A 72,089-nucleotide genomic window follows, 5' to 3' on the forward strand; every position below is an offset into this window, starting at 1 on the left:
TTACATAATCTAGTAATTGAGGGAAATATTAAAAAACTGCAGCTGATACTTTCCATTTCTCGAGTTAAGAAGGATTTAGATGACAACATTAATCCAAACTGCAGACTGTATTGAAAGGTGGCGAAAAAGTGGTTTTTCCTCAATAATAGGCAAACGGTAGACCTAGAAAAAAAATCTTAATGTTCTACATAATTAACTCAATCCATGTATCTAGTTAATAAATTAAATATAAATTAATTGAATGCTGAACATATTCTCTTTATTCATGCTAGAAATTATCCTACAGTAACTTAAATATATCTACAATGATAGAAATGTTTCATTTTTAAAGGGCAAAACAGCCTCATGGTTCCTTCCCATTAACCATGAAAAAAAATTAAGTATATTTCAACAGTCGCCACAAAAGTTCGATGTCTTTTTATAATGCCAAATCTTTAGATTCATCTTGGAAAATAAACCCTAAAGAAAGCATTGCACGATTTGTCAAATCGCTCATATCTTTTCCTATTTCATGTGGCATGATAAATTTATGTCCAACCATGCCAACGTGAACTGTGAATTCAAGATTTGATGTTCCCAGTATGCCAAATCTTTCTCTCTCTGGATTTTTGCCAATACTCTTCAATAGCTTTGCATGTTTTTTGCTCTTTCAATATTCTCAGTAATGCACAATAAAACTGGTTTAGAAAGTTATATTACTTTAAAATAAAAACGCAAATTATTTTCATAACAGTTCCAACAAGTTATTTGACGAATATCAGCTAGGAAGCTCATATGAGTCAGCCTGGGATGAGACAAGGCCAACTTCAATCGGATTGAGTTAAGCCGACCATTCACTATTTCTGTTCTTTTAGTAATGTTCATTTTATTAGTTCAAGTGTAATATTGTTTCCAGCTTTCAGGGGACATAGCATAGTTGGTCAGGCTGATGGGCCGATGAAAAACAAGTCATCAGTTTGATTCACTATTCTTTTAGATAGCAAACGTTGACAAACAACATAGCATAGTTGGTCAAGCTGATGGGCCGATGAAAAACAAGTCATCAGTTTGATTCACTATTCTTTTAGATAGCAAACGTTGACAAACACCCTCTTAATTTAAAGAAAGTGACTATAAGTTCAGCTAGATCCTAAAAAATCCTAAACCTTGGGAGCAAGAGAAAGGGAGAGAGACTTGGGTCCTCTTCGGATATCCATAACCCATATTGTTTTGAAATTAAAGATTTCCAAACACTTTTCAATTCCTACTTATTCGAACATGGAATTGTAGATAAGAAAGTTTAAGATTTACGAGCTGAAAAAAATCAAAACACTTGGAAACTTATACAACGTTCCAAATTTATAAAATGGAAATCAAAATAAAGCAGACCAATGAGAATTTAAGCTCTGAAAAACTTGTTACTTAAAAACTAAGACAATGTTCCAATTTTTTTTTTCCATGTTGTCAACAAACACTAGATGGAAATCTAGGGGATCATAATCCAAGTTCAACAAACGCGCCCACATTTTGGAATGGAGATGCAAATCCCCATTCTACTGATTCCTGTATTCAAAACCTGAGATTTGAATCCCAAGATTTCAATCCTAGTGCTGGCAAACGCTACCTTAGTGCAAAACTGGCTTATGAGCACGGACCCGTGTTGATTTATAACAGGTTATTTGACATTTTCTAATCAATAAACAATTTTAAATATTAAATAACAAAAAATGATTGATATTTTTAAAATGGTTATCGGTCAAAACTGTTTTTGTTTGCATTGTTACTCACAACAGGTCATGTTCATTCATAAGTTCATAACTATTAATTAAATAATTTCAAACTGAGAGGCAATTTATCGTTTGTTTAATCAATGGTGAAAGTTAAAAATATACGGCTACAAATATTAACAAAGGTTTATAATGCAACAAGTTCTTTTAACAAAAGTTTGTAATGTACTTAGCATGAATATTAACAAAGCCTTATGGTGCAACAAGTGCTTGCAACAACATTTTGTAATATATTCAGTGAGACAACTTTTAATGTTTAGCCATTCGGCAAAAATGTGCATTTCCGACAGAGAATTGCTTGGCCATTGTTTCTAATAACAAAATACACATTTTGCGATGATTTTTTGTAACACATAAAAATATAACCATCCAATCATAGAGATAGGGTCACCCAACCATATAATTAAGGTCTTTCTTCTAAAGTAGATGAATGATTGAAGGAAAAAAGAAAATATGTGAATTAATACTAGATGACAAAAATGCTTATCATTTTTTTCTTGTCAATTTTCTTTTTGACCATCATTAGATCAGATGACGGAGGTTAATTAGAGTATATATAGAAAATGATAAACGAAAGACCTTATATAATTTCTTTTGCCAAAGCTGATGTTGGAGATGGCCGATGGAGCATATTTCCTTACTCTAACATTGGGAGGCTTCTTACAAATATCCGCAGCTTAAGCCCCTGTTAGTAAGTTATGGCGGTTGTAGAATTTTTGCTCGCCGAGAACAAAACAGAAAATGCGGAGGGGAGATTGCTAACGTGGATGGTATTGGACTTCTCACTGACCATTTAACAAATACTATTGAAGAGAGCCCCTTTTTCCTTTTTCACGTACCCACCTTCCTCTCGTCCCGGGATATAATGGCGGTGTCTTTTAATCCTTCTGGCAGGGTAAGTTTTCCCTTGCTATTCATTCCTGTTTCGCTATCTTATGTGATGATTTCCTCCATTATTCTTCTTCTTGGTAGTGAGTTATTGTGTTCACTGGTTCATTTGCGTGTTTTCTGAGAAAAAATCCTAACCACAATCTTGAGTTCATTTAGAAAGGGAAGCCCTACTACTGGCATTCAATGGGAACCATTTGGAACTCAAAATCCTTTCGTGGGGAGCAGTTAGTTACTTACTTTTCCGTAATTTATATCCATTTATTGTGTGAAGCGGCACAATTTGATGCGTGATATGCGTTATTGGAGGTGTTACTTACTTTCCGTAATTTCTATCAATTTATCGTGTGAAGCGGCACAATTTGGTGCATGAAATGCGTTATTGGAGGTGTAGACAAAGAGTAAAGAGAATGTCTTGGTTGGAGATTTGAGTAAGTTTTTATGGGTATGGTGAACCCAAGATATTGGCATAAAGCAGGCGCATGTCGGCCAAACAAATTGTTGAAGTGACAGCTTAGGTAACCCTGTAGCGGAAAGTGATAAGTGCATAAGTTCCACCGTAGAATTGCCACCGTGGTCTAAATTCCAAGTTCCAAAATGTGATCTCCAAGATCGTAAACGGCAGTCTGCTATATTTGATATACATTTGTTCGTTTAAACATGCATGATATGTTTTATCTTCAAATTTCATAACTGCGCCCTTTTCCAGTACAAAGTTCAGGATTTATGGACTGTTTGCATTTGAGTAGATCCTCCAAGAAACTTCAATTACATAGAATTGGTTGCAAAATGAGGTATGAGGATTGCTGGACCATTCACATTTGAATAAATCCTGCAAGGCGTTTCAATTACATAAACTTGTCCGTGGCACAAATGAGTATGATTTATTTTTTTTTCCTTCGTACCTTTTGTGTTGTTTTTATCTACCAAACTTTGAGGAGCTGTCTGGTGGTGCTTATTAGTGATAATTAGTCATACTGAGGAACAAAATGGTGATAATAAACATTAGTTAATAATTTCTTTATGATGCTTGAGGCAAGTTACTTGCTAACTGATATTGTTACAAAAATTTAAAGTTCCCTGTGCATGAGTTTAAGCTTAAGATGTAGTCTGCATATGGAATTTCAAGCTAAAGGGTTTACTGTATCAATGGCAATTTATTTACTGCTTCCATTACCATGCAGCTTTTTAGGAGTTGTGAAAGAGTCTTTGGAAGAGCCATCGAGGGTAAGCCCTTTTTCTTTGGATTGGCTGAGAATGTCATTTACAATAAAAAGGAAAAATTGATCATGGATATGGTATCTTATGATTATTTGGAAAAATTTCAAAAGAACAACCAGATATTACAATCGGAAAAACGAACTAAGGTCTCATTATTGGTAATGACACCCGATGCTTTTCAGGTCAGTAATGGAGCTACATGTACGCTGGTATAGACAGTTACCTAGACCAGCACACAAATTTTTTAAATTTCATATGGATGTCTTCAACTTTTGTGTATTTATATGTATTGGTGCCCCTTAAGATATGAAAATTTTTGAAATAGTGCCCCTTAGCGCAAAATGTCTATTTGTAGTAGAAGTAAATTTTTTTGCCCATTAAACATAAAAGAATAATGATTCCTAAAATGGTGCCCATGAGAAGAAGGAACAACCAAGCATTTCCAGCGATCTGACTAAAAAAGAATTGACAAGATATGCCTGGTCGATTTGAATTAAAACGAAAAACTGTCCTCTTAAAAACCACCACAGAATGCAGTCGACATCATAGAGGAGCCTGTGGATATGTTCTCTCTTGGATAGGGCAAGGTAAAAAAAGCTTCATCAAGGAATTGGGATGGTAAAGGAGAAGATAGTCAGCGACAGATGACTACTAGCCACAGAGAGAGGGAGAGAGAGAGAGAGAGAGAGAGAGAGAGAGAGAGAGAGATTCTTGACAACAAGGATGATGAAGCAAGTCGAATTACTACAAGGCTGTAGATGTTAATTGTTAAAGAGGCGAAGAAAACATGCAGCATGTAAATTCAATAATCAAGACTAAGAAAGCAAGGTAACTTCGAGGGTTCTCTAGTCATTTAATTCATTATCTTGTATCTAAGATAACCCATGTTGTTTTTGGTTAGCAGTCCAGAACTCGGGTGCTTTTAAAAATATCAAAACCTTGTCGTGCTTTATATTGTCATCAAAACTTTAGTTTTGTTTATGAAAGTTTCTACAATCACTTTACTTTTTCTTTATTCTTATCATTTTTAATATCTTACCAATATGCTTATGTCACCATTGATCTCCTTGGTGTTGGCCTGTAGCTGGCAGGTGCATGGGAATTCATCTCAATTTGTTACCATTCTTGGGTTTGAAGGTTGGACCATTTTCTGGCCTTTACGGTGGAAATATTACTTATAAGATATGCTTTGCCAAGTCTATGACAACACAGTACAGATCCCCCAAGCCTGTATTGGCTACAGTCAATGACAAGAAGGTTGTAGGAGCTTTTTTGAAAGACAGAAAGTTGGTTCCTCCGTGTGACCCTCCTAGTGCGAAAGACATTAACCTTTTGCATGAATTTATTGATAAGAGGTCTATTTTCTGGAAACGTCTTCTTTAGTTTTAGTTTGTTTGTCTAAGATACTTATCTAGATATGGTTTTTGTATACATGGGTTGCCTAATATCCCTGAATCCTTTTACTAACTAGGATTGCAGTCATAAGCTTATGGTGTTGACCGGAGCAGGAATGAGTACTGAGTGTGGGATTCCTGACTATAGAAGGTAGTTTTTAGTTTCTATAGTTCTTCATGTTAAAAACCAAATTAGTAGATGGTGACTATATATTTGACTATATATTATTGGATATATTTGTTGTCTGGAATATATTTTGAGAACTGCATTTATTAGGTTTGTTAATCCTCTATTCAAATCAGTATTCTATGCTATGTCACATAGGTACGGGTGCGGGTGCCGGTACGGGTACCAATCATTTTCCAAAAACTTGGGTGCGGGGGTACGGCTGTACACACACACACACACACACACACATATATATATATCAAAAAAATTACAAACAAAATAGCATATTCATGAATCATTAAATCATGATCCAAAATTTGTAGATACTAAGAATTTCAAGACAAAAAATCTGTCATTTGGGAGTTCCAAGGGGCGAAAAGGCAAAGAACGAGAGGGGCAAGGGGGGGAGAGGTGAGAGGGTGAGAGGGTGAGGGGGAGGAGAGGCGAGAGGATGAGAAAGGCAAGAGGGCAAAGGCATCGTACGAGAGAGGGGAAAAAATGGTTTTTTAAAACGTGCAGTGGACCATTTTGGACTCGGTCAACTTTGACCAAGTCTAAAAATGGTTGGATTCGACCTCGGGTACTTTGACCGTACCCGACATGGTCAACGCCGCACCCGAGCCGTACCCGTACCCGTACTGGTGTCATACTGTTACGGTGCTGGTACTGCTCCTTTGGAGCAGTACCCGTGTTACAGAGATCATATGAAATATGACCTCTAGGGCAGCTCACTTTCTTCTGCTTATTAGATATATAAAAGGTAAATTGCCATGTGTGACTAAGAGTTAGGCTTCCATACATTTACACAAGTCTTCATATTTGGTATCATTTTTAACCTCTTTCTTAATGTTTTGATCTTCATCCATGAACTTTCCTGTGTATTCATTAGACTGATTTGACTCTGTCACAGTCCGAATGGCGCATACAGTTCTGGATACAAACCAATGACTCATCAGGTGTGTTTTTAAAATGATGAGTTGTTTCTACTTTCATAGTTGTCTGTTTTGATTTCTTTTAGTTTATTGCTAGCGAAAGTTTTGTATTTGAGGAATTTGATTTTCACTGGCCATAAGTTTTACCACGTTTAAGATGTCAGTTTATGACGTTAGTTTTTTTAAGTTTTTTTGTTCCCCTGTGATCTTATGCATTGGCATTCCTGGTCTAGTTAGTGTCATGATGGCCTTATGAATTAATGTGCAACTTAAATGAAAAGCATTCAAGATATGCAATTATTCTCCATTGATAATGAAATTTATTATTTCTTGAGAGCTTGCAGCATTAGTGAGCAAGCTTACGATGCCTGTAAGTGCTGAGACCTATATGGAATTGGAATGGGTTGAAGCTGGTGGTAGTGTGGAATTTTCTTTTGGTTCATAAAAATTTTGACACTCTTTACCACATTCTTATGGAAACTATTTGATTTCTTGATGTGTATGTTCTGTGGGAACGGAATTATCTTCAGGATTATGCTAGGGAGATTGTTTTTTGTCTTTAAGGTGAATAAGGTACTGAAAGAAAACAGAAAAACATCGTACCTAAAGTCAAACCAATCCTGTTTTTAGGGTAATTAATCATAGTCTCCTTCAACTGGTCATCTTGAGAAATCGTAATGACAACACACTTGAACATTTTATGTGACCTAATTTATTTAAAATATTATTTATGTCACATGGACTCTTCAAAAAAGGGGCAGCACCCACTTCGACGTGACATAAGTGTGGGCACGGACATGGGTGTGGCTCCAACACAAGCCCCAAAAGCACCCTCTCTTATTCAAAATTTTCTTCTCTCTGTCTCTCTCTTTCTTTATTTACAGTAATAACAGTAAAAAAAGGACAGGTTGAGATATAATACTTTTTTTTTTCTTTTCCTGTACTCAAGATGAGGTTATCATTGTTATTTGACTGGAATAGTTCTTTCATCTTTGTAAACTTTTTTGACTGGTTGGCCTGTTTCCAGCTTATTTTTCAAGACAAGACAAAGTTAATTGATCCAGAAACATTTGAAACTTGAAATTGTTTGCTTTAATGATCATTGTCTTCGTAATGTAGCTCATTCTGCATGGTGTTGGGCATGTCTTATGACAAAAATGTAGTCTGTTTGGCAAAAGTGCCTTTTTCATGGAAAGTTGTGACGCTGTAGGTAAGCTGATTCTTGAGGAGTCCCAATGGGTAAATAACCTTACTACTGTGTGTCCATTACTGCCATGTACATGTTTTTGCAATTTTAGCTTCAGATATATGTTGTTTTCCTATTTGGTCATTGCTTAATCTTAGATGTGTTGGAGCATGATGCACAAAAGGGCTGCTTAGAATAGGGTGTTGTGTGTGCAGTGATTGAATATGAGATGCTATTTTCATCCAAGTACAGAGTCTTTTTTTCTTTTTTTTTTTCCAGCTAAAATATAGGTTTAAATTCCACATGAACTCCATTGAAAAATTTTGCACTTACAGGAATTTGTTCGATCAAGTCGAGCTCGTAGGCGGTATTGGGCAAGGAGTTATGCTGGGTGGAGAAGATTCACAAAGGCACAGCCTGGGGCAGCTCATATAGCACTAGCTTCACTTGAAAGAATTGGTCGATTGGATTTTATGGTTACACAAAATGTTGACAGGTAAAAGCAGTAGAATCTTTTCTTTTGATGTGGGATGTCAGGGAGGACCTTTTCACTTCATATATTTCCTTTTTCTTATTCACAGATTACATCATCGTGCTGGAAGCAGTGCACTTGAATTGCATGGGACTGTATATTCTGTCATTTGTTTGGAATGCGGTCATACCTTCTGCCGCCATTTATTCCAGGACCAACTCCGGTCTCTTAATCCACTGGTCTGACATTAGTACAATTCAATGTTTTCTTTGCTGTGGAAAATGGTGGAAAATTATAGAATAATCTGTTGTATGAGTTAGCATCTCTAAATTCCTAGGTAGGAGTTCAGTGGACAGTGGACATGGTATCCACGTAGATCATTACTTCCACAAATGCATGATTAGCCAATACACTTGATCCAATTCTTGCATTTAACGTTGTAAGTTCAAACTGGAAACTACATGTAAGCAAAGAAAGTCAGCTGGTTACTCTCTTTGTACACTTAAAGGGGAGCCATACTTATTTTGATGCTTCAAGACACAAGGAGTCTCGGGCAGTTAAAATTATGTAGGATGTACGGATGTGGAAATGCAGTCTGTATCCTTTTTCACATAATAGGCTTCAGCATCTTCAATGTTTCCTTTTCCTTAGGCCTTTTAAAGTTCATTGACATTTTATGTTTCTAATTCATGCTTATATTTAAGACTTCTTTAGTGTTTTTCCTTAGTCATTTTATGTCTCCCCTCCTTCCCCTCCCCCTTCCCCCCAACACCAAACAACCATTTTTCTTGATTAGTCTTGTTAAACTGTTGAGCATGAAGACTGATGTCTTTTTGCAGTGGGCTTCAGCACTTGAGCATTTGGAAGATGGAGATCCTGGTTCAGATGCAAATATTGGAATGATTCAACGGCCTGATGGTGATATAGATGTTGACGAGAAATTTTGGGAGGACAAGTTCCAAATTCCCAATTGCCAACAATGTAATGGAACATTGAAACCCGATGTGAGTTCCTCCATTAAAGTTGGAAATTTTACAATGTGCTTATATTTTAAGCTTAAATGCATATACTTTCTTATTCTGGGAAGATGTATAGGGTTTGCTTTGTCCATTGGCTATAATTTTAACCATGGGTCGTAAAATGTTTCTGCCCCACATGAAAGTGCTAGATTTGAGCATAAGATAGAAATTGCTTTAGTAAAGTCATCTCTAGTTGTTAGTTTAAATAACGTTGCAGTAGCTGGCAATGTCAGGATTTTTGCTTATTGTGAATTTTCTTTTCTCTGTAGAATGTGTTTGGTCCAGTTAAAAAAAGCCATCCGAACCGGTGCTAGGAGATGCATCAACTTGTAAATTAACCTAACTACTTTTGAATTGGTTTGTCATGATTTCCAGAAAAATATATGTGAGATCACTTAAGCCTAGGTGCACTCTAATAATGGAATTAGTCCTGAAAGAGCTTCTCTTCAATCTTCAGTAGAAGTTTTTGAAACATAAACATCAGATAGGCACCACCCACACCATAGTTACAGTTATAGTGTTCAATTTGTTGTTTCTGAGTATACGAAAAAATAAAAATTTCAATAATGGCTGATAGTCAATAACTGCTGATATGGTATGAACAAGAAACTTCAGGTATCACCAACTTTTACAGAGGTCAACATTCATCTAGTTCAGCACTTTCAAGAAAGTTGATGGGATAAAGTCATAATAAAAAACAATCTCTCATTCATTTGAGTAGACTTTTGTACTTCCAATTAAAGGCTTTCTATGTGACACTTGGTTTTCTTACACTGCTGTATTATAGTTCTAAATGACGTATTGTCTGAAGGATATCACCAAGCGTTTTGTAATGAAGCTTCTTGTCACATTTGAAGTTTCTAATGGATCTCTCAAAATGCCCTAACAATTGTGCAAGTTGCTCACTTGGCAAATCATGCAACCATACTGTGAAGGCATAAAAAGCTCCATTGGAATTCATTAATGTAAGGAATCCAAGTTGCAAATCTATGGCTGCTTTCAGCCAAGCCGCAATGGTAAGGCAAGCTGGATGATGGCTGGCAAACTTGGGTAGGCCATGAATTGACTTACCCAAATTGACTTCGCTGCAGTTCTAACTAACTGAAAATAAGTCTTCATACTTGCTTATGACCAAACTTGGTCAAGTCAACAGTTTGACTTGCTCAAAGCGACAAACGTTGCTGAGTGAACTAAGTTTTATCGTTGAGTTTGGCCAAGTCAACTGAGCTGTGAAATGTAAAGTAATCTTTTATTCTATTGTTCTATTTATGGTCGTATCATCATAAATATAGCGGACCTTTTTTTTACTTATTACTATTATTTACGTGATAAAATTACTTGTACGTTTAATTTTTGGTTTTTACGTTATGTCATTCATTTTTAATACATAAAGCCTCTGAGTCACCAAATTGACTCATCTGAGTCATTGGGTTCACATGAGCTGATCCAGTAGGGAGCCCAGTTGCCAATAGTATTTGTGACTACCAATAAACTAGCCTGAGTTGTGCACCAAGTTGCCTTTTCTGGAGAAAATGCTAACCTTTGGGCTCTGGAGTTAGTCCAGACTCCAGAGGGAAACAGTGAGAGATTAAGCATGATACGATACCAGATTCTAGGAAAGGATGCATCTTAGGATTTGCTATCAGCACATCATATGGAAAAACCGGAGTAAATTTGACTTTCTATTAGTGAAATTTTAGTGGAAAATAATAGGGTATTGCTCATATATTGCATCTCATTCTGTTCTTCATAGTTTTCAGGTTTAATGTTCGTGTCATTGTTTAATATGCTGACTGTAAATATGTTTCACATCAAAGGTGTGCTTATGCATCTAAGAGACTGGGGCTACGTTTAGAGATAATCTTGAGCTAATATTTCCTTTATAATTTTGAATTGTTGAAGGTTGTTTTCTTTGGAGACAACGTTCCAAAGGATAGAGCTGACAAAGCCATGGAAGGTGCGAAAAGCTGTGATGCTTTACTAGTGGTTGGGTCATCTGTGATGACAATGTCTGCTTATCGGCTTGTCAGGTGAATACGTTATGATTAATTTTCTTTGAATCCTTGATAAGGGAGTATAGTTTTATCATCACCCAATATGAGCAGCCTTAATTTCTCCAATGTGGCACATTGATTGATATAAAATATTAAAAACCTCTCTCTAAGGGACTCAAAAAAGAAAAACCACTGTCAATTTGTGTACCTTGTATGTTGGGTAAAACTCATATTACTGAAAGTAAACAAAAACGATGGCATTTTCTTACTACAGTATGGAGTGATTGCTTGGTGGATTGAAGTTCCTTTGTTAAGCATGTTCATCTTCTGGAGGTAGAGGAATTCATTTTAGGGTCTTTTTTGTGACAAAGAAAGACCATCGGATCATGTTGGTTTTTGCTATGCATGAAGCTGGAACAGATGAGAATGATTAACATGTCAGTCCTGAGGTTCATCAATTCCGATCTAGTTAGTTCATGGTTAGTAGGTGATGCTTGAGTTCTGATCTCAATGCTGATAAATTCATTAGATGCATTTTTGTTTCCTGATACGAGACGTAGTCAGCATCATATCTTGTTTCTCTTTAGTGCCCAACTTTTGGGTTAAATTGATTAGGAAAATAGTTGACTCGTGCACATGATAGTGCTTTACATTGAAGTCATGAAGCCTTGTTAAAATACACTCAGTTCCCGGGTACCTATTGCAAAGGGAGAGGGAAAATAAGAAAGATCAGGTCTGAAATTTTTGGTTGAGTGATCCATATGCAGAAGATATAAGCAATTTGCAGGTGGTTCTAAGCTGGATGAAAGATCTGCAACTGACACTTACTTGCACGATAGTTTCAGAAATTTCTGAAGTTGTTTCCCTCTATTCCTTTTGTACAGTTCAGAACCCAGTGGAATATTAATCTTTCACAATTGAAAACCTGAGGACAATCGTTTGTTCTAGAGATTAGAATGTGAAACTCAAACAAGGATTTCTTGGCTTATCTACAGGCCTGCACAACTAGAGAATCCATTTCATCCCAACCAATAAGTAATTTGAAGGTCACCAACAAGAGTTAAGAAGCTCAAGAGCTCAACCTTTGACATACATCTTTATGGGTATAAATCTGGTACTGATAGGATTAGCCTGCCCTAGCTTGCCTGTCTGAAAAATAGAAAAAAGAAAGTCTTTTATCTACTGACGTCACTTACTTTCTTTCGGTAAATACAATTGGCGGCCTTTTCTTTCAAGTTTGGTGCAAAATCTTAGATCAGTTTGATTGATGAATTTAGTTGAATTTAGATCCATTAATGTGCTTCCAAAGAAGTGGATGAAACAATGCCTTGTCCTGTTCGTTTTGAAATAGATTGCACTTGAGAAACATTATAATGAATTGTTGGCCAAATGTTGGATAAGATGGCTAGTAGCTTTTATTAGGTTTAATGAGCACATGATGGTGTTATCTTCTGAATTCTGTTCTGTTTCTGGGCATCACAGGTATTAATTCTGATTTCATTTTGTCGACAAAACATCCGCCTGAATTTTGCAGTGTGGCTTTTTATGCTATAATGTTTCTGCTGGATGTAAATCTTTTAGTCTTCTGACCTTTTTTCCTTGTTAATGATTAACAAATCCATTTCATTGTGTCTCAATTTTTTCCAGTTCACCGCTTTGTGTTGATGCACAGTGTCATTTGTCTATTTTCTTCGTCAAATATTAGCAAGATTGCTATGTTCATGTGCTTAGTCTGTTCTGTTGCATGCAGAGCTGCTCATGAAGCCGGCGCATCTACTGCTATTGTCAATATCGGTCCCACAAGAGCCGATGATATGGTGTCATTAAAAATTAAAGCAAGATGTGGGGAGGTATTTTTCTTTTCTTGTTTTTGGGGGAAGAGGAATTTAATGAGGAAAACAACTTGTTTGCTGTCTGGGTTCCAAAATCTGTTCGTTCCTCATAATTCCAACTCCTACTCCTCTGTGGCTTGAAGTTGCATTGAGAACACTGAGTTGCTCTCTACAAGATGGTGGTCACTCGTCAGTCCTCTATTCATGGCTTCAATCTACTAGTGCTTTAATTCTCTCACATAGCTGATGTTCCTTCCTGCCGAGCCAATTTTCACGTGAAGTTGGGCAGTTGTTTATTGTTTTTAACTCAGCATCTCTGCTCTTTTTGTGATGACAGATACTACCTAGGTTGCTTCAGATGGGGTCTCTGAGCATACCAGCAGTGCAGCCTTAATTTATATCTTTCATCGACTGGAAGATGCCTAACAGTCCGTGTCCCCATGGTAGTGCCGCAATTTTGTGCCTGCAATTCATCATCTGTATAACCCGGCCGCAATGTAAAATGTGTTGTACATATTGATGTATGTTGTGGCTGAATGTGATGGTCATGTCCTGGCATGTGTTCATTTTGCAAAGTCTCTGCAGGAGTGCACGTAGACCATCTTCTGCGTCCAGTTCTCGTGGGCGCGTCCCATCTTCAATGCTGTAGCAGTAACTGTTGATAATGGGTTTTGACCAAGGATCAACTTGTTAATTTGCTATGACTCTAAAGTCTAAACCATTTTTATCAAAAAATGAATCGATTTTCCAATCTTTTCAGGTAGAAGATTATACAAGCTTATATGTTGTGAGGGGTTTTATGTGTTTTATTTCCCCACCGTTCTGCAAATAGGACCTGTTAGATCCTGTGTGTTTCAACTCAGGAAATTCTCGTCGAATTCAACTTTGATGCCAAAGTTCACTTGCACAGAGGAAGATAGGACCGTAGGACTGAACTTTGACTTGAAAATTGCCTTTGCCAGGATTTGTCGTTTTTTGAAAGATTAGATGCTTGGCTATTCGAGAGGCTGACATTGTCCCCATTCTTCCTGCCTCGGGGTTTTTTTTATTTATTTTTTCAGTTGAGCCAGAGGATTATGATCTACCACCAGAAAAATTTGAAACGTCCTTCGTCCCCTTGCCTATGAGGTTTAGCATTAAAATAGGAAAAAAAAAGTAAGGAACTTTTCCCTTTTTGAGCATAAAATTTTCCCTATAATTAAGAAAAAGGAACCAATTCTTTTTCTTTTTGCAATTTTGTGCCCTTTCATAAAGCTTCAAATAAGGCCCTGTTATAAAGCTTTCATTTACCTGAGAAACAAAAAATGTCACCTAAGACGGTGAAAAAACAAACTAGTGAAAAAGTTCATATTGCAAAAAAAAAAAGTTTTACACTTTCAGTTCACGTTTTTGTATTTTATGAAAAGTGTCGCTTCTTATTAGAAAAATGTCAAAAAGTAGGCCTTTCTAAATTATTTATCAATGGTAGGCCTGAAAATAAAATAAATTTAAAAATAAATGGTACTGCTTAGAAACTCAAAACAATGTGTCGTCCTACCTACTTTGCAAATAAAATTGAGTGGAAACCAGTAGACTCAGTTACTACAAAGATTCAGAACACCTCCTTTTGGCCAAGTGAATCGGAACAAATGATGTCCAGTCAACCCAGGAGCATAGGGTACATGGAAATAATTCAAGTTATATATGGATATCTTTTCTAAGGTTGTGTTGGATAGCTTTGGATTTTAAATCTGAAGCTGCACAAAAGCTATTTGAGAGATGAGCTTCATAAAAAGGTATTTGAGAGACGATCTCAATAGTATGGATTTCAAATGCATGCTACATGTTAAAAGCCATGGATTTAAGGTAAGATTGAGATGAGTCCGAGCTTAAATTCATAGACTTTAGAGTTGGGGTGAAACAAACTCAACCTAAGGGTGTGTTGTTTCAACCTAAGGGTGTGTTGTTTCATCATGGATCTCATATCCCCAGTGAGATGAAATCCCTAAAATTTTAAATCGATGGATTTAAGATTGGACCATCCTTCCATCTGACCTTAAATCTATGGTTTTTAATGCAACCTCAGGTCTAAGATCAGATGCTATCAAACACAACCTAAAATAAAATAGCTTGCTCTAGCAAGTATACTTGAGTGCAACAAATCCTATAGAATGTGGCTCTCACGCATGTAAAATTCAATTCCACGTGGGAGAAAAGCTTATTTACATTACATATACATATATTAGAATATTGCAAAGTTGGTGGGCCTGCGCCCTGCTCATATGTGGCTTGGCTATTGATTATTGTATATTATGCTCGCATGAGTTCAAAAGTGTTATTATTATTGTGTTTTTTCAGAAAATTTCCATTTTGGGAACCACATTTTGGCCGTAATATGAAATATGGGTCTTGTTTTCAGACCTCTTGATTTAATATGCATTTCAAGTTATAGTTATGCAATATACATGAAAAGACATGGTTTTTATTAATACATCTTAAATTTAACTCGTATTGCTTCTTGAAAATAAAGATATAATTCTTTAATCACCCATTAATTCTATAGCTCTCAGGTCCATGAGTCACTAGACTCCGGATTTGATCGATCTGGATCTGCGGCCCCAAAATGGGTCGAAATTGGTGCAATGTTTTGGCATATTGGATATGAAGTCCACCCGGACCTTTAATTTTTCAGCTTTCTCGATCCGAACCGTTTGCGTGCCTCGGTGAAACCGGCGTTCACTTGGCCTCATCCTCCTCCTCGAGTCCGGCCTTCATAAGTGGGGAGCACCGTTCGGACTTCATACTGACGCTGCTCTCTTCTTCTTCGTGCCGTTGGATTCTCGCGTTATCTCTCATGGCAATTCTTTCTCCCAACGTTCCTCGCTCCCTCTCCTCTAACAAACCCAAATATCCTTTCTTCGATTGCCTGTGCTCCAAGAGGAAAGCAACGATACCCACTTGCTGTTCGTCTTCTTCTGGAATGGTTTCTCATTCCGTGTCTCATTCTCCAAGTTCCCCACTTGCTTCGTTTAAGGTGTGTAGCGTGTTTTTCCTTCATTCCGGTAGTGGCCAACTTTGTTTTTTGGTGTATTCACGCTGCATATGCTTAGTTGCGTTGTCTACGCTGCAAATGCTTAGTTGCGTTGTCCGACTGTGTTTTTCCGCAGGAGAATTTGGTGAGCTTGCAGAAGAATTGGTCGAACTTCACTAGTTTGAACTACTGGGTCGTTCGTGATTACTTTCTTCTGGTTGATATGGTCAACGGTTTGGAGCCCCGAATTCGGAAACTGACGGATGAACAGGTGCGTTTTGCTTGCTGCTTTTCCTTTTTCTCTTCTTTTCCTAGGATTACGTTCTCTTCGTGTACAGTTTTGCTCTATGAAGATTTGTTTGTTTGTTTTTTTATTTTTATTTTTTATTTTTTGGTTTCTTGTGGTTTTGGTACGATACTTTATGATCATCACTAGAAAGTCCCTGCTTGTATGGCATTGTTTTCATAGTTAGTTATGGCTTCCTGACAACTGAGTGAAGAGGCGGCTGGCATTGGAAGTTTTGCCTTTCCTGTTTTTAGAACTTTACTTTGCTTTTATCGTTTCTCAAGGAGAACCAGAATCTCTGCCTCCTCTCCCGTTTGAGCATACTTGTTTTTTATTTTCGTAGTGGTAGCTTTAATTTCATAGTTCTGCTGCTGCTATGTTTTTGTTTTTTGTGATACTGTTAATCCTTTCAATGTCTTAATTATTTGGTTCTTTCACTTTGAGTAACTTGGGTTATAATCTATCGGTTTTGATGATTATCACGTGGGCAGCTTCGTGCAAAAACAAACGAATTTCGTATTCGGTTGAGTAGAGGACAAACGTTAGCTGACATTCAAGCAGGTTGGGATTCCTCTCTAGTTTTTTGTATGTAACGTATTGCTGATAACTGAATTAAGAATTTGTTTCTGATAAAAGTTCTGGTCTTTATTCTCAAGAGGCATTTGCTGTTGTCCGGGAAGCTGCAAAAAGAACATTGAGCATGAGACATTTTGATGTCCAGGTCTAAATATGGGCTATCTCTAAATCCTGAAGTCCTTGAACGACATAGTGGAGTTTCCTGCTTATATATTTTGTTGGTCTTTTTGGTTCCATTTTAGATTATTGGTGGTGCTGTGCTCCACGATGGTTCCATTGCTGAGATGAAAACTGGCGAGGGAAAAACACTTGTTTCCACATTAGCAGGTGCTTATGTTTTAGTTAACTAGTTTTGGTTTCATGACTTATAGCCTTCATGGGACTTCTTAGTGACACATGATCTGATCGATTCAACTTCAGAAGAGCTGTTCATTGTGAAATACTCGTATCTTAATTCCAGATATTTCTAACTCTCATTTTCTTGAATCTATTGCAGCTTACCTTAATGCGCTTACTGGCAATGGTGTTCACGGTATGCCTGCAACTTTGTGAAAAATATATTTTGAGGAAATTAGTGAAGATGACTGCTTTGAAAGTTCTCTTCATTATGGCAGTGTTATCTTCACTTGACAGTATGTAGTATGTATAGCTCCACTCATGTATGAATGGAGAACATTACTTTTTGCTTCTTCCACACTTAAGACCTGAAATATCCATTTTTATTTTTTACATTTTGGAGCATTTATTTTGGAGAACCAAATCAAAGAGGCATGAGGGGTTGTAGAATGGTTATTTGTATCTTCCTGGTCCAAAAGGTCAAAGGCTTAACACCAAATTTATTTTCCCAATCTGAACATGATAGCCCTTAGCTGCGATAGCATGCTTGATAGTTCATACTAGTCACCAGGATTCAGAATCTTCATCTTTCCAGCCAAGCACCTATTGGTGCTTTACACAATTAACTCAAAGTGTTATCAAATCTATCATGAACTGAATCAGTGAGCCTGCTGATTTGGCAAACTGTCCCATTCCCCAATTTGGTTAATTGGTTTTGAATTGGTAAAACAAGATAAAAGGACCAAGTTAATTTTTTTTTTAAATTTTTTTTAAATATGAAGAAAGTTTGAAAACTGATGTGTGCCACTCTTGAACTGGCATTGAATCAATTCAGTTTTACCACCAATTCAATTCGGCCGATTTTGATAACACTAATCAAAGCAAACAAAAATTTAGCACACCATGATCCTTCAACAACATAGAAGCATGGAAAGACCAGCAATGTTGTCTTTCTGAGAATTTTGATGTTAGACTAAGCCAGTAAGGGACTCCTTTCTACCAAGTTACAAACTATGTTCCTATTAGATAAGGAGGAAGCATGATGGCTTTGCCAACTTAGGTGATGAAAAACTGTGCAATGACCTCTATTATGGCAGCTTGAAGCTTGAGACCTGGTTCAAGAAACTTTTCTACTGAAAAACAGGCTACTGGATCAGGAAGTAGAGGGGTATAGGGCCCCAATGATTCAAGTTCAGGATGTCTCGTGTTCAGCATCAAATAACGTCCAGCTATTGTTGTGCTAGTGAAATTTGAGAGCATAGTCACAAAAACACGTTTTCTTTTTTTGAAAAAAACGTGTTTTTTTTTAAAATGTGATAAATTAAATTGCCGTTTAAAACTTGAAAAAACTTTTTTTTTTGGAAAAAAACATTAAAAGCAAAAAAACACGTTTTTTTCACCTTTTTCATTTTTTAAAATGCCAAACAGTTTTTTTTCATTTTCTATTTTTTATTTCTTGCAAATCTACTTATCTTTTGGTGTTTGTGTTATTAGTTTCTCACTTATTTTATGTTTTCCCCATTTTTAGTTTTTTTTTTTAATTTTTAAAAATTTACTGTATTTTTTTCCCTTTTTTTCAAGCTCGCCGTATTATATCCGAGAAAACCTCGCCATTTAAAACTCTGAAACGTTATACTATGATTTGAACCCATGGCTGCTCGCTTCACTAAGCAACAATTCCAATAATTCTCTTTCAAATAGAAAAAAAACCCACACCTCTTTGATCTTAAGCTCCACTACCTGATTCAACCTGACATGTTTTTGAAGAGGGGATTTTCTTTTATATGATCTTAAAAAATGGATCGTGTGCATTATATTCATAAAAGGAGAAGGGCAAGTCTGCAGAAAGAGCAAGGACATGAATACTGGCAAAGCTGGGGCATGACTGAATCACCATGTATCTATGAATTTATGGTAGATGAAGTTACAAAATAACAACTTATAGAACCGTCTCAGATGTGTCGTTTCATTTGGTCAACACTCTGATGGTGTTGGTGTTGGATTTTGTTTTTCTGCTAAAAGTGCTTCTTGTCCTTCAACAATGAAATAAAGTTCCTTGATGCTGGTTCATATTATAGGTTTAAATTGAATATCAGAACTGGTTATTTGATCTTTTTTAATAAAAAATATTGGAAAGATTTTGATGGACGCCTGCAAGCTAATGAAGCACTTTTAAAGGATTGGACAAACTGATGAGTTGTACACGAATTTTATGTTGAAGGATGTAATATAGTATAACAGATGCTTGTTATGCAAGGACATGCACTTGATGCCAGACTGATATACGACGAGCTTTTTTAGGAGCTATATAGGGAGCTTTAAATGATACTGTTCTGGACTTGTTTGGCCTATGGGTACATCTTCTGTGGTTATAGGTGGGATGAGCATCCATAGCTGAGAAGGTAGAATCTGTGATTGTTAGACACTGAGTCAGTCTTGTGACTAAGAATCACAGGATGAAAAGGAGATATATTTAATTTTAAGGATCACAGGTTCACAATAAAAAACTGCATTCCTATTCATTTGAATAACTTGGTAACATTAACATGGCTGTGATTGTGATAACAGGACCTTGAGAAAAGTATGAGAATTTGTGATATGCCCATACTAAATTCTTCATGTTATTTAGTGATGTGTAGGTACATGGGCTCATATATTTAAGAAGACAAAGATTGTGGAAGAACAACATTTTGTTGTTTATTTCATGTATTGGCAATGACAACATTTTGGCATTGTAGCAATTGCACAATCTACTAATGATGGACTAGAAGCTTTATGATAGAATCTAAAATGTGGCAGAATCCATTGAGCAACTCTTTAAAATATTAAAGAAGTCTAAATGGTATGGCATGCTTATGATAGTTTATACTATCAAAGAAGAAAAATGGAAAAAACATTGTTGTGAAAGTGTTACCACTTTGTGCTGTTTCTTTTCTTGATTCTTGACCAACTTATGTTTATGAGTTACTATTGCTGTACACTAGCTTATTTCATGAACTTTATGATTTACAAGTTGTTCTATCTTCTACATTATTTTTTGTACTTTTCAACCAAGCTGGAGTAAGTTGGATATGTAACTTGGGCATTGAAGTCTTGACCTTCTTTAGCTTCAAGGTTCCAAGTCCAATCCCCAGCTTGGTGGATGAAACTCTTGTTGGGAATTCATAATTTGTCATGAATATTTGTAGTTAATTTTTTTTGGGTTTTGCAACAGTTGTGACTGTTAATGACTATTTGGCTCAGCGTGATGCTGAGTGGATGGGACGTGTTCATCGTTTCTTGGGTCTATCAGTTGGTCTTATACAGGTACCACTTGCTAGTTTGTGGCTGTTGCAATCTTCTCTGGGAACTTCATGTTTTTTTCCATGTTAGTCTCTAATACGCCATTATGTAGAGTGGCATGCGATCCGAAGAGAGGAGAGCCAGCTATTCCTGTGATATAACATACATTAATAACTCCGTATGTTCCTTTGCTTTTGCTCCATTTTGTATATGTTTGCTCTCTCCATTCATTTATTTATGATAAAACTTTATGTTAAGGCATGAATTCCATTCTTATCAATATTTCACTCTCTGTATTAGTATTTCTTACCTGGGATTTATGTCCTGGTTCTGAATTTAGGTTATGGCATCCTACAGGAACTTGGTTTTGACTATCTTCGTGACAACTTATCTGAAAGTAAAGGGCAACTTGTTATGAGATGGTACATGCTTGGACCTTGCACATGCCTAACATCTAAGAATCAAAGAACACATCCCACATCTTAGATCCATTTCTTTGTGAATGTTCAAGTGTTAATTTTGGCTTCTTTTTTTTCATCAAAATTTTCATACAACCCAAAACAAAGGCCGAAACCTTTCCACTTTGCAATTGTTGATGAAGTGGACTCAGTCTTGATCGATGAAGGGCGAAACCCGTTGTTAATAAGTGGTGAGGTAAGTTTTCTGGTGAACAGGCAGTACCTTACAGCATATGACATGGGTGGCTCATTCAAGTTCTTCGGTGCTTTTTCTTTTGTTAGGCTAACAAAGATGCTGCAAGATATCCTGTTGCTGCAAAAGTAGCTGAGCTTCTCCTACGTGGCCATGTGAGCTTCAGTGCTTTTCCATTTGATAGGTGAATAAGAAGCTGCTATATATATATATATATATAGGAGACGTGAGGAGCGACGCCAGCAATGCATTGTTCCCCACATGGCTCTGTTGGCCATTTCATTTATCTTACTCGGACGTCTCTTTTCTTATTAAACAATAAACATAAAGCACGGTGCACTAACACAAGCCGCAACAGACCTCAAAGTTGCTGGAGCCCGCCTGGCTGGGCAGTCTCTATTGTCTTTTTTTTTTTGTTTTTTTTGTGTGTGTGTGTGTGTGTGTGTGGGTGGGGGGGAGGGGGTGGGATGGCGGAGACGGGAGGTGAGGGAACAACCCCTACCCAGAGTTGTTCTTCATTTTTCCTATATATATGTATATATAGTCCCTGAATGGTAACTCTAAAACTACCTTGCACTAGGGGACGGCCCACAATTGCCGTCCTTTTATTTATTTATTTATTTAAAATTTTTTGTTTATCATGCAGTGCACAACGGAAGAAGGGGGGGGGGGGCAATTCACCTCCCCTTTCCCCTCCCATCACTGGCGCCGCCTGATTGTCAGGCACCATTGGGCTGCACTGGTGATGGGAGGGGGCTCCAGTGTGGGTGTGCTTTTTTTTTTTCTTTTTGGGTGGTGGGTGGGTGTGTTGGCTTTGGGTGAGTAATCACCCCTCTCCCTTCCTCCATCATTTTGGTTCACGAGCACTGGAAAAAAAAAAAAGAAGAAAGACTGCCACAGGGCTGGCCCTGATGGGCAGTCCCTAGGTGTCCAACTTTTTTTTGTGTCACCATTCAATTTTCCTATATATATATTATGTATATACATACGCACACACAACACATACGCATTCTGTGGTTTTAATTGTCCATCATGAGAAAAAAAAAGACAACCTAATTCCAAAGGGCAGATTCTTGGTAGTATTATGATTATTTGCAAGAATAATGTAGGCCACTATGAGTTTGAGTCCAGAAGAAACAAGTGCACATAAAATAACATATTCTGTTGGTTATGATCTGAGAACATTCTATTGGTCTGCATTGCAGCATTACAACATTGAATTAAAGGATAACTCTGTGGAATTGACTGAGGAAGGAGTTGCCCTTGCCGAATTGGCTCTTGAAACAAGTGATCTATGGGATGAAAATGATCCATGGGCAAGGTATAATTGATTGGATTGCTGAGATTTCTTCTTATCCTCTTGTTGTCAATATGTAGTCTTATTTTCTTCATTTTACAAGCGAGAAGTAGGCATCTGTTTTCTCTTTTTTGTTTGATCTACTGAATGTAGCACTTCTATTCTATGTGATGTTTTTTTTGAGCTTGATCAGCTTAGTCTTTGTCTCCACACAAGATGCTTACACTTTCCGTGTCTTATTTTTTTGAAGTTACACTAGCCTGCAGCAATTGCCAAGCATACGTCAAATAACAATACTATTCTCAGCATTTCAGTTTCATGACATTTCATCTTCTCAATAAATTTTTAAAATTTAAAATTGCTGCTTTGGGAATATCTCTGATTCTCTTGAACAGCTGCACATTATGATACACTTATCTAATGTTCTTGATTTGTTGAAACAGGGAAGTAGATGAAACCAGAGTGAGGCAATATAAAAATGTCTCACATAAGATTTTCTTTTAACAATACAAAGGCATAAAGAATTGCAACCAATTTCTAAATATTTTCTAGCATTTCACATATTATTTTTCATGTTCAAAATATACAGTAACTGAATGGACTTGCAGAATTGTTCTTACAAAAGTTTTCCAATATATTCAGAATGTTTCAGATTATTTGAGAAATATTTAATGGCTGGTCGTTTCTGTTGTAAGAATTGTCTGTTTGATCATGTTAGTTGGAAAAAGACATCAATACCCTTGACTGTTTTCAGAATTATGTTCATCCAAGTTACTGTCTGAGAAGTATGTAGCTAGGGATAAATTAGTGTCTTGATCTGGTTTGCATTATTATTTGTGGTTTATGTGATCATATTGGAAAGAAAGCTATACTATAGCATCCAAAATTCCATCTATCTTCTTCATGTGTGGGGATTGTGTACATCTAATTGTGCTAATGCCGACTAGATTTACCTAGAGGCTGCATGTAAATTATGTAGAAGTTGTATTCATAGGCAAGCAAATTAAAATGACACAAAAACTTGGACGAACATAGGAGTTGGTGAATCTTGATTTGAGCTCTGAGTCAATAGTCGCTGCCTACTTTGACCTTTTCTTCTTCAAATAATAGTGTCAGTAATTACAGGTTCATTATGAATGCTCTCAAGGCTAAAGAATTCTATCGACGGAATGTCCAGTATATTGTCCGCAATGGTAAAGCACTCATAATCAATGAGGTGAGTTTACCTTTAATAAGGGGAAAATTCCCAAAGTTACTAATACAATGTTGAAATACTTATTCATTCAATGTCATTGGTCTGTAAGCTTTTTTTGAGAGGCAATGACCAGGTTTTCATGAAATTGCATTTTATTGTTTGGGTTTGAATCTTTTCTGGAAAAAGACAAGTAGCAAGCAGTTTACTTGAATTTGCTAACTATGTTTTTTTTTTGCCTGGGGATGTCATGTGTTCAATTTTGTGTACTTCCTGCACCAGTCTGTTGGCAACACAATGACATGGAAAATTTATCTTTATTATTATTAGGAGTGTAACTTGGGTTAGACATATTTGGTTTAAAACTTTAAATCCATCTTGCTTTTGTATTTGTTTCCAGCTATATTGCCAAGTCGCCAAACACCAGGCACAGCCTGGATGACAGGCTACAGCTAGGCTCTAGGTGAAATTATGTGACCATTTTACTAACCGTGTAATATAATACAAATCTTGTATAATTCATATTATAGAATATTTCTGATCCATAACAGTCAAGTTCCATAGCAACCAAATGCATAGTTTATCTTGCCTATTTCTATATAGACTGAACTTCGATGGAAATGGGCTTTCTACTTCCTTAAATTGCCCATTTCCAAGTTTATTGAAGAGTGAACACTTCCTTTTCGACTTCCATAATTAGTAATTAACATAATTGACAGTTTCCATGTTTATTTACTGCTTACTAAATACACTTTAATTGAACCCCAATATGATTTTCCACCTTCCATGGACTATGCACATGCATGCCTAATTACATACAAGTGCACCTAGGCATGAGGATATGCACACGCCCACCTGCCATCGCTTAAGTGCTGGACTTAGGCAATGACGGTGGAGTTGGGACTAAGTGATGTCTAGGCATGCGCCTTGGCATCGCCTCAACAACATAGGTTTCCAGTGAATCTGTTCCTCACTTTACAGTTCAGTTGCGTAATATAGCTTTTGGTCATTGTATACATGGTTTTAACTGGTTGAAGTTAGAAAATCCTATATCTTATACCATATTAGAGAAAATTCTGAATCAGTTCGATTGCAATTTGAATCACTTGTTGTTTCATGTATCTATCAAGGCTTAGTAAAAGGTTCAATTCCAAACCGATGGGTTAGAGCATCCACTTGAGATTGTTTTGGGTCCATGAAACATGGGTACACCAGTTTAGGCGACGAAACCGTGTTGACACAGGTTTGGGTACAGGTATGGGCATGGACACATGGACATATCCCTGTACCCAATTTTTGAACTTGGACAGAACCCATACCTGAACCCACACCCATACCCATGTGACATAGTTTTGGGTTCGAGTAACCTTCTGTATGGCCATTTCAGCTGGTCTTCATTGGGTTTATTTAGGGACATGGGCCGTCTATACCTGTCACTGCTTCCCTGGGAAGGTGTCATCCACAGTATAACTTCAAAATGATTTCTTTAGATAGCTGTACCTTTTAGTTCTTTAGAACTTTGTAAAAAAAAAAAACCTGAACCAGTTCGATTACAAATTGAATGGCATCTTGTTTCTTGTTTCTTTTCATGTATTATCAAGTTTTAGTAAAAGGAGCAACTCAAAACCAAAGGATTAGAACATCCAATCAAAATTGTTTTGGGTTCCAATAACCTTTTCTGTGGCCATTTCAGCTGGTCCTTCCTGGGTATATGGACCTGTGCCACTTATACCTGTAACTGCTTCCTCGAGAAGCAACTATCCACAGGATAACTTTAAAATGATTCCTTTAGTTACGTGCAACTTCTAGTGCTTTAGAACTTTGTTATGCACATTCTCTAGTTGTTTGATGGGGTGTATATAGTTGAGAATCCTGAAATTTTACAGCTGACTGGAAGAGTTGAGGAAAAAAGGAGGTGGTCTGAAGGAATTCATCAGGCTGTGGAGGCCAAAGAAGGTCTCGAAATCCAGGTATTTGATCTGGCTATTTAATATTTGGGCAATTGCTGAAAGCCTTCTTATAATTATCTAAGTTATGATCATGTTTTGTAGGCAGATTCTGTAGTTGTGGCGCAAATTACATACCAATCACTGTTTAAACTTTATCCCAAGTTGTCAGGAATGACAGGAACTGCTAAAACAGAAGTAGGCAAATCTTCTGCTTTTTCAGCAACTTTTTTGATGAATTCTTCTTTTAGATCTTTAACCGGTCACTTTATGCTGTGCTTGCAGGAGAAAGAATTTCTGAAAATGTTCCAAATGCCAGTTATTGAAATTCCCACTAATTTGCCAAACATCCGTAAAGATTTACCAATTCAAGCTTTTGCAGTATGTAGCTGCAGTCTCTTGTGCATTGTTATGGGTTATTTTGCATTTCATGAGTTTGCATGTTAAACATTTCTTAGACTGCTCAAGGGAAATGGGAGTTTGTTCGAGAAGAAGTCAAAGATATGTTTGAAAAAGGGCGCCCTGTTTTGGTTGGAACAACAAGGTAGGATTGCATATTTGGCATCTTGAGCAAGTTCTATAGGTGTCAATGTCTAGGGCATCTTATTCTATACTATGTTCCTACATTTTCCTTTTCCCTTTTTTCCCCTGAGGAACACTTTCCTCTGTTACATGGCATTTCTGATGGATCAATTAAATCATACTATTTGGACAACAGGATTTTTGTTACTCTCCAAATATCTGAGGCTATTTTTAATTGACGCTCTAAGTCAATGTGTGTCTGCATGCATGATATGTTAGTAATTCCAACAGGAAAGCTGGATAAGGCCGTTCTGGGATAATTATTAAAAAGATTGTAGATAGAATTTCCAAGAAACAGAATATCCAAGAAAGAATAAAAATAATCAAAGACAGATCTAAAGCTAACTTAGCGAACATGGAACTGCAAAAAATTCGAGATCCTTTTATGAGGAAAGGAAGGTTTGAACTACAATAAAATCCAAAATCCTTATCTTGAGAATACTTAAAAAAGTTAAAAAGAGAATTCCATCGAGTGAAAAAACAATAAAGCCAGTATCCTTTCAATGTTAAAGGAAGTCATTATGAATTTCAGCTGTGGATTTGTTGTTATTGTTTGAATAAGAATAGGATCTTGTCTTCTCAATCTTTTCTTGTAAAATGCCATTGACCTCTTATTCTGGTTATATAATAAAGATTTTACAACATGGAATAATCTAATAGGAAATTGGTCTACTAGGTTAACTTTTCTTTCAGGGTAAAGTATAAATTCATGCATCATTTGCTAGTGTAACATATTTTAACTGGTGATTGTTCTAAATTCTAATTGAATGCCTAAAATCTGTGCAGTGTTGAGAATTCTGAATATTTATCTGATCTTTTGAGGGAGTGGAACATCCCCCACAATGTTCTTAATGCACGGCCAAAGGTTATCTGCTGCAACTTCTCAGGAATTATTTAGATTGTTTATTGAATTTTATTATTTCATTTTCTTGACTTTTTTATAAATCTTATGTTCTTGTTTGTATCTAGTATGCAGCTAGAGAAGCAGAGATTGTCGCCCAAGCTGGACGCAAGTGTGCAATCACAATTTCTACAAATATGGCTGGTAGAGGCACAGACATCATTCTAGGCGGAAACCCCAAGGCATGTATATGCTTCGTAGCTAATTCAAAGTTTCAAACTTAGATTATGCACAGAAATGCTCTACTCAGCTTGCATTCTGATGCTAAGGGTTCTTGTTCTAGTGTTCTTGGTTCTATGTAGATTGTGTTTAGTAATGACAGAAGTATCATGCATTTCTGATGCTGACATTTAAGAGTTCTTGTTGAAGTGCTTTTGGAATGTGTTGTGTAGATGGTATTTCTGTAATATCAGAAATCTCAATGTCTTGCACATTTCAGATGCTTGCTAAGGATATTATCGAGGATAGTTTGATTTTTTTCTTAACTGAAGATGCTCCAAATGCTGAAACTGATGGTGAGCCAATCTCGCAACAGGTAAAAGTTTATAAAGCTGCACCTTTGTATTTTCTTTTTGTTGCTTTGTATGCTGTGGAACTATTTACTCTTTTCATTATATGAAATTTGTAGCTTCATTGCAGGGCCTGTCGAAAGTAAAAGTGGGGCCATCCTCAATGGCTGTTCTGGCAAAGGTGGCACTCATGGGTAAGTGGCTTATTTTTTCTCCCTTCTTAGTAGCATGCTGGATTACTTTGAAGTGAATTCACCAGGTCATTTTATTCTAAAATGAATTGAGTGGGAATCATCCAGCAAAATATGCAACCAAAAAGGAGGGCAGGCGTTGGACCTACCGGGAGGCAAAATCCATGATAGCAGAATCAATACAGTTTAGTCAGACAGTGAGCACACATGAAATAGAACGGCGCCTGAAAGAAGAAACAGACATGCATCCGTTTGATCTCACCATTGCACTTGCATATTCACTGGTTCTCAGAGATTGTGAACTACACTGTTTCCATGAAGGGGTTGAAGTGAAAAATTTAGGTGGTCTTCATGTCATTGGTACTTCTTTGCATGAATCTCGCCGGATAGATAATCAGGTTAGTGGTATTGCATTTTGTGCTTAAACCTGTGAAGTTCATATGTTTGCGGTAAATTCTTGTGGTTGGAACTTGGAACTGTGATCATATGTTTGCTTATCATTTCTTATACATGTAAATTCTTATGGTTGGAACTTGGAACTGTTAGCAAGACAGTGGAGTTCTGAAGGATTCAAGGCTATGTATGTCCAGATTTATAAGCTGCAGATAGCTTGAATACACACTTTTTTTCTTATGCAACTGCTGTTTGTCATATATATTCACTATTCGACGTTTGTTGTCTGTTCTTAGCTTGATAGTTGCCTTTTCTGGGGATTTACCAAACATTTAGCACTTCATTATTTCACCTCGAGACACTGCATCGTTGATATACTTTCTCTTAATCCCAACTGTATGACATGGCGTGAGAGCGCTTCTGTCAGTTATCCCCCATAAACCACTCTTCATAGACCATTTAGATTAACTATTACTACTTAGTTTTGAAGAAAATTGCATTGTGCCATCATTTCTTATCTATATGCAATTAGAGGGAGGAATTTTTTTCACATCTTAGGAGATCTATTTCATGATAATCTGTAACACCTTGCTTCCATTGTGTTCATCTGTGGTCTATCAATGTTTCTTGATAATGTCGTGCCTAGATTTATATTGGTGAGTATAGTGGTTGTCTCACTTCCTCTTTGATATTCAGCTTCGTGGAAGAGCAGGGAGGCAAGGTGATCCTGGATCAACAAGGTTTATGGTGAGGTACTGCTTCCAGCATTAAAGTTTGTGCAGCATTACTTGGACCTTATTCTCTTATTTTCAAGTGTGTAATAACTGGGACATTCAAATGCCTTCCATTCGGAGGTTGTTTCTCCAATCTATGCAAGGGAAACAACTATCCTTTGTAAGAAACTAGGACCAGATGGAACTTATTCCTAATTGCCTTTTTGTTTTCCACAAATGGCACAGGCTAAGTCTCAGCCTTGTGCATTTTCTTTTGTATGGAATGCTATTTACACAGAACTTTTGGTCGAGCTGTCTCTGATAATATGTTGCTATCTTAGGAGTCTTGTCTTCTATCATCAACATGTAAATACGAATATGTTTCCTTGCTTGGTCTCATAGGAAGAGATTCCACTGTCTGGCTTATTTTGTTATCTTCATGAGTAGCTAATCTACTTCTTGTCTTATGGCTTGTGTTGTTCGTCTATCGATCTTGTCTTACCAGGTATCAATTCTCAAAGTCTAATTTTTAGGTACTACTCTGGATATTAAGGTTTCCTGTCAATGGTTTTATAGACTTACCATGTTAGGTGTTTTTATATTTTCTTTATGTATTTTAAAGTGATATCAATACAATGTGATTAACTTCAATTTCTTAGTAGCCTGGAGTTCTCTTTAAGAAAAAGTTTAGTCCTTACTTCTTCAGACTCCAGGATTTTCATTTGGGCATATTGGGAGTTTTTATATCAAGAACCATTTTGTCTTTGATTTTTCCATTGCAAAGGTCTGCTTATATTTTCATTAGCTGGCTTTTGTGACTATGGCTTATCTATGTGACGGTTCTCCACTTAAACAGTTTGCAGGATGAGATGTTTCAGAAGTTCAATTTTGACACAGAGTGGGCTGTTAGAATAATTTCAAAGATTAATAATGATGAAAATATTCCAATTGAAGGTGCTCCAATTCTAAAACAGGTGATCTAGTTGTTTGCAATCCCAGTGTTTGTTTAACACTTTTAACTTAATTTTTTCTTTAATGACTGATTTTTCTTTTTTACTTATGTTATTATAGCTTTTGGCTCTACAAATAAATGCAGAAAAGTACTTTTTCGGGATAAGAAAGAGTCTAGTTGAGTTCGATGAAGTATTAGAGGTACTTTTTCAAAATTATATGTTATTGCACTCTTTGTTAGGTTTATTTGATATCTCAACTGATGCATACTAAGTAGTCCTTTTTCTGAACAAGAATCTTATGTATGATCCACAAGATATACAGTATCATAAGTATTGCTCCAGCCTTTTTTATTAAGAGTAGATGCTAAAGTGAGTACACAAGAGAATTTTGATGACAAGTGCAATTTGATTTTATGATTTATGTCATGGTATTGTGTTGGAACAAGTGTACTCATATAAGAGCAATTAGACATTTTTTTCCTAAAAAATACAAAATATAAGTTTTATAGAAACATTTCAGCCAAATATCAGTTGAAATTTTGTAAGGAATGAAACTTCTCTTATGTTTTATGATGTCATCTCAGTTGATACATATGTTAATTCCATTATTGGTCATTACTGAAAACTTTTTGGGCCATTTTAACAAGGTGTCTGGTAATTTTTTTTGTTCTGGCCTTACTATCTAATTCCTAAATGTTGCTTTATGTCTTTCGGAACTTCTCATCTTTGTTGAAAATTCAGACAAAATACTTTTGATGTTTGAGTGCATCTATGTGCTTTATTAGAATCTTTTTATTTTCTTTGTTTGATCCATGGATGCATCACTATTTCACAATATCAACATTCAGCCTGAGCTCTAATGCTGCTTCGTTTACAGGTTCAGCGAAAGCACATCTATGATTTGAGGCAGTCAGTGCTAATGGGCGATTCGGAGAACTGTTGCCAACGAATATATCAGTAAGTCTTCAATAGTGTACCTTTGTGTGGGGCGTGAATAAATCAAGGAATCCTATAAGGGAGACCCTCAGAGAGATCAGATATCAATGTGTACAAACAAGCCTCATCTTAGGAAGATAATCAACACCAAGAACTCAATAATAATAAGAGGATTGTGTTCAAACCCGTAAAGCACAAAGAAAAAATTGATGTTAAAAGAGGGGAGTCATGTGTGTATACAACCATGGAAAGTGCCCACCCACTCCTAAAGGCATAAGCATGATTATACTAATGCTCTTTAGGCTCCATTGATATTACAAAAGGTAGAAAATAAAAGAACACAAAAGGAAAAATAGATTGAGGGGGTTTTGACCCATTTCTTCCATTATTTTCAACAACACAGTAAGACCTGGGATAAAATATGCATGCTTACATTCGTTTTTCTTTGAGGATTATGCCTTTGCATGAAATTGTTTCGGCTACTACAGTTGTTGAAGTCTTCTAAATATACCAACTTCCTAAATACAAAATCATATCTAAATGTGGTTACTTTAATATTGTGCAGGTACATGCAAGAGGTTGTAGACGAAATTGTCATTGGGAATGTTGATTCAACTAAGGTTGGAGAAGTGATTTATTGAATCCACTAATTTGAATATATATGTGCTTCTTCTGTTGATTCAAATTTTTGTTTTCTCTTTAGCCACCAAGAAGCTGGAATTTGGGAAAAATTTTGGATGAATTTCTTGGAATTGCAGGGAAGATAATATCAGGTACTTTTTGTTATGTGTTCTTGCCTAGTTGATAATCCATATATTTTTATCTCTGTAGTTCTTTCTCTGCCAGTTCACCTGTTTCATTTGCTAGGAAAAGTGCCTTTTCTACGTGAATGGAATGTGATTATATTCTGCAAACTGAAAACATGAAGCATACAAGTACAATATTGTGTAACAGATTGTCATCAATCTGTTCTTTAGTTGGTAAAAACATGTGCTGCAGTTTGAAGCTTGACAAATTAAGTTAATCATGCAAGTCGGGATGAACCAGACGGATCCTTACTTGGTTTTCTTATTTCACACTGCTTGCCTCGTAGATTATCCTTGTCTGGTGCATGCCTTTTTTGCCTCTTGTAACGTGTGGTTTCATTGCATTTCCAACTAGTTGTGTGCTAACCAAAATCTTTGCAGAAAAATTTGCTGGTGTTACTAAGGAGTCTCTTCAATCTTCAATTGAACAAGTCCAAAATGCAAATACCCTGGAGATTGATGCCATTTCACTTCCCAATTTGCCAAAACTACCAAATGTATTCAAAGGAATACGTGGAAAGGCTGCCTCTTTGAAACGTTGGCTTGTCATTTCTTCTGATGGATCCACTTCGTGAGTGTCAGTCTCACATATCTTCTTTTTCATTTTTCATTCTTGGTTCTCATGATTGTTCTTGATACTTGTTTGCGGCATTACACAGAAGTGGAAGATACCAATTCAGTGTCAATCTCCTTCGCAAGTACCTAGGAGACTTTTTAATTTCTTCTTATGCTGAAATGGTTCAAGATTCTGGATACGACTATGGATATATCCAAGAAGTTGAGGTACTTTGGATTTTTCTTCTTCGTGAATGGCATTTTTTACATTTCTCATTTAAATTCATCAAAGAAATTCCAGCCCTTGTACTTTTGCTGTTATTCATAGACAATTGTCAACCTAGAGTTTTATAATTTCCATAGGAATTAATGAGCTCCTCAAGGAGACCATCTAGCTTGTGAATCGGTTTCTTCTAAAATAAGAATGCCAATGTCTTCCTTTTTTAACTTAGAAAGGTAGATGGACTAGAGAACTGGTACACTTGTGCTGCTTTGAGGGAGCATGGTTACAGAATTAACGAATGAAACTAATATAGAACTAGTATCCAAAAAAGAGAGCAGAGGCTAAGTGCATGCTGATGGAAATGTTAAAAAAAGAAAGGCCTTGACGTGAAGATACTAATTGATAGTAGTGGATAGAAAAGTTTCATGATGGCCTTTTTCTTTAATTACCATATGAAAATTGTTCAATGTGAAGTTTGTAGCTAAATACATGTATTTTACCAGATTATCTAATTTTGTTGGATCACACTAAGTCATGTGGCTAGGAAGGCTCTGCATTTTCACCCTTTTTGCCTCTCTTGTTCTGTGATTCCTGTGCAGACATGGCTTATGGTGGTGCTCAAACTGAGAAATAGAAAACGAGGATATGGAAATACTTACCCCTTAGATGAACTTGTGTTATTTGATTATTGGCATGGATGATTGAATCAAAAGTTTTAATAGTGCTATAAGTTTATTTACTTTTCATCTCTAATTGATACCGTAGGTGAACAATCCGCAAGGAGCTTCATGCTACACCTTTTTCTTCACTATAATTATATTTTTGCTGTAATATGTTGAGCACACTTAATGTCTTTGTGTGTTGTTTATTGTACTAGACGCAAACAGGCTTTGCTGCATCCTGTGAAATTGTCGCATGGGCTGGGTAATGGTGAATCCTATTTTGATAGGAACATGAGCTGAAGCTTGTGCAAACTTCAAATTTCTTTGGAAATGTCAATCACTTGGACTTTTGCAGTCTATGACATGCTCTGTTATTTGTAAAATCAAGTAACGTCCAGCCATGTCATATTTGGTACTACCATATGTGCATGTATTCATAGTGTCAACAACCATCGTATGCCATTTTCTAACCACGCTCTAGAAAGTGCTGAATTACAACACATTACCTACGTTCTTGCTTACGCATTTGGAGAATGACCTCGTGTTTTTTGTCTCCTTTTGCAGAGAGCAATATTCGTGAAAACGCTCGACTGTTTCTGGAGGGACCATTTGGTAAACATGAACCGGCTTAGTTCATCGGTAACTCTTCTTTTCTTCTTCTTGCATGATGATGGTGGTGATAAAACAAAGGCAAACTGACGTGCTTTGGATGTTTCGTAGGTTAATGTAAGAAGTTTTGGACACAGGAACCCACTAGAAGAATACAAAATTGATGGTTGTCGTTTTTTCATCGGTATGCTTAGTGCAACACGACGTTTGACAGTAGAATCACTCCTGAAGTTTTGGTCATCACCAACGGAATCTGAAGAATTACTTCTACAATAAAACCTAGTAGTTTTAGTTCCTTGTACAGTATCAATATGTTGTCAATCATATTTTTATTTATGCTGTAAACTTTGGCCAACACGCGAACAAAGTAAAAGATTGATCCTGACTCCAAGATTCTTTCAAGTAGAGTTATCTGGAGTTGTCATGGATTCAACCTTGTTCTTTTTTGGTGATTCAGGTAATTATACACGCCTTTGTTACAAATCTTAACTGCGTCAATACAATTTATGTAATTTTACGAGGAGAATACTTAACATTGCTTCATTATGATGCATATATAAAATTTTATGATTGTTTTCAAGGTCAACAGCTTAAAATTTTCATATACGATTCTAGTCTGGAAACGTATATATTTCCATTGAAAAGGCAATCTTAGAATGGTTACACATCTTATATGTTATGGGCGAAGAGAGGAGAGCGTCTTTCCCTGGGACCCCGCCCCTTTCCATCTTCTCCCAAAACATGAAAATCGCTCTTTTTGTAGTGTCATGAGAATTATTTAAACATATTGTGGCATTTATGGAACTATTTTCATCTCTTTATCACACATTTGGTTAGGCATATTTGGACACGCTATATTGATAAAAAAAAGGTAATAAAAAAAAGGTAGCTGCAGATCACGATGGAAGTTCTCTTCAATCAAGCAATCAACTGAAGATCAAAATGGAGGATCACTTTCTAAAATCAAACAGTGGAATGAAGATGACGATGGAAGATCTCCTCCTAAAATCAAGCAATTGGCTGAGCATAAAGAGTTACCAATTAAGATTCATGATTATTGGATCTCTTGTATAACTTCATCTATAAATATCAATAAAGAACTCTCCTAGAGGTATAGAGAGAGAGAGAGAGAAAGGGAGAGGGGTTTTACCTTGTCGTGGATGTAGGCTGAGTTTAGCCGAGCCATGTTAATTGTTTGAGTTTTTCTTTCTTTCCCTTCATTATTTTCATGGTATCATAACCATTAGGGCAACTGTGAAGAACTGTCCTGTGGTTGTTCTTGGTCAATCATCAACATCACTTGGTTTCACGATTCTGTCTGTTTCCTTCCGACTATTGGCTTTCTAAGGCGTAATCGATCGAGGAAGGATCTCTGCTGCACGATCGAGTGTCCCTGTTTTGAAGGATGAGTCATAGGCGCTTGTGAGCTTCTCCCTCAACGCATTTTCTCTAGAAGCATCCGTTGGTGTTAGAAATTGGGGTGTCCAATCCTCCTGAGTTGCGCTACCTACAAACCAATTTTGAACACAATCAGAGCTTTCCCTGATTTTATAAATTTTGGCGAGTTCGAACTACTCTGTCAGGCCCGGACTTGTGAAGTGCCCCTGTTTTGTAGCAGAAAAACATAAGCAACAAGGATCTTCATCTGGGGTGCGTTTCTTCCCTGGAACGAATTTGGAGCTGCAATTTTGGGCGTCCCTTCCTCCTTATTTGTACCAGGTGCTGTTTTCATTGACATCTGAGCTTTGGGTGAATTTTTAATATTCTACAAGTAGACTCTTCTAAGCAGCTTCTAATTATTTCTGAGACGCCCATGTTGTGAGTATCATGGCCGTTACAAATTCAACTGCTTCTGGCTCAACCGTAGCTTTTGCCCTTAATCCAGAAACTCAATGGAATGCTTTTTCCAGCCTAGTCTCTGTCGGATTGGACAAAAATAATTATTTGCTATGGTGCTCACAAATTACCAGTGTGATGAAAAGTCAAGGCTTATTGAGGTACGTTAATGGCTCTCTCAATGCTCCATCTGAATACCTTGATGTTGATCAAACTAAGCCAAATCCAGAATATGATACATGGGAATGTGCAGACTAGTTAGCCTTGAGTTGGATTATGGCAACTGTGTTTGAACCCATTTTACCTTAGCTGATTTCTCAAGCTTGGTGTGCTCTTGAACAACAATATGCCTCTCAGTTTAACTTAAGGATCATTCAGTTGAAACATGATTTACAAAATGTGAAAATGGAGACATGCTCATGACTGATTACTTGAATCATGTTAAGTTTCTGCATGACTCTTTAGCTGCTGCCAATCATGTGATTTCTGATTTAGATATAGTCCTTTGTACGTTTAATGGCTTATCAAGTGAATATGAAGCGTTTATCACTGCAGTTACCACCTTCAAGCAATTACCAAGTTTTTTGAAAATTTTTGATATGCTGGTCACTCAAGAAAATCGTCTTCGCATTCTTACACCATCATCATACAATAACAATGACTTATTCGTGGTCACTTTTGTTGCCCAACGTGGGCGAGGCTGAGGTAATTTCAACTATGCAGGCCGAAGTAACTTCAACTATGCAAGAGGAAAAGGTAATGGTCGCAATAGTGGCTACAGCCGCAACAGTAACAATTATGGCAATGGTGGGCGTGCAAACAATTATACCAAGCAATGGTGGGCATGGAAACAATATCAACTTCAAATCTGCTTAAGGAATCACATGCCAATATTGTGGTAGCAAAAATCATACGGCTTGTCAGTGTTACGATATACCAAAGGCGTTCATGGCTATGACACTTAATGTTAGAGCAAATACATGTCAACCCAATACTGATGCATCTCCCTCCAATACTATTGATAGTCAAGAGTGGTATCCTGATACATGAGCCACCCATCACATGACCAACACCAATTAGTCTATGCAAGATACTATTCCTTACTTTGGATCTGATTTTGTTGTAGGCGGTGGAGAAAGACTTGCTATTAAAAGTATTGGTAATTTGTTACTATCATCCCACAACACTTCCTTTAATTTAAATAATGTTCTGCATGTGCCGACATTACAAAAGAACTTATTTTCTGTGGCAAAGTTTACTAAGGACAACTCTTGCAAAATGGTATTCACACCTCATGATTTTACTGTTAAGAATATGCAGACGAGGAGACTAATGCACAAAGGTCTTCTTAAAGGAGGATTATACTCGTGGTCAAGTGTTCTTGAAAACACTGCAGCCACTGGGGCAAGAAATAAAGCGCAACATGAAGGTTGCAAAAGCTATTTTTCTTTTTCAAAGGGAGTTGTTGACACTTCTGTAGGGTACTCTAATCAGTTATTTGATTTATGGCATACACGCTTGGGTCATGCAAATGTTCATTTGATGAATAAAATGATTGCGTTAAGATTAATTCCTGCTGATTCTATGCATAAATATAAAGTGTGTTCTGTTTGTGCCTTAGCCAAGATGCATCAACTCCATTTCTCTAAAACATATTTCAAGGCCTCAACTCCTTTAGAAATGCTTCATACATACCTGTGGGGACATGCTCCGTGCACATCTAGGGAATGCTACAATTATTATTTTGTGATAGTAGATGATTACTCATGTTTTACATGGATTTTCTCTTTAGTAAAAAAATTTGAAACTTTTGCTTGTTTTCAGAATTTTCACAAGATTGTTGAGCGACAACTTGCACATAAAGTGAAAATCTTTCATAGTGATTCTGGTGGAGAATTCTTGAGTTACGCATTTTCTGATTATCTTAATACTCAAGGCATTAGACGATGACTTTCATGTTCGCACACACCACAACAAAATGGCATTGCAGAGAGAAAACATCGACATATTGTAGAAATGAGATTGAGTATGCTCATTCAGGCAAGTATGCCCACACGTTTTTAGATTGATGCATTCAAAATGGCAGTTTACATTATCAATAAGTTACATATAATTGATATGCAAAGATGACTCCATATGAAAAGTTACTTGGTGATAAACTTCACTTGAGCATCTTAAGGTTTTTGGATGCACTATGTACCCTGAGCCAAAATCTTATGCCTGCATTTTCCTTGGACACGCTAAATGTCATAAAGGTTACATTTGTTACATAGTCCCTTAGACAAACGTGTCATCATATCTAGACATGTCTTATTTGATGAAAGTACATTTCTTTACTCAGACATTTCACCACCTACCATAGCCAAAGAGATTGTCCAATGGCTTGTATCCAGCCAACCTGATCCACCAATAGTCAAGTCTCCAATCTCTTTGCCAAACCCTTATTCCAAAATTATTGAACCATGCAACCAAAATCCTAGCAATCAAGATACTGAGTCTACACCCACTAGCATTGAAACCAGTATTGACCACAATGAATCTCTTCATCAACCTGACCTTCAACTACCTTCGTCCCACTCCAACAATATCAGGAGTCACCCTATGACCATTAGATCTCAAGATGGAATGCGAAAACCCAAATGCTTCGCTTACCTCAGTGAAACCAAAACCCTTATCGAAGACTGAACCCATAAACTTACAAACAGCTCAAAAAGATTCTAGGTGGGTTGATGCCATGTCTAGTGAAATCTATGCCCTTCACAAAAACAAAACTTGAGAATTGGAACCTTGTCAACCTCATTATGATGTTGTGGGCTACCGGTGGATATATAAAGTCAAAAGATATGCAGATGGCTCAGTAGCATGATTCAAGACATGTCTTGTAGCCAAAGGGTACAGTCAAAGAGAAGATATTGATTATTCATAAACGTTCAACCATGTCATTGAACTCTCTCTTTATTCGTTTGGTTCTATCTATTGCTATTAGTCATGGATGGATTATTCACCAACTGGATGTGAACAATGCCTTTTTGCATAATACACTAAAGGCAGGAGTATATATGAGTCAACCGCCAAGATTTGTAGACAACGATCGGCCTGATTATGTGTGCAAGTTGAAGAAGTCTTTATATGGGCTTAAGCAAGCTCCTCAAGCATGGTTTGAAAGTTTGAACACTTTTCTTCTATCTAAAGGATTTGCAGGATCCAGATCTGATCCGTCTCTGTTTGTATCTACTTCATTATCATGCATTGTGTATATTCTCATATATGTTGATGATATTATTTTGATAGGAACTTTCCTCTTGAGATACGAAACATTATTCATGAGATGAGCAACAAATTTTCCATAAGGATTTGGGAAAGTTCCATTACTTTCTTGGGATAGAAGTTGAGTATAAGGGATCTGACCTTTATCTTTCACAAAAAAAAAAAAACATAAATGACATCCTTGTTAGAGCTCAAATAGGAGAAGCCAAAGCCGTCGTCACACATATATCTTTCAAACTTTGAAGGAGAAAAACTCAAGGACGAAACTATGTATAGAAGCATCGTGGGCACCCTTCAATATGTGACCCTCACTCGTCCAGATATAGCATTTTCAGTCAACAAGGCATGTCAGTTTCTTCATGAACCCACTGATCTTCACTAGACTCACGTCAAACGAGTTCTTCGCTATCTTCAAGGAACTTGAGCATATGGTCTCCATATAAAAGCATCCCCACATTGGAAACTTGAAGCATATTCAGATGCTGATTGGGCTGGTTGTCCTGATGACAGAAAATCCACCAATGGTTTCATCACTATGTTGGGAAGAAACATAATTTCTTGGGGATCAAACAAACAACATACAGTTGCTTGTTCAAGTATAGGGGTAGAATATAAAGTCATGGCTGGAGCTACTGCAGAACTTACTTGGTTAAGGCACCTTCTCAACGACTTACAAGTCCCTCTACATGAAGTCTCCATATTAAAGTGTGATAATCTGGGAGCCACCTATCTTGCAGCCAATCCGGTTTTTCATGCGCAGACAAAACATATTGAAATAGATTTTCACTTTGTTAGAGAAAAAGTCACTAAAAGAGAAATTCAAGTTGAATTTGTCAAATCTGAACATCAGCCAACAGCTATTTTAACTAAGCCTTTATCAGGGCCACAGTTTCATTCTCTCAAAGACAAACTCAATCTTGTTGACACCAGTATTGGTTTAAGGGGGTATGATAAAATAAAGGTAGCTGCAGATCACGATGGAAGCTCTCCTCTTAAAATCAAACAATCAACTGAAGATCAAGATGGAAAATCACTTCCTAAAATCAAGCAGTGGGATGAAGATGATGACGGATGATCTCCTAAAATCAAGCAGTGGGATGAAGATGACGATGGAAGATCTTCTCCTAAAATCAAGCAATCGGCTGAGCATAAAGAGTTACCTTGTTTATCCCAATCAAGATCCATGATTATTTGATCTCTTGTGTAACTTTATCTATAAATATCAATAAAGAACTCTCTCAAAGGCATCGAGAGAGGAGAGAGAGGTTTTACCTTGTCGTGGATAGGCTGAGTTTAGCCGAACCACGTTAATTGTTTGAGTTTTTCATTCTTCCCTTCATTATTTTCATATATAAACTACTATTGAGAGAAAACAAGAACAAAAAGTGTGAGTTGATGACAAAAATGTCAATAATTTTTTTTTCGTTTTTTTCTCCCAACTTTAATCTAGTAAAGGTTAAAGATTGAAATTGTCTTTTGTTATTTGCGGAGCATATAAGTATGTAGTACTTACCAGTCTCTCCCTCCCTCTCTCTCTCTCTCTCTCTCTCTCTATGTATGTATATATATATATATATATATATATATATTGTAGATGAAAGTTGGTAAATACCATGCCACTTACGTGAAAGACACCTATATCCATTAAATTTGATTATCAGAATACTTTTTTGCAATTTGATCTTATAGATATGTTCTTAAGAGTGATTTGATGAGAAAATATATATTGAGTTAGTCATTTTACTTTAATAATATTTTTTAAATAATAAAATGTGCAGCTCTTGTAACATCAAAATTTTGATAGTAAAAGCTCAATTTCTTTTAAAAATAACTTGAATTAAACATGATTTATATAAAACTAATTTTTACAAACTCATTAGGAGGTTCACATATTTGTTCAAAACAATTTCCAACACAAATTTAGGAGGCCTAGTTTTTATCCTTTAGCCAAGCGGTTTGGTATTTAGTTCTCTCTCTCTCTCTCTCTCTCTCTCTCTCTCTATTTCATTTTTTCTGATTATACACATCAATAAACTCCTGAAAATAATCAACTTAACAAATGTTTTCCATCAACCCATTCTTAAAATCATATTATAAGGTTAAATTGCAAGAAGAACACTTTAGTTATCGTATTTAAGCCATTTGGTTTTGTCGCTGACCTGGGATCTAACAATTTATATTTATATACACACCATTAAACTCCACAAAAATAATGAACTTAACAAATGTTTTCCATCAATCCATTCTTAAGATCATATTATATATATATATATATATATATATATATATATATATATATATATATATATGATTTTCTGCAAAAATAACCAAACGTGGTTGTCATGTCCAACTCCATAGTCTAGGTCATGTTTTATACTTAAAAGACACTGGTTTTTTATTTGAAGATTCATATGACATCCTTTTTCACGTTTGGAGACATAATTTTTGTATTGGTTCCTAAGTTTCTGAACCTGGAGATCATATGAATGCATTTATCTTTAAATAACACAACTTGGAAATGTGAATTTCAAACAGGATGTTTTTAGAAACATAAGGGAGGAATAAGAATAATTACATTGTCGTCCATATATTTCCTGGAAAAAGATGGTTCAGTACACTAATTTCAAACTAGCTTAGATCCATATCTTTTGCACTCATATTTTAACAACATAGATTACTATATAAGTATACTTATGACTATAATATATGTAATTATCATAGATATCTTTATAACAAAGTAAAAATGTCATTCAAATACATCGATCTATGACAGGTCACAACTTACCCTCTATTTTTGTGCCTTTAGTAGGCTTATAATTTCCGGGAATTGCAATGGTTTTTCTTTTTTTTTTTAGTGTTAAAAAAGCAAGTAAAAAACGAATTTGCCCCTCCTAAAAACTAGGTTAACGCTATTCTTTAACAATTGAGGCCAGAGCACTCTCTTGCATAGGAGGCTGACTTTTGTGGCATACGACTATGGACCTTTGTGGGATTATGGTTTTTTAAAATTGTAAATTGTTAACTAGATTTGAAAAATGGCCTATTACGGGCCGATACGAGCTTAGGCATGTCAGTCAGGGCAGCGTACCGTTTAAGTTTCTGGTATACGTTGGAAACCCAAATGCATTGCCCTTTTTAATAGGACTGCTAAGCGCTACGCATAGATGGTGCAGAAAAACTATAAATAATTTACATAACGACAAATAATAGGCATTATTCTGCAAATATGATCCAAAAGCCATGGACCATTAGGAGAAAAATCCAAGCAGATTGTCTTTCATTTGCACAAGGGCTTCAATCATCTGACGGGAAAGCAGCTGTTTTTGCATGAAAAGATGGTTTTCTTTTTCCCAGCGTGTGCCAAATAAACAAGTCATGGAAAAATATGAGACCGTTGGCAGTGTCTTGTAGGCTATCATTTCATAGGAGAACACTTCCCATGTTGAGATTTCTGGATTTTGCCAAATGAAGCATTCCTGTGGTAAATCAGTCAGGCTCAAGGTGATGGAACTCTCTTGGTCGTGTGCTGAACTTTAGGAGTTAAACTGTAGGGTAACAAGTGATTGAATTGAACAAACCATGGGGCCCAACAATGTATTTCTTACTTTTCAGTTTATGACCATATTCAATCCTAGAAATGGAGTATGCAGAACTTGGAAGTTTGACTTGCTGAGGGTCATAATGCCACAAAGCCGACCTTTTATCTGCCATCATATATTGAAATTTGAAAATTTTAAGGATGAGACATAATAATTCAATCTGCAACCTCGATACTGAAATTTGAAGAATTTGAGGATAACATATTAATTCCATAAGGATCACAAAAATAGGACAGGATTCAGATGATTCAACCAATAGAAGAATTTTAATATGCATTTGTGCTATTTGTTTTCCTGATACAATGGAGCAATTCCTTCAGACAAAGAGATTTTTTACAACTTTGCAGAGTGCAATGCTTCTCAAACCTTTTCATTTTGAGCATCAATGTTCCTCACAGGACCCTTGAACCATTTTCTTGCATCCAAGGCCCACCACAGCATGATCAGTGCCAAAGCCACGCCCAGGGCAATCGGAGCATAGTTGAAATTTGCCCATTCAATGGGGTAAAAGGTGGGCAGCAGGAAGACACAGCAAGTGTAACATATCCACAGAAAAGCTACCAAACATACAGGCCTACTTGCTCTGCCCAAGTAAAATGGACCAGGCTTGAAATTGTTTTCTGCCATGATCATTCTTGCAAAGATTGGAACAGCATAGCCACCAACCCATCCAATTGTACATATTGAAGTAATTGCAGTGAAAACTACATTCACTTTCAGAATCGGGAGCCCTAGCAGAATGCAGATGAATGCACATAGCCATACTGCATTTGATGGTACCTTATATTTAGGATGAACGCGGCGCCAAATGGTTGAAAAAGGGATGCCACCATCCCTTGAGAGAGCATACACCTGGAAAAATTAAAGTTCAGAAGAGTTGAAAAGTGCAGATAGAAATTCTTGTTCTAACAAATTGACAATGGGAGATATGCTTGTATGAAGCATGAATATTCAATTTGAAAATTGAAATGTCAGAATACACAGATAGCCAGCTATGAGCAATGGCAAGCCACTGTGGATATACTTTATATCATAGATGAAGCAGATGGTGATCTTACATACCACTCTAGCGGCACTTGTGGTAATTGAAAGGCCACCAAAGAAGAATGATCCCCAGATGATGAAAAGAAGAATTATGGCGCCAGTTGAACTATGGTACCTCCCATAAAATGCATCATAAAGTATCTGCGCAGGCACAAAAGTGCCGGCTGTCTCATTACCTTTATCATACAGGTAACTTGGATTCTGCATTAAATTGTATCAAATGTCAGTCGGTTATGAGCGCTAAAAGGCACCACATTGTTTTTGAGGTACGATAAAGACAAAAACATTATCATCCAATTTCTCTAGACTTACTTGAATGCTAAAAGTAAGAGCTAAGATGTAAGCCCATCCAAAGACAGATATGATGCCAATGCTTGAGAGTATTGCAATTGGCCCATTTTTGTCTGCGCCCCTTGTTTCCTCTGTGAGATGTGCTGCAGCATCATAACCATAAAGGGAATACTGACTAACCAGAACTGATAGTATAGCGGCATAGGCTTTGCTTCTTATTCCAGTTGATTCTGGAGCAGTCTCAAAATGTGTGAAAACGTAGGATGCAGACTGAGTCGTCAATGCAACTAGAGGAAGCATTATGACTATTACCAGACCACCAATAACCTGCACTATTTTTGTGGCTAATGAGAAAATATTCAACCATATAATAATGCGATCAGAGCTAATAAGAATCAGTCAGAACCTTGCATTGTTATGTCAGCTGTTAAATATTATTGGTTTCAAATAATAGGCTAGCTTCTGTATGACAGTACCACTGTCTAGGAACAAGATAGCTGTTTTATAAGTGATGCATGTCTATGCACATAGGCAACTTGGGAATATGATACCTAATGTTCTGCCAAATATTTAAAAGAAAAGGGAATCCAACATCTATGCTATGTTTAATAATAAATTAATAATAAGAAACTTCAAAAACAATTTTCCAAAAATCCAATTCTCTCATTCATTGAGAACCTGAAGGACAAATACTATTGTGAAGAAACAAAGGAAGTTAACAATTGACAGTACACTCATTTGAAGATGATTGTGGAAACAAAAGAAATGATATTATTTGCATCCTAAGTGGAAATTTATTCCTTCACTAAATTATCTAAGCAGTTTCTCTTTTGTTGGTCAAAGTAGTAGGGATAATGAAAATTTGAAATCATATTCTAAGATGACAAAACAGAAATTTTAACAAGAGGAGATGCATCTTTTATCAGCAATAGATGCATGAAAAACCCAATCAATTTCAGCATTTATTAGAAACAGAACATTAGGATTGATCAGGAACTCCAATAAAAAATCTCCAATCAATGAATAGAAGAACTTCAGAATCGAAATGGCACCTGCCACCAGATGGAGATAATGTCAATAAATGCAATGACATCCAAGGCAAATGTGTTGAGTACTGCCCATATAACGGTAAGTGCCATGTACATGCACAGGAACACGCCACGCGGAGCTAAATATCCACCACCTTTATTTGTACCAGTGCTAAGTAAAATGATGCTTTGTAGTGTCTGTGAACCTGCGTAAGCCTGTCAAATAGACAAAGTAATGAATAAGGTTAACAAAGAAAAGGTAAGAATGCAGTGAAGGGGATCTTAAATGACAAAAGCTTGCGGATAATTTCTTATAAAGAAGTAATGAGAGTTACTTGAGTGCCAATCCCAGCAATGAGGCCAATAGTCTCTAACCAAGCACAACACCATGAAGCAAATGGACCCCATTTTGGGCCAGCTAAATGTGCAGCCCAAAAGTACAGTGAGCCTGTTGTCTGCACACAAACAGAACAAACATAGCTATAACTTATCAAATACCAAAATAAAAGAAACAAGAAACCAGAGCCACTAAATCGCCAACAAATGGATAAGGCGTCTAGTTTGCTTTTAGATGAGTTTCATGACTAGAAAATGAGTAAATGCAAAATTTGACCAAAAGGAATTCGAATGTTCAAATAGGCATGGGAAGTAAAAACGTGTCGAGAAAGAACCAGAACTTGTAAAACATTTCCAACATTAGACAAGGACATCGTGACATCCCCGATACGGGATAAGGATGATTATGAACACCTGGAAACTTCTTGATCAAATAGCTCCGTCATCAACCCACATTCTTGTGAATGTGTGAATTCTTCGAAAGTGAAGGACAAATGAAGACTCGTTGTGAAAGTGAAGTTTCAGAATCTGAATAGCTGCAATAGATGTATCAACAATTAAGAGAAAAGTTTTGCAATCCTGATTTTCATGGAGAAGGTGGCAACCATAGATTACTTTATTACGCATACAACGTCCACCGTTCATTCATTCAGGACACGGAGTGATGATGGATAACTGTTACTTGTTGACGGTAATCCTTCTTCAGCTATTGTTACAAAATTCAGCAGAACACTGAGAAAGGGAGACAGAACATATCCCTCGGGATTTGAACAAAAACGACAAGGGAAGTAGGAACAACGACACTTAACTACATGAAGAGGAGCGGAAAGGTGCAAACGGAATAAGGAACAGAAAAAGGTCAAGATCAAATCCCGTTTATCTTAAACTGAGTAAGCGTCGACCCCCAACATCAACTAAGCAGAAACTTCAAACTTCATGCATGCCATGGATTAATAAGAAAGCCTCAAATACAAAGTCGAGAAACAAACATCAAAGTAGAGGAGCACAAACCGGGAACGAGGAGCAGATCTCCGACATGGCGACCCCCACGAACCACGTGAAGAAGGTCACCACAACCCATCCCCAGACAAGGCTAGCGGGCCCAGCGTACAACAAACTCGATCCGTAAAGCGGCGTGATACCAGTGAACAGAGTCATGGTCGAGAAAGAGATGGCAAGCGTCTTGAAAAGGGTCTGAAATTCACCAAAAAACACAAAAATGATCGAGTTAGACTACAAACCCAAGAAGGCCCAAGTCAGTATCTGTCACAGAGAATCAGAAAAAGGCCTCAAACTTCCAAAAAACACAAAGAACAGAAGATGGCAGGCGGCAAAACAACACACCATCTCTCGTCTGAGCTCCTGCTTGTATCCCAGCTCATTGAGACGCTTCTCTCCGGAATCCATCCCGTCGGTGGCGTCGGATGGAGTGTCCCAGGCCATGATGGATGGTGAAAGGAGAGAGAGAAGCAATGAGGGGAGGAATGATCGAGCAAAGAGAAGTGTGGGAGTGTCTAATAAAGAGTGTGGAAGGAAGGAGGAAGGATGCTGCCTACTGTGAGAACCCAACGCAGACGAATTCTTTGAACTTTTTCTGAGGAGGACGTGTGGGATCCCACAGAAAGGGAAACTCTCTCTCTCCTTAGCTGTGATGGGTGGTTGGAAAAGGAAAGAGCCAGCTTTGAAGGAAGATCCAAAATTCCGTTAAGTTGACCGAGGTTGTCCAAAATACCCTTGCCGTCGCTTTCTTATGACATCATAAGTGGACTGGGCAAAGGAGTTAGGAGTCGAGGAGTGTGGTATCCGATCCGTTAAGGGATTTGGATCTCGAGTATCAAATTCAAGATCTGCTCCATAAAAATTAGGTCCAACGCAGCTTGACTATAAATGAACCGGGTTCATATTGTGTACCAAACCTCTTAGCAGTATCCGAATAATTTCATGATCTAAGTTCTAAATTTTTATTTCTGATACGCAGATTCTTTAGCATTTACACAATAATTAAGAAACCCAGTTTTTTTTTTAATATTTTGTTAATATTTCTGGAAACCTTTTAGACTATCCGAGTTTGATCATGTAAATTTTTTGATTTCTCGTTTGGAATTTCAAATAGTAGAACAACATTTTTTCCTTGTGATTTTTCTTTTTGAAAACTTTTGGTGGCATATGTAGTTTATGGATTTTAAGCATTGACTGCTCTTTCCTTTTTTTTGGGTATCTAAGTTTCATGATATAATTTTTTTTTTGTCTTATCATGTCTGCATTCACTATCAATAAATGATCATTTTAAGATTTTATTGAATAATGAATTAAAGAGAAAAATGTACGCTTGGTCATCCTGGGTCGACATCTAAAACTTGAATTTGAATTCGGTTTGATTAAATTAAAAATATTTTTTTAATATAAAATAATATATATATTAAATTATAATAAAATATATTATATATAAAATTAATAAAATATGTATTAAAAAAGTCTTATCGGTTTGAATTGGGTTTAATTGGGCCTACTCGGAATAGCTCGAAAACTTACGGAGTCGGCTTGATTTTCGTGCTCGAGTCAGGCCTGATGTCGAATAGCTGTCGCGTACCCACACCCAACCTTAAAAAAATGGGTTTAAAATAGAGTTGACCCTTGATCCAAATAAAAAACAACTAAATAAATGGTAAGTACCAGATCTATGGTTCAGATTTGGATTATATAGGAGCTTTCCAATCCGCTCTGTTGTTATTGGATCGGGTAGTCCGTAGCGACGTTGTTTTCTTTTAACGTGCTTGTTTAAAAGGGTGCATAGGCCGGGTCCAAATCCAAAAGGGCAAAATTGAAACGACAGAAGTGAGTTAAATTCTCACACGAAATTCGTGGGCACGTGTTGCGAAGTTTTCTCTTGGCGGAAAAACGTCAAAATTTTAAGTCAAACACATGGCCATGGGTTTCAATTTTATAAATACATTTAATTGGGCATGGCAGATAAGGTTGATGAGAGTTGGGCATCGGTACTCGGCTCAACTCGGACGTAAAAAAAAAAAAAAAAAAAAGCACTGAATTATCGGGCCAATATTTCGATGGGTTCGATAAATTATCCGGCCGACTCCTGTGGGCCCGACAAGTTTGGGTGGACTCGATTTTTTTAATATTTTTTATTAATTTATATGTATGTATATAATATTTTTATTATGATTAATTATATATATTTTTTAATTTAATCAGGCCTAACTAGAGCTCGAGTTTTAATGGTCTGGTAGGGCTAGGGGCGGAGGGAAGGGAGGCCCGCCTAAGCTATGGCCCTACCCTCACAAATGGAAAAAAAAAAAATTTACATTAAAAAAAATATAATTTTTTAAATGCGTAATGTATTTTTTAGAATTGAATTCAATTTGACCATCTAAAAGTTGGACTGTCCACCCTTTTTTAAAGAAAATTCTGGCTCGGCCCTTGGGTAGGGCCAACCCCATGGTGGACTCATAGCGTTAAGTTTCTATTTAAAATTTTTATGATGTCAACTTTGGTTATGCCGGTTAAAGCGCAATGAGTTCGGCTTTCAACCGAACGGTCGGTCTTTTCAGTCGTCCAAAATATGCGATGGTGACTAATCTAAAAGATTCTTCAAAGGAGAAAACCATTCTAATATGAAACCTGGAGAGCAAGTGGTTTTTTTTCAAGTGAAACGAATTGACAAAGAAAATCAAAAGATTAATAAGAAAAGTTTAAGAACTAAATTTAGTTTAATTCCATTCAATTTTCTAACCCACGTTATAATTTTAAATTGAAAATGTTTTATAAGACAATTACTGGTAAATGCTTTACAAGACAATTTTTGCATACCTTTTATCAAATCAATTAAAATTTTTACAATTATTTGGTCAATTAAAATTATCAAATCAATTAAAATTTTTACAATTATTTTGTCATAAACCCTGTCCGGGAAAATAACTTTGAATTCAAATACACAAGCTACAAATCTGTGCCTGAACTTTTACAAGCAACCAAACTTAGATATAAGCAAAAATCTCTGAATTGAATTAACTAATGAATTTAAGATCATTTATTTATTTTTATTAATAGTAAGGCCGGGAGCCTACGTACTCATTTATTGGACTTTAATTTCCAAGATCATTTAATAAGTTCAATTTTAGGGAATTTCCATTTAAGGAGTCACTTGTTTACTTTTGTGATATGGGCCTCTGGGCAACTAGCAATTGTGTAACTAAAATACTATTTTTATTATCCTTTAGCTAAAATGCAATTTATGATGAAGAAAATGGAAATGAGAATGCTGTCTTTCTTTCATAAAATGTAGTAAGAATGACTTTTAAAGTAAAGCCAGAGATATCTAGATACTTTTGAAAATGTCACCATATTAATTAAAAAACGAAAAAAAGAAGAAAAATATGAGCGATATTTTTGAAAAGCATTAAAAAAATGAATTCATCACTAATTTATCACGATTTTTCATTTATTTTTTTATTTTTTGCTTTCTTTTGTTTCATTGTATTGTTTTATCAGATCATTTTAACAAGATTTTTTTTTATATTTTTAATTATTTTATTTTTACCTAATTTTTTTAATTTTTTTCTAAAACTAAGACAACTTTTTTTTGAAAAATAACTTTTTATTAAAGATACTGATGAAAAACTTTGCCGATAAAAACTTAAAAACAATATTTATTACATAAAGTTGAAACCCAAAACTTTTTAGATTGCATTTGATAGCCTCAAATTTGAAAGTCAAGACTAAAGTATGTTTAGAGATATCAAATCTCAATAGAATGAATTTGATGTTAAAAATTATAAATTTAAGGTCCTAAATTGGGGAACCCAAGAAGGCCCAAATAAATAAATTTAAAAAAAATTTATATATCATATATAAAAATTTTAATTTAACTGAGTGTCTCCTTTTTGTCGTCAGAAAAAGCATTGAAGAGTTGGATCTGGGGGCGCCGATCGCCGGCGTGCACCGGCGGAGTAATACACGTGCAGCCGCCGATTGTAGCGGTCGGCCCGCGTTTGGAGGACATTACAGAATCGAGAAATCGTCTCTTTTGAAGTTCCCTATCTCGCATTCAATTTAATCAGGTTCACAGAGAATTAATTTTTTTATATTAAGTTCAAATCCAATTATCATGAAATCGATACTCACATATAATCAGGACACATCGTTATCAAATTTAATTAAAAAAATATTGAACTGAGTTGAGTTTGACACCATGCGTACAATCTGAACTCAACTATCTGTTGGACTCAATTTTTTTTTATTTTACAAGTTTGACTAAATTAAACCAATTTCATTTATTCGCGAATATCCTGTGTGGTCAACAAGCCCACCGTCTGCTTCTAGTCAGCACTGTCGTCGTGCCATCGCCTCTTCGGAGACAGACGTCCGTCGGAAGTTTTCCGGCCAACGTGTTTCCACTGGAACATATACATGTGGTGCCTCACCATAAGCAACACCATTCACATGGCTACACCATTAAACGGTTCCATGTCTGAAAACTTTTAGCGACAATTTTAAATTTTTTAGCTATTTGACCATCGTTCTTCATGCATTTGTTTATTTGTTTTTTTTTATTTATTTTTATTTTTTTTATCAACGGGCTTGTGGCGTAGCTGGTTGAATTTCAAAATTTTGACACGAGTCAAAACATATTTTTTATATAAATTAAATTAAAATTTTTAAAATTTATAAGTAAAACTTTGATTTTTTTTTTTATCCTGAACAACCTCCTTTGTCTTTGCCCCTGAATGCATATAAAACAAGTCTCAAGTTTAATTCTTGTGGGCGATATGTGTTACTTGACCATGAGGTAAGGTTGAAGGTGATGTCAAACTAATTTTGACGGACTTGCCCGATGGAGACTATGCCTGTGCTTGAAAAAACCGGCCTGGGTCGGTCCGATGGGGCTTGATTCAGCTTGATTAATTTGTTATTATTAAGTTTCGAGCTTCGGACTGACCCGGGCCCGACTCTTATAGGGCCGGGCCGGCCCAATGCCCAGGTCTATGTCAAAGGACAAATGTTGGGGTTGCACTTGCACACTCTTTCTTCCATTTCACCAAATGAAAATAAAAAACAGGATTATTAAGATAATCAGCCACTCCTGTCCAATATATTCACACTTGCCATGTGAATAGGAGCCAAAAGAGTTGACCGCAGGGGCGGAAGGAGGGGGGGGGGGGGGGGGGGGGGCCACCTACGCCATGACTCCACCCCAATCAAATGAAAAAAAAATATAATGTAAAAATTGATTTTTTTTTTTTTTTGCCTTCATGTATTTTTTGAATGGTTGTTCAATTTGGCCCTACCCAAATCCAACCCCCAAAAAATAAAAAACTTCCCAATATATTCACACTTGCCATGTGAATAGGAGCCAAAAGGGTTGACTCCAGGGGTGGAAGGAGGGGGAGGCCACCTAGGCCATGGCTCCACCCCAATCAAATGAAAAAAAAAATATAATGTAAAAATTGATTTTTTTTTTTTTGCCTTCATGTATTTTTTGAATGGTTGTTTAGTTTGGCCCTATCCAAATCCAACCCCCAAAACCCAGTCTTCATTTGGCCCATACTTGAAAAAAATCGTAGCTCTGCTTTTGGTTGACAGTGTGTGTGTATATACATATATATATATATATATATGTGTGTGTGTTTTAAAACATGACTCTAACCTTTAAGTAAAACACAGAGACATCAAATATGAACTCTCCACTCACATTTAATCTTCTTTCTAAATGTATTCTCCCGCAGTTTTTTGCATAGAAAATGATTATTGGATTCTCTTGATAGTGAGCTCTCTCCAATGAAGGATGGTGGGAGGGAGGCTCCCCACCAGAAGGAATCATATGTACATGATAAAAAAGATGTATAAAACCAGGGTGACAAGGACGCCATGCATTAATTTTTAAGTGGTAAGCAAAAAAAAAAACGAGAGTTGTGACAGCCCCTCACAAGTAATGAAAAAACCAAACAAAGCCAAGAAAGGGCTTCAAACGGCCTATGCCAAAACACATAATTGAGCATATAAAAGGATCAACTTGTGTAGTATCTGTATCTGTCAAAAGAGTCTGAGCAGTCCCGTGCCAGGGAACCGATGACTGTGGTCAGCTAAAAAACTCCATTTCTCATGTCAGTTCCTTCTACCTTCGATAATAGACTTGAGGCGCCTGATCCATTCTATATTGTTGGAATGGATGGGAAAATTAGGCTGGTGGAATGCACAGTTTTCCCCCACTTGAGAAAGTTAAATTCCGTATCATCTACACCATAGCATGTTTCTAGGAACAAATCATGTTTAGACCACTTGGCGATTTTGAGTGAGAATTTTATTTTCATGTGCCAAGAAAAAGCACCACTTGGCTCTCTTGGAATTACTCCACTACACTATCCTACTTTCCTCCACATATCAACAAGCCTCTTTGTCATGATTTTCTCATAAATCATGCTCAGACCTCGGCATTGGGCCGGCCCGGCCCTGCCCAGACCCACCCAGGTTAAAAAAACAAATCGGGCCAAATTGGGCCCCATCAAGCTGATCTGGGCTAGCCTGATACATTATCAAACCGGCTCGAATCGGTTTTGTCGAACCAAGTATCGGGCATCCGTCCGGAAACAACTTATCCATACCTTGTGGGACCTTCACTTGAGTTATAACATGCCTCATCCAGACATTATCAATTTCAGTTACATCCAGACATTATCAATTTCAGTTACTAAGCTCTTACTGCCTGGAGAGATATTGAGGGGGGGAGGGCTCTGATCTAAGTCACACTCAGTTGAAATATGAATACAAAAATTATGGATACCTGACAACTTTAGAAAATGTGAGTCTACGACATGATTTATGCATGTATAAATACAGAAAATTATAAAAAAATCAAATTAAATACAACATTTAAGTGAACAAATGATACAAATAAAAACATGAACATAAATACTAACTCTCATAAACAGAATGAAATTTTACACCGGATGAAAACATACACAAGTGTATCCAAATACTTACTACCGCGAGGAAACCACATGTGCATTAAGTTCTAGCATGAAACCTATGGTTTTAAATTAAAGTACGTGGATCTCATATAACCTCAGATTTTACATTGGTGACCAACAAAAGCAGCCTATAAAAACAAGCAATCGAGTTTTTTTTTTTCTCCTAATTTTGATCGGCTAAAGCGAACAAAAGACGTTCCATGTTTTTGAAGCATTGTGCTTATTCATATACTTACAAAAGACGTTCCATGTTTTTGGAAAAATTTCAAAAACACACTAGTCATATTGTTGAAGTACAAAAACAAGCCCAGTGTTTCGATATTGTAAAAAAGTATTCTTAAAATTTTCAGAGTAGCTGGAAATGGTTTGATGGTTATATACATCTCTCTATTCCATTTTGATATTAAGTGGGTGGTAATTGTGTTTTTCTTCTTTTCCTTCTCAAAAACAGAATTTATATGGATCAGCTTGAGGTCTTATGGCTCTTCAGCTGGGCATCGGCCTGGCCCGGCCCAGCCTGATAAGAAGTCAGGCTTGGACTAACCAGACACTCAAAACTTGATCCTAGCTCGAGACCGACCCGATTAAATTACAAAATATATATATTTAATATAAATAATATATAAATATAACTAATTGTAATAAAATATTATAATTATATATAAAAATAATAAAATATATATTAAAAAATATTATGGAGTCCGAGCCCAGCCCGATAATTTCGGGTCCTTCCGACTCGTTAAATTACATTGAGCTTAATTAGATGTGTTCTGCATTAAATGCTGCATAATTTCTGATGTTTTTATAATAAAATTTAACTGTGCTTTCCATTAAACCAAGAATTTTCTATATATGTTCAGAATTTTTTATTTTTTTAAAAAAAGAAGTTATAATTAAACCAGACGGTTAGGTTATTCAAGAGTGCCATCTGTCAATTTCTATTTATTCTAAATGTTATTTTTAAGATTTTTGTTGAAACTATTTTTTATACATTTTCTTATTTATTTTTAAAATTAATTTTGAAATATATCCACTTACCCATCGAACCCGCCGGCTGGTTTTCCAATGGCCGAATTATCACCGACTTCATTGATCGCTCTCTCTCTCCACATTCAACACTGAAGCTGAATTTTGGGGATCGAAACAAACAGAGCATCCGAATTCAAAAATTGGTGTATTGTTGAGTTAGTTCTAATTTTTTATATTTGTCAAAAAGTAAAAAAAGGCAGATAACTAGTTTATTTGATAAAAAAATTGTTTAGTAATTATATATATTTTTTTCACCAAGGTATCACACACTTATGACCTGTTTGGTTGGAAGGAAGGAAAAAAAAAATAAATGGAAAAGACAGATAATTCTGTGTTTGGTTAATCAGAGGATGTTTAGATGTACAGAAAAAAAAATGGAAGAAGTGAAAAGGAAACAAAGCTTCCAATCCCCTAAAAAAATAGAAAGAATAGATGGAAAATGAAATAATGACACTCTTTTGTTTATATATGGTTTTTTTTTTCTCTTTTCTTAAAAGGCATTGAAGAATATGAAATTTAAGATTATAATACTATTATGGAGATTAAATGGACGGTTCTTGTCCCTCCGTTTTTTTCTCTCATCTCTCTCTCTTTTGTTCTTTTTTTTCTATTATTTGTTTTTACAACCAACATTTTTTATTAGCTACATACATATGCATGACCTTTTAACATTGGACCCCACTCTATGTTTTTTTGAAGCTCCCACAATTAAATATTTAAAAGTAAACATGCATATGGTAAAATATTTTATGTAGTTACTTATATTGAAAGGCCTATCAAGTTACAGGGATACAATATTTAAAAGTAAAAATAATTTGCATCGATGACCCACAGTTAATATAGAATTTCAAAAAAGGGTTAATATTCCAACGGTTCAAACTTTAACCTTGCCCATCAAACATTGGATTTTAAGTCTTCCATTATTTTGAAAATTAAGAGATGCATGCATACCCTTAATACTTGATCAAATCAATTGGAGCAATGATCGGGACAAGGGCTGGTAGGCGACCACTTTCTATTTTAAACTCTCATGACATCATTTTTTCATATTGCAAAAGGAAAAGTTGGGAAGAGGAGGAAGGTAACATGCTGTTTTAAACTTTTAAATTTCTTTCAATTTTTTTAATGTCAAACAGTTTTGTATTTTTTTATTTGCTGCAAATTTATTTATCTTTTGATGTTTGTGTTATTAGTTTCTCACTTGTTTTATTTTTTTTTTTTAAAAAAAAATTGTAAAAATCTACCGTATTTTTCTTATATTATTTTTGTTTTTTTCAAGATCACCGTATTAAACCCAAGAAAAACCTCACCATTTAAAACTCTGAGACATTATTTGTGACTATCGTTGAAACATAGCAGAAGCCCTACCCCGAGACACTGAAAGCAGCTCTAATCCTTAAGATATGAAAGAAAGGTGAGAGAAGGGCTTTAGTCTGCACTCAAACAATAAGGTTTTCTTCCCAATGTGTGAATATTTTTGTGCAATTATAATATAAGATTCAGAACCTTTTTTTTTTTTCAAAATTCCAATTGTGGGAATATGAGGTCCACCTTCAGCTGTCTAGGAGAGAATTTCAACTTTGAAGCTAAAAGTATTTAAACTGCTGATTTTCAATTTCACCATAACAAACAATGTTAAAAAGAAGAATTAAAAAAAAAAAATCCTACAGAGCGTGATGCTACTTCGTATCGAAGCACATTAACTTGAATTGCGAACATCAATCAAATTAAATTTGACCTCCTAAAGGTCAAGGATATTCTGCCTAAACCCGGCTGAGGAAGAGTTAAGAGGAGTAAAATACAACTATTTTTAAAAATTGAAGGGATTCGGTCTTACTCATAAGCGAAAAAAAGGATTGCTTTAAAATGACAAAATACCTTTCCAGTCACAACCGTGGAATACCACCCTAGAATTTTTTGGTTACCCTATAAATTGCAAGCCAGTTTTGGAAATTTTGATCTTATTTTCCACAATAGAGAAACTAGAACAATGAAAAATTTTAAGGTGGTAAAAAATCTTTGAACCAATGTTGTCAAAAAGTAATTAATAAAAATGGACGGGTATGATCCTAAATACATTGACCAATACAATTTTGACCATAGCCATCAATCACTATAGACAATGCTGTTAAGCAAGGGTGGAGCGAGGATTTTTTTTAGGGGTGGCCCAAACAGTCCAACTCCTCTAGATCTGAGTGGGACCAAACTGAACTCGAATCCAAACAATACATAACGCAACTAAAATTTTTTATTTTTTTCAATGTAATTTTTTTTTTCAATTCGCTGAATGAGGCCATGGCCCAAGTGGCTCCCTTTCCTAAATGTGATAAGGCAAAGTGATGATGAGCTAAGTCTATGAAGCAATGCATAATGAACAAGTTTCAGCACATACAATATGATAACGTCCATAAAAATATTACAAAAAAATAAAATAATGTCCTAAGGTCGCTTTTGATGCAATCCCAAGGTCCAGGGGTGGAGAGAGGGGCCCGCCTGGGCCATGGCTCGGGCGAGCGCAGGATTTTTTTTATATTGAAAAAATCAATTTTTTTTTTTAATTTAGCCCGACACATCGCTCCTCTTAACCCGACCTGTCCACAACTTAATATTTAATATTTAAGCATGTATTTCAACTATCAAGACTCAATCAAGATCCTCCAAGCTTGCAAATAGATATATATATAAGGTCACATCAAAATAGTGGACATAAAGTTTTAGAAAGATAAAAGACAAATATAGAACCAACACCACCGGTTCAAACACTAAGAAGAACACTCTCTCTTTCATAAGTTCTTTGCTTGATATCCCTGTCGTCCTTCTTTTTATTTCTTTGCTTCGATTGGCGTTGCCGATCGATCTCTCTTAACTTTCATGACGGCTCGTACGAAGCAAACTGTCATAAATCCACCGGAGAAAACATTGAACCCTGTTATATGGGCGGTCCACATACATGAAATTTCATATGCTATTTTAATAATAACAAAAAAGTGTCTGATTAATACAAAAAGGAATAAAAAAAATCACAAAAAGAAGATTTTGAGATTTCATAAAGGTCAAATTTGTTAGTTCGTATAGTCCGTATATGCATATTGTTATGACCAATAGATTCCTCTAAAAACGTCTCATAAATATTTTATTATCTCATCAACATTGTCTCATACTTATGTTTAATGTTATTTCATACATCAGTTTGTTATCTCATTATCTCATGAATATTTTATTAACTCATAAACATTATTTCATGCTTATGTTTAACATTATCTCATACATTCGTCCGTTTTTTTATTATCTCATATTTTGTTATCTCATAAACGTTATCTCATACTTAGCGTATACTTATTTGTTATTTCATAACTATTTGTTATCTCATACACACATGCATATGCAATGTTTGGATATGAAAGTAAATATATATATTAATAATAGGGTCTGCATTCAACATACACTCGTTAGCGGCGTACATAATTTGCTCTCACGAAAGACTCCAGCAAAAGCACTTGCGTGCCAAGGCTGCCAGAAAACCTGCTATGGTGACTAGAGGAGTCAAGGAGCCACATAAGTTTAGGCAGGAACTGTTGCCCTTGAAGAAATAAAAAAAATAGTGAAGAGCATTGAACTGCATGCTCATCCAAATCCAAAAGTTGTTGTTCCAATGTCATGTTCATGAAATCTACACTTTTAAGATGATTATGAGGTCCCAGTGCATCTAGAGGGTGAAAGTACAACTCTACTAGAGAATGACATTGGATAAACTGGTTATACTGACACATGAGATTTTTGTTGGGTGACTATTATTGCGGAAGTGTCGTTCAAGGAACTTGAACTACAGAAACATTGTAGAAAATTAAGATGTTCAACTAAGCATCCGTTGTCATAAGTACTATCATTTTCTAACTTTTCTTCTACTTACAAGACTTGGTTGCTGAATATGTCACAGTATTTAGAGTTGAGAACTTATGAACAAACCAAAGATAATAAAAATTGGCAGCTAGAAATGCAGTCAGATATAGAAGGTCTTGAAGAAAACAATGCATGAGCATTAGTTTCACATTTTGTTGGTATATCACTGGCAAAGCTAGAAATTTTTCCTTAGTGAGGCCAAATTAAAGTTTTTAAATTTTGAGAGGAATAAAAATATCATTTTTCAAAACTTTTATACAGGACAAATGAAATTTTCTAAAATTTACATGTAATTTTTCTTTAAAAATTGAGGTGATGCCAGGACCCATTCATGCTCAATCAAAGGAAAATGGTGAAATAGAAAGTTTCAAGGAGTTTCTAGTAACCAAAAGTTTTTCATAGGTTTCCATAGGTAGAAGTCCTATACTTTTATGAGACTTTTGCTTTGGTGGCGAAACTTATGGGCTTTGGCAAGCTCCAAAAAACTAGTTTGCAAAACTTTTTGCTGCTATTATAAAGTGTGGTTTCCAATAGTCTAATGCGATTATTCTTTATTCACTCTTTTACATAGTGGCACATTTATAGTAGTACTTGCATAGGTTGGCGATATAATAATTTTTGAAAGTATTTTAGAGCGTGTTAAGAAGTTCATGCAATGCTTAAGTGCTAAAGGGTCGTGGTGAAACGCAACTTTTTTCTTCGACTCAAAATTTGCTAGATGGAAAAAAGGTATACACTTGTCACAATCCAAATATGTGTGATATTTTGGGGTTCTAGTGGAGAACAAATTTTGTATGCTACTATGTGTACACAATGAGCATACGTTGAGGGGTGAACCTTACTATTAATATGCATATTTGAATTGCATAACATTGCATATGTTCATTATCTTATACCTTGTTGTTATCTCATACCCATTGCATTGAGATAATGACAGAGGTTGAATAAGGTAATGATAAGCGTATGAAATACAATACAAACATGATATAACGACATATATATGAAATAATGACAAAGACATGAGGTGATGATAAGACTATGAGATAATGGGTATGAGAGAACAATATGGATATGAGATAACAACGTGAATGAGACATAAACAAAAAGAAAATGCTTCTTTGCCGCCCAAAGGAGTATATTAGCCATAACGATCTATAGATACAGATTGACACAATCATTGGTTCTAAACTTTAACAAATCCCAAAACCTTACCTTTTTTCGAGTTTTTTTTGTCCCTACAAAAGTTCTTTTTTCTATTAACCAGGAGCATTTTTTGTTATTACTATGTTGGCACACAAAAATTTCTTGCACTATGGGGCATACATAACTTACTTCCGTTTTATTAAGAGTTGTTTGACAATTGAAACACTTTATAAGTATTCTATTCATCTATCGTAAAAATTGGAGCAGATTTATAAAACAGTAGAACTAGGCATTTATAAATATGTCCAAATCTTTAAGAAAGATTCATAAAACAATAAAAACATGTTCCATTCGCTAAATGGCCCCTTAGGGGTTGTTTGGCGGTAGTAACGATTTGTTATTGTTCCTTGAATTTGAGACAAGTTCGTAAACCACTCTAACATTTTTTAAACAGATTATTGGATTAGTAACAAGCGGTTCTTATCACCAAAGATCCTCTTAGAGTCACATATTACCAAATCTAATCCATTGGAATGGATCACTACTTCATCCTTCATCCGGAAAAAAATTGAAGCAGTTAAATAAATGAAAAAAAAAACTCGATCTGGCTGTTAGCAACGATGATCCAATTTCTAATTGTTTTTGTGCAATTATACTATATAAATCAGGATTTTTTCTTCTTTCTTTTTCTCTTATTTCAATTGTAGGGATGTGAGCTTCACCTCCATGTCTTAAGATCTGTGAACTCTTTGACAGATTAGGAGAGAATTTCAACTTTATGCATGAAATCTAAAAACTGTTTAGATTGTTGAATCTTGATGATGATAAGCAGTGTTATTCAAGTTAGTACGTGAATGAATCAGTTGGGAATTCGTCAAAACTATTAACAAATTCATTTAACAAAACTACATGAAAAAATGCATAAAAATTAAATAAAAATAGCAATTTCTTAAAATGTATTAAATTTTTGGTGGATTAAAACTTAGTTAATACGTGACGCATCATGACAGACTTAAATCGGCCGTTGCGGGCCAATTCAGACAACATTGATTGTAAGTTGGGGTTAAAGCTAGAAATTTTTGATCGAAAGGAGAAGAGGCAGAAAGGAGAAGAGGCAGAGTAATATTTTTAAAATGTTTATAAGTACCAAACAATACTTTTCAAAAATTTTACGAGGGCCAACATGAAAATTGTAAAAAAGTGATCCAATCCTAGACCAACAGGCTATTATGAAGGTGTGAACAATTGAAAATTTTCTGCCTACTCAAAGAATGTGAACAATTGAAAATCTTCTACCTACTAAACCAGTCTCAGAGATGATGCTTGAAACCCGGGCTTAGGTTTGGGCTGGCCAACTCGGTTATAATAAAAATTTATTTTTTTAAAAATTAAAATTATTTTTAATATAAAATATATTTTTAATAATAAAATATATATTATTAAATAAAAATTTATTTAAAACATTATTTGGATCGAGCTCCCGTCCAACCAACCTGAGCCAGTCCGACCTCCATTGGGTTTTTAAGCCTGACTGAGACGAGACGAGTACCACCGGCGAAGAGGCCCTGCTCCCAAAAAAACCATATGGCTATTGGTCAGATAATGCTCCTTAATAACACGGTTAGCTCATATTTTTATGATTTTATCAACAAGCATTTTAAAAATACATGATAAAAAAAACCATACAGAAGTCACTCGAACTTTTTTATTTTATGCGGCTCCGACTCACACTCAAGCCCAATTAAAATGTCATATTACTAAATTACTTATATAATATATATTGTTCATATATTTTTCTATACAATATAATTATTCAAGTAAACAACTATAATATACATATTTATTTTTATATATATAATAAATTAAAAAATAATAATAATAAAATACCTTCACCTCATCGTTCCACTTAAATTTTTTAAAATATACCGCTACAACACTCACACCTGCACCCCATACACTCAGTTGACATAGCTTACGGCTGTCGGTCAAATAATGCTCCTCACTAATGCGTCGGCCCATATTGAATTATTTTTTATTTTCTATCAACAAGCATCTTAAAAATACATAACACGATAAAAATTGTTTTATTTTTCAAGCCCACAACGGCCGTACATTATTTTTTTTTAAAAGAAATAATTTCATTTGAAAGTGCATATTAGTAAGTCCCTTGTTTATTTTTCTGCTTAAAGAAAACGTATTTTTTTGAATTACTAGTTAAGCACCTAATTGATGTATTTTAAAAATGTAGGCCCACTAGGCGAAATGTTTTCCAAGGCCCTCCTGGTCGGCCTCCATCTGTCTATAGACAGATTCTCCGTTCCGCCCGTTCTTCGTCCTCATCGGAGGGGCAAAGAATGGCTGATGCGCTGCTTTCTTCGGTTTTGAACAAGTTGGAGCATCTCATTTCGGAGGAGGTTGGACTTCTCCTCAATGCCAAGGCAGAACTGGGCAACCTCAAGAGTGAACTGCAAGCAATTCGGGACACCATCAAGGCCGCAGACGGGCTGCCGTATTTCATGGTCGATGGAGTGAAGGACTGGCTGCAAAAGCTAAAGGAGGTGGGGTATGATGCAGAAGATGTTATCGATGAATACCGAGCCAGAATTGCCAGGAGTGAGTATCGGAAGGCTGCTAGCAAGAAAAAGGTAAGTGGCCTCCTTATCAATGCTCCTCTTTTCCTTAATAAGCATGTCAAGCTCCGGTACAAACTAGGAAAGGAAATCAAAGCCATAAATGAGAGGCTTTCTCAAATAGCAAAAGAGAGGCAACGCTATAATTTTGATGGATTTGCAAGGAAAATCAAAGAAGTTAACACCAATCGAAAGACCAACTACCTCTTGATTGAAAAAGATGTCGTGGGAGTGGGCAGGGAGTCTGATAAGGAGGCTCTCGTCGGGAAGCTAATGGTCGATGATGAGACATGCGGTAGTGTCTCAATCCTTTCAACTGTGGGGATTGGTGGGGTTGGGAAGACGACCCTAGCCAAGATGGTTTTCAATGATGAGCGGGTTAAGAAAAAATTTGGGGAATCCATGTGGTGGGTTTTTATTTCGCAGAGACCTAGAGCTGAAGATGTGAGCAAAAAGATACTAGAAGCAGTTAGAAAAGAGGCCATTAACATCTCCGAGCTGAACACTGTGTGTGAATTGCTCCATCCCGTGCTTTCAAGGCAGAAGTTTCTGTTGGTTTTAGATGACGTGTGGGATTTAGATTGGTGGGAACAATTGAAGCCTCTTCTCAGTGGCGGTGCCTGCGGAAGCAAGATCTTGATTACTACGAGGACCGCTCGTATTTCTCATGACATGAGGGCGGTTTATATGCATGAACTAGAAACGTTTACGTTCAAGGAAAGCTGGGATTTGTTTCTACAGAAAGCATTGAGGGATGGGGAGACAGACGAGGTCTTGGAGAGGCTAAACTTGAAAGATATTGCCCATGTCATTGTTAATAAATGTGGAGGGCTGCCACTTGTAGTTCAAACTGTTGGGAGTGTCATGCATTCGAAGGAAAGAAAAAGAGAGGATTGGAAAGTTATTAGTGACAGTAAAATTTGGGATTGGAAATTGCCTTCTTCATCCTCCCAAAGTACGTCTCTTCTTCCAGGGATTATATTAAGCTATGATGATCTACCATCTAGTCTAAAGTCTTACTTTGCCTACTTTAGCTTGCTGGAGAAAGGTGATACCATGTCGAAGGGGTCCTTTGTTGCAAATGCAATGGCACATGGGTTTGTTGAGGATAGTGGTGGAACAGACATGGAAGTTATTGCAGGCCAACAAATTGATGATTTGTTGGGACGTTGCTTGCTTCAACTAAAGGAGCCTGAAGAAGAACTCAGGTTGTTCATGCATGACGTTCTTCATGATCTAGCGACGTACGTTGCTGGAAGGGAATATTGCAGGTGCAGTAGTTCTATCAACGAACATACACGCCATTTGGCCGCAAGAGATTGCTTAATTTCACTTGACGAAATTGTTCTGCGATCAACTAAGAGCTTGCGGACATTGTTGTGTTGCGGAGGTTTATCAGGAAGCCCACTAGATAGGGATTTCAATAATTTAAAGAGGCTGAGGGTGCTAGATTTCTCTTATTCAACATTTTCCAAATTACCAGACTCCATAGGGGACCTAATCCTTCTAAAGCATCTTGGACTAAGGTACTCGAAGATAGAGGAGTTACCTCCTTCAATTGGAAGGCTCTACAATCTGCAGACTTTGCGCTTATGTGGTAGCAAGATAAAAAGTTTGCCTAAGGAAATTGGGGAACTATGCAACTTGAGGCAACTTGACTTGGAGGATACTTCTGAATTAGTGTTTGTGCCTAAAGGATTAGGCAAGCTTTCCTGTTTGCGTGAATTGACTAGATTCCTTATATGTGATGGGAATGGCACAGATGTTTCCGGTTCCAATATAAGAGAATTGAAAAATCTGAACAAACTCCGTGGGAAACTTGCTATAGAGTACTTGGAGAGGGTGAAGGAAAAGAATAATGCAACAAATGCTGAGCTACAGGAAAAGCACTACATTGAAGAATTGGAGCTTGCATATGGGAAGGCCATGGTTGATCAACTAAGCACACAAGAAGAAATAAAAAATGTGGCAGAAGCTCACAAATCTCTATTTGAAGAATTGCTACTTCCACCTAATCTTAAACATTTGACTGTGACACTATATTGTGGGAGGTTGCTTCCAATTACTTGGTGTTTATATGACAACCAAAGGCACCTAAAATCTCTGAAGCTTCAGAGCTGCGCTTGCATAGAAATGCTACCTAATTCCTCTATTCTCACAAGTTTGCATCTCTTCAAATGCCATCATTTAAGAGGATTGCCTTCATTTCCTTCCTTATTGGAACTTTTAATAGATCAGTGCGACGGGCTGAATCAACTGCCCATTTTGTCAAAACTTGAGACACTGAAACTGGAAAAGCTTGTCAATTGGGAAGGCAGCCTGGGATGGAGGGAGAGGCAATGGCATCACTGACCAAATTACAAGTAACCAACTGCCCAAAGCTGAGGAGATTGCCTCATTTTCCTGCACTCAAGCAACTAGACGTGATTAAGTGTGAAGTTTTATGTACTCTTCAGGAGACACAAGGGGATGTTGAGCTAGAAATGCCTGCCCTAACAGATCTGGTTATATGTGGTTGTAAAGAATTGTGTGAACTCCCTAGCATGCCCATTTTGAAGAAACTGAAAATGCAAGACTGCCATAGAATAAAGCAGGTCCCTATATTGAAAGAATTAGAGACTTTGGGAGCGTTTAATTGTGAAAATTGGCAAGGTTGGATGTTAAGAATGGAAAAGGATCCAATGCCATGCCTACAAGCTGTAGTAATAGACAGATGTCCCATGTTGAGGAGTTTACCCTGTGCTCCTGCTCTGAAATACCTGCAATTAAATGTCTGTAAGGAGTTAAATGCACTGTGGGATGAAAACGAGCCACCTGTAGGGCTTGAAATTCTTATAGTGGTTGACTGTCAACAATTGGCATTTTCACTCGATTGCTTGCTTCCGTTAATCAAACTCACTTCTTTGGCACTCTCTTGGTCCCCAGAAATCACCCAATCAAGCCCATCTCTCTCTGCATATCTTCAACGTCTCCTAGTTCTACACCTATATGGTGTGCCGTCACAAAATCCGTTGCCGGAATGGTTCTGGCATCTCTCCAGTCTTAAGGTGCTGAGATTATATATTATTACCGAGGGGAGAAGCTTGCCTGGCAAATGGCAGAACTTGAAGCAACTAGAGACCTTAGAAATAAGTTTTTGTCCTGAGCTCACTGCCCTCGATGGGCTCCTCATTAAATCACAAAAGCAAGATCATGAAGCCCCACACCAAGAGGAAACAAAATTCTCCATTCCCCCAAAACTTGAGCAACTGGAGATCAGAGATTGTCCCAAGCTAGAGTCATTGCCTAGCTGCCTGCAACAAATCCTCCACTTGAAGCACCTTATACTGGAGAGGTTACCGGAGCTGACATCTCTATCGCAAGAGATCATCATTCCCCCAAAACTTCAACTGTTGGAGATCAATGATTGTCCCAAATTCGGGTCATTGCCTAGCTGGCTGCAACACATCGTCCACTTGAGGAGCATAAGACTAAAGAAGTTACCGGAGCTAACATCTCTGCCACAAGAGATCACCACTCTCCGTAAGCTTGAACTATTAACAATTGAAGATTGCCCCAAGCTCAGTTCGCTGCCGGTGGACCTGAAGCATCGGTTGAGAAGGACATTGATCATCAAGGATTGTCCAGCACTAGAAGGAGGCTGAGCACACAAAAGATAGAGCTAGAAGTATGTTTCAAATCTATTTGTCTCCCTCATTTTTCGTTCCATCTTCAACTTAAACTATATCTTTTTCTTTTTTCAACTGTTTTCATCATCTTAAATTCTCATGTAATTAAGAGGAGATGTAAATAGCATTTGAAATTATGTCTGCCTCTTTACGAAAGTAAGAAGCAGATAAAGTTAGGACATGGTAGCGATTAAATTGTCAAGGAAAGCAAGTCTCCTATGAACTCGAATTACCATTCTTAGATCCCTTGTTTTTTATCAAACTCTCAACTAAAACTGAATTCAATTTGGAATCCAACACTTGATGCTAAGATCTGACCCATTTTGTGTTCGGATGCAACCTAGGTTGCCAAATATCTGTCCTCGGTAGGTTTCCTAAGGGTTCGTTCTAGTGTCCAATAAACTTGCCCCAATCCTTAGGACAGATTCATGTGACGCTCACCAAGTGTATCTGCTGCCAAACAACCCTTTAGAGGGTTGTGGATAGATTGGTGGAACACTAATGCATTCTGTTACCAAACACCCACTTAAATGTTAAAATTTTAACATCTTTTAATTTAAGAAACCTTGAACTGCTGATTAGGCATATGAAACATAAAAAAACAAGTCTTGATTATAATGCCAATGGGACCATTCAAGTTAATTCTAATAACAATTACCAACTAATTAGTTGCAACTTTGTTTTTGTTCCTTTATTGATATCAATCTCACTTGTTGAATCCTTTATTAAGCAAAAACATAATGGAAGTAATGAAGGGAGAATTAGAAACCAATGATGCAAGAAACATTTTTGGCTAAAGGATGCAACAGCATGGGGGCTGGTGGCCACCACTCACAGCAGCCCATTAAAAATTTCTTAGAAAAATGAAAATGACATTATGATAACTTAAAAATTGTTTGGAGCACCCATATCAGACGTGCTGGCTCTGCCGCTAGTAATGGCCACTATTCATTTTAAGGAGTTTTCTGTGGCACTTTCACTGCACCACAGTGGGGCACAAAGTATATGGACGATGAGATCGTGAAATATTATTTCATGCATTCAATGAAAAAATCTGTTTCAATGACTCTTTTTCGTTGCTATTGATCTTTTCAATCTCCTTCAGCCAATTAGTAAGAAAGAGAAGACTCGGGGGAGGATTCCTCCATGACTAGTGAATCTACTTCGGGGAAGGATTTTAGTGAATTCACTATCTGTCTGTAGCTGTAAGAATGGGGATCCCCTGCACTACATAGAGGGCTGAAACTATGAGGACAACCAATGCAACGAAGCATGTAAGATCACTGACATGTACTAAGAAATATTAGAAGTACAATAGTTTTATCTAAGTTGAAGAATTGATGATGACAGTGGTAGAGGAAGGAATTTGAGTTGGGATGAGCACTAGTTTGTAGAAAAATGGGACCAAATTCCATAAGTTGGAGTGTGAAAAAGATATAACGGGCAAATCCATTTTATTGCCTAAGGATATAAAGAATAGTTTATGAAAAGGAAAAATGAGAGAGAAAAAGTAGGTAAGAGAATCAGTAGCAGAGCGAGAAAAATTTTCTGGAAGGAAATTAATTCGAAGGTTTTCATACCTGGAGGAGCACTTACATGTATAACAAAGTAAATATTAAACAATTTTCATATAAAAATGAAAGAAAATTAAGAAACTGGTGTGGGCAACTGCTCACACCAGCCTATATGTGGCAAAGCCACTGGAGAGAGTTACAAAAAAGAGATGTACTGGAAAAATCAGTCTCAAAATGAGATTGATTGCCATCTCATGACCATATAGGTGGTTAAATTGTGTTTCTAAAAGCAAGCTAGATAGATACATTGAAGATGCTAATGTCCCAAATATTAGAATAAAAAAAGTCAAACCAATATGAACATTTGATTTTATGAAAACCAAGAAACTTAAGAGCATTAATCTAGAATTTGATTTACGCGTCAAATTTTAAATTAATTTTTGAACATGCAATTTTGGGCATTTTGCATCAGCATAATTAAATTTATGAAAACTGGCTAGATGGCTAGACCAAATTATCAGAAGACCATTATATATATATATATATATATATAAACGCTTTTAACGACGATTTTTAAAATTGTCATCGGCAACATCTAACCATCAGCTGATTTCAATTCGTCTCTCTATTTCTCTTCCTCAGTGTGATTGAACACAATGCTTGATGCTAGCATCAGATAGTGTATTGTGAGAGATCCAAAGGTTTCTCTGTTCAAACCTGGATGGAGATATCCACAAATTGTGTGTGTGTGTGTGTGTAGTAATTGGTAGAAACCAAACCAACACGTTGGAGACAAAAACCAGACCTATTAAATATGTTCTTTTTTTTTTTTTGAAATCTAACCTTACCAATATGGCCTTATGGATAGGTTAATGCAAAATATATATTAAGTTGATAGTTTTTTGGGTTTTAATAGTGTTTTTATAATTAGACAAAATGAATGGCTCTCATAGCATCAACAATTTGATAATAGAAAAATATACATTTTTCATAAAAACAACTTGATTCAGAGTATGTTTTATATCAAAATAGTTTTTATAAATATATTAGGTTGTTTATATTTTATTTAAAATAATTTTTTAGCAAAAGATTAAAGGGTCTGGTATTTATCCCTGCCCTAAGTGTTTGGTCTTTACCCATCTCTCTCTCTCTCTCTCTCTCTCTCTATATATATATATATATATATATATATATATATATCATGTAAAGGACAGGAACAAAAGGCGGACATCTTTAGTTCTCCTTAAGAAAATATTTAAAAAAAATATAGATAGTCTTAACAATGTTATCTTCATTGGAAATGGGTTCTCATTCAGGCCTTCGCCAAAAGATAATACTTCATGGGTTTTACATGTACCAATTGAAAATGTTAGTTTACAAAGTGAAAAAGGATATATGGTTGTTGTCAAGATCAGTCCAATCAAATAATAGCAGTTCTATGAATATTGTAGACATTGAATGTAATGAAGTTCAGCTGAATGATACCGTTGTATCTGAAGGATCCGAGTTTGAAATAGCTGAAACTTTTGAATCTACTAAAAATCATCAACCACCTAGCTACTGATAAAATTCAGCAGAGAACACTGTTGAGCAACCTATTGTCAAGCGTTCAACGTGGAAATGAGACCATCAGTTTTGTTGGGTGTCTTTATTGCAAAAATGCAGTTCAAAGAACTTCAACTATAGAAACCTTGGAGAAAATTAAGATGTTCAACTAAGCATCCATTGTCACAAGTACTCTTTTTTCTAACTTTTCTTCTATTTACAGAACTTGCTTACTGAATATCTCACAGTATGTTGAGCCCAGAACTTATGAACAAGCTAAAGATGATAAAAATTGGCAGCTAGAAGTTCAGTCATTGAGCAGTTGTTGAAGAAAACAATACATGGATGTTAGTTTCACATTTTGTTGATCTCAAGCCTCTGGGTTTTTATCAAATTAAATGTAAGGAAAATGGTGAGATATAAAGGTTTACGGCAAGATTGGGTGCCAAAGGTTTTTCATAGGTGGAAGTCCTAAACTTTTATGGGACTTTCGCTCTGGTGTTGAAAGTTGCGACCGTTTGGTGTATTTTGGCAATGGCAGCTGCTAGGAACTGGGTATTATATCAAATGGATGTATATATAAGGCCTTTCTGAATGGAGACTTGAATGAAGACATTTATATGACTTTGCCTCCAGGGTATTGGGCTTAGGCAAGCCCCAAGAAATAGTTTGCAAAACTTTGTTCTGCTATTATCAAGTATTGTCTTCCGGCAGTCTTAAATGTGATTTTTCTTTATTCACTCTTTTACATAGTGGCACACTCAAGTGTTACTTGCATAGGTTGACAATGTAATAATTGCTGGAAATAGTTTGAAACATGTTGAGAAGTTTAAGGAATGTTTAAGTGCTGAGCTTCGTATACAGGATCATGGTGAACACAAGTTTCTTTCTTGGGCTTGTGTCACAATGCAAATGTGTGTGTGACATACATTTTAGATGAAATAGGTTTGTTGGTGCTAAATTTAGTGATGTTCCAATGGAACAATGACTTTATTAGCATTAGACGAAGATTTAATTGATCCTGCTTGGTGTCGAAGATTTGTTGGTTTAATAATGTATTTCATAATTACAAGATCAAATCTTATGTTTTGAGTGCCCTCGCTTAACAGACATCTGCAACCTCCAACTGTGGTACATTGTAAAGAATCAGTTAAGGCTCTGAGATATCTTAAATCCAATCCTTGTCTTGCTGTTTTCTTCTCTGCTATGTAGATTTTCAACTTCGAGTTTACTAGGATGCAAATTGGGCTGCCTGCAGGAAGATCCATTATAGGATACGGTATATTTTTGGGAGAGTTTAGTTTCTTGAAAAAGTAGGAAGCGGTTTCTGAATCTTCTGCAGAAGCTGATATCAAGCTATGGCGAATTTCTTGCTGTGAAATTGTTTGCTTGCAGCATCTATTAACTAATTTACAGGTTACTTGGCTCTTCTACATGAGTGACAATCGATATGCTATTCAACTGGATGCCAATCTACTACGTGAAAGAATAATGCATGTGGAGCTGGACTGTCATTTTGTCAAAGATTTAGTCCAGAGTGATATCATTACAACACATTTTGTTCATTCTCTTTAACAAATAATGGATATGTTTGGTAAATCATTGGGCAGAGGTCAGTTTCTGTTTTTAAAGTCCATACTGAGCATGACTGATGTCCTTGCGCTAGTTTGACCATGGGAGTGTTACACTTTATGACAGCTATCATTAAGCTGTAGAAGAGTGTAGAACTTCATCTTGTGGTGACATGTATCTATATGTGAATATCATATGCCAGAGCAGATCTTTTGGCCTCTGCAAATTTTACTATGTTTTTTCTTCTCTCTTTTTTGCAATTCCTCTTGGAACTCTTGATCACTACAGGGGATTTGGCCGGCAGTGATTCAATCACGGTAGTTCTATATATTAATCGGCGACAGTTCTATATATTCATCGGCGACAATTTGGTGGACATGCCATTGTAGGAATTTTCTTTTTCGTGGTCACTCTATCCAAGCATATTGAGGCCTGACTAAATACCTGATGCATTTGGGTATCTAGCAATTAATTTCCATTTAGGACGTACCTTTTGGCCATAACTTCAAATACATTCTGCTGAAATTTGCTGAAAAGGGCCTCCCAACAAATCATGACGTATTTGGAATTTGTGCTTCCCAACGTTGCCTGAATCATTTAACAGCCTTAGAGGAGGAGTTTGGTGCTATTTTCTTAATTCTAACTCGTATTTTAGCTTGAGTTGATAGGCAATGGTAAAGATAGGTCTTATGTAAAACTGAGGCCCATGTAAGGAAAATCATAAATGTGAGACACGTATTTGAGATTATGTCCTTGAAAGTCATCCCCTTAAGGGAACCTTGCGCATACTTAATGAAACCCGTAAAACGTTGTCCTTTAAAGGGGATAATTCAAAATATTGTATCTGTATAATATGCTAACATATAAAGTTGGTTTTCTCTTTTAAAAAATATGCAATTCATGCTGTTATATGTTATCTTATAAAATACTCTCAATCTATTTATAAATATTGGAATTGCAAACAAACTATGTGTAAGGTCAATCTCAACTAAGTAGATTCATAGTTCAATTCTGAATAGGTAAGGAAAAATAGAAAAAAGTAGCAAAGCCCCAACGCTGAATCCATTTCATTTACAGCCATAACTTGTACTAACAGGCCTGTCCATTAACTAGCCTAGAGAGAGAGAGAGAGAGAGAGAGAGAGAGAGAGAGAGAGATTGATTTTGTGCCTAATGTGGTGTAGACTGTGTTAAAAAGTAAAGTGTGCAAGCAATTGCAAAATATTTCCACTGGTGATATAGGGAATTCCAGATACATTGTGGACTCATCATATTGTAGACAAATATTGCAAGGTTTATCTGCTCAAAACTTAGAATATGTTAAGTACATCAACATTATTAGAACATGTAACAACATTTAAACATATGTTTCATTGGCAATACAAAGCAGTCCAAATAAAATTAAAATTACAACCCCAACATAGCTAAATGAAGCGAAACAAAATGCTTATTTTGTCAAATTATGACCACACATGATATCATAGCATGTCATGTATAAGAAGGCCAATGATATAGATTGTTGAATACGACCTCAAAATGACCAAATTGAGCAATTGGAAATTGCCCAAATGGCAGTTGCAGGTACTGTTACTTAAAGCCTCCAGCTACGAACCTTCATACAATTTTTATAATGTTAAGCTTCTCAATCAAAAGCTCTTGATAAAAGTGGTAGTACCTTGAATATGTAATGAACTAAGAGGGATCACAGAAACACAACCAAACGTGCAAACTGAAATGTCGCACAAACACTTCGTTTGCAGTAGATTTGATAAGAGGAAGTGCCAACATCCAACATGACCAAGAAACCAGTAAAGAAAAATTATGGCAGACATACTTGTTCATGAGAGGATTATGCATAGTTACACAAACACTGCAGTTCTGACCTTGAAAAAAGGCAAGCAGAAAAGAAGAAAAAACTGATGGCATAAACAAGCAAATATGTTATACATGCCAAAATGTAAGACTTGATCATGCTGGACATTGAAATGTTTGTGAAAGCTTACCGATGTCCACTGCACAAGTAGAAGATGGCCAGTAGATCTTCTAGAGGCTGAAGGGTGTGACACAAAATCCTCTCTAAAATGATATAGAAAAGATCATACAATGAAATTTCTCCTAACCCTTGTGCCTTGGGGACCACAACCCTATTTATAGACTTATGAGGGTCCAAATGAAGGCTTTGCCCATCATAAACCAGATATGGATCCCCTCTGACTTCTACACA

The 72,089-nt window shown here is 36.3% G+C and overlaps 3 protein-coding genes and 1 pseudogene across 6 annotated transcripts; 3 read left to right on the top strand and 1 right to left on the bottom strand.

Moving 5' to 3' along the window:
* The first annotated feature begins 2,408 nt into the window (after window positions 1–2,408).
* On the top strand, window positions 2,409–13,639 carry LOC116246026 (NAD-dependent protein deacylase SRT2). Of its 2 annotated transcripts, XM_031617701.2 has the most exons (11): window positions 2,409–2,661; window positions 3,839–3,881; window positions 4,960–5,230; window positions 5,355–5,420; window positions 6,349–6,394; window positions 7,892–8,052; window positions 8,138–8,267; window positions 8,868–9,032; window positions 10,950–11,077; window positions 12,792–12,891; window positions 13,211–13,639. In XM_031617701.2, the coding sequence occupies exons 1-11, from the start codon at window positions 2,632–2,634 to the stop codon at window positions 13,265–13,267; spliced, it is 1,197 nt and encodes a 398-aa protein (XP_031473561.1). In that variant the 5' UTR covers window positions 2,409–2,631; the 3' UTR covers window positions 13,268–13,639. The 2 variants fall into 2 exon arrangements, with proteins under 2 accessions (XP_031473561.1, XP_031473563.1); XM_031617703.2 differs by lacking the exon at window positions 3,839–3,881.
* A 1,990-nt stretch (window positions 13,640–15,629) lies between these two features.
* On the top strand, window positions 15,630–34,062 carry LOC116261269 (protein translocase subunit SECA2, chloroplastic). Of its 3 annotated transcripts, XM_031639957.2 has the most exons (32): window positions 15,630–15,886; window positions 16,020–16,154; window positions 16,661–16,730; window positions 16,826–16,890; window positions 16,988–17,072; window positions 17,242–17,277; window positions 20,296–20,387; window positions 20,476–20,541; window positions 20,721–20,785; window positions 20,930–21,017; window positions 21,104–21,169; window positions 22,220–22,335; window positions 23,437–23,527; window positions 25,390–25,473; window positions 25,555–25,647; window positions 25,735–25,830; window positions 25,908–25,993; window positions 26,818–26,896; window positions 27,001–27,114; window positions 27,372–27,467; window positions 27,572–27,635; window positions 27,741–28,030; window positions 28,722–28,777; window positions 29,595–29,712; window positions 29,810–29,890; window positions 30,569–30,648; window positions 31,193–31,247; window positions 31,331–31,400; window positions 31,815–32,004; window positions 32,093–32,216; window positions 33,438–33,512; window positions 33,594–34,062. In XM_031639957.2, the coding sequence occupies exons 1-32, from the start codon at window positions 15,707–15,709 to the stop codon at window positions 33,756–33,758; spliced, it is 3,171 nt and encodes a 1,056-aa protein (XP_031495817.1). In that variant the 5' UTR covers window positions 15,630–15,706; the 3' UTR covers window positions 33,759–34,062. The 3 variants fall into 3 exon arrangements, with proteins under 3 accessions (XP_031495817.1, XP_031495824.1, XP_031495839.1); XM_031639964.2 differs by lacking the exon at window positions 17,242–17,277; XM_031639979.2 differs by lacking the exon at window positions 15,630–15,886 and having other exon boundaries at window positions 16,088–16,154; window positions 16,828–16,890.
* Window positions 34,063–42,431: 8,369 nt separating this feature from the next.
* Window positions 42,432–46,456, bottom strand: LOC116248038 (amino-acid permease BAT1 homolog). Its single transcript, XM_031620645.2, has 7 exons — window positions 46,228–46,456; window positions 45,895–46,077; window positions 44,883–45,002; window positions 44,572–44,763; window positions 43,541–43,846; window positions 43,247–43,429; window positions 42,432–43,036 (listed from the first exon to the last, which is right to left on the bottom strand). Exons 1-7 carry the CDS (start codon window positions 46,324–46,326, stop codon window positions 42,545–42,547), a joined length of 1,575 nt encoding a protein of 524 aa, XP_031476505.1. The 5' UTR covers window positions 46,327–46,456; the 3' UTR covers window positions 42,432–42,544.
* A 14,776-nt stretch (window positions 46,457–61,232) lies between these two features.
* Window positions 61,233–65,545, top strand: LOC116265946 (disease resistance protein RGA2-like; annotated as a pseudogene).
* Window positions 65,546–72,089: the final 6,544 nt, after the last annotated feature.

This window comes from Nymphaea colorata, chromosome 1 (assembly GCF_008831285.2).
Source record: "Nymphaea colorata isolate Beijing-Zhang1983 chromosome 1, ASM883128v2, whole genome shotgun sequence".
Taxonomy (NCBI): Eukaryota; Viridiplantae; Streptophyta; class Magnoliopsida; order Nymphaeales; family Nymphaeaceae; genus Nymphaea; species Nymphaea colorata.

Excerpts from the sequence above, each read along its gene's own strand:
- LOC116261269 (XM_031639957.2), top strand. The coding sequence starts at position 15,707 with ATGGCAATTCTTTCTCCCAACGTTCCTCGCTCCCTCTCCTCTAACAAA. Across the intron at positions 22,336-23,436 it reads GAAAATGATCCATGGGCAAG|GTTCATTATGAATGCTCTCA; the intron begins GTATAATTGATT and ends CAGTAATTACAG. Across the intron at positions 28,778-29,594 it reads TCAACAAGGTTTATGGTGAG|TTTGCAGGATGAGATGTTTC; the intron begins GTACTGCTTCCA and ends CCACTTAAACAG.
- LOC116246026 (XM_031617701.2), top strand. The coding sequence starts at position 2,632 with ATGGCGGTGTCTTTTAATCCTTCTGGCAGG. Across the intron at positions 5,231-5,354 it reads CATGAATTTATTGATAAGAG|TCATAAGCTTATGGTGTTGA; the intron begins GTCTATTTTCTG and ends CTAGGATTGCAG. Across the intron at positions 11,078-12,791 it reads TCTGCTTATCGGCTTGTCAG|AGCTGCTCATGAAGCCGGCG; the intron begins GTGAATACGTTA and ends TGTTGCATGCAG.
- LOC116248038 (XM_031620645.2), bottom strand. The coding sequence starts at position 46,326 with ATGGCCTGGGACACTCCATCCGACGCCACCGACGGGATGGATTCCGGA. Across the intron at positions 46,078-46,227 it reads AGGAGCTCAGACGAGAGATG|ACCCTTTTCAAGACGCTTGC; the intron begins GTGTGTTGTTTT and ends GGTGAATTTCAG. Across the intron at positions 45,003-45,894 it reads AGATCTGCTCCTCGTTCCCG|ACAACAGGCTCACTGTACTT; the intron begins GTTTGTGCTCCT and ends GTTTGTGTGCAG.